At 49.0% G+C, this 71,520-nt stretch overlaps 2 protein-coding genes across 13 annotated transcripts; one reads left to right on the top strand and one right to left on the bottom strand.

Moving 5' to 3' along the window:
- Positions 1-12,103: 12,103 nt before the first annotated feature.
- On the top strand, positions 12,104-30,950 carry LOC122388280 (retinoblastoma-binding protein 5 homolog). 4 transcript variants are annotated; one of them, XR_006257766.1, is made up of 8 exons: positions 12,104-12,182; positions 12,868-13,347; positions 15,252-15,464; positions 25,448-25,639; positions 26,167-26,397; positions 28,503-28,751; positions 30,339-30,675; positions 30,775-30,950. XR_006257766.1 is itself a non-coding variant. In XM_043379214.1 (7 exons), exons 2-7 carry the CDS (start codon positions 13,012-13,014, stop codon positions 30,561-30,563), a joined length of 1,446 nt encoding a protein of 481 aa, XP_043235149.1. In that variant the 5' UTR covers positions 12,105-12,182; positions 12,868-13,011; the 3' UTR covers positions 30,564-30,950. The 4 variants fall into 4 exon arrangements, 2 of the variants coding, with proteins under 2 accessions (XP_043235149.1, XP_043235150.1); XR_006257767.1 differs by having other exon boundaries at positions 12,113-12,182; positions 30,808-30,950; XM_043379214.1 differs by having other exon boundaries at positions 12,105-12,182; positions 30,339-30,950.
- Positions 30,911-69,481, bottom strand: LOC122388281. Of its 9 annotated transcripts, none has more exons than XM_043379220.1 (3): positions 68,991-69,481; positions 32,201-32,766; positions 30,911-31,830 (listed from the first exon to the last, which is right to left on the bottom strand). In XM_043379220.1, exons 2-3 carry the CDS (start codon positions 32,344-32,346, stop codon positions 31,626-31,628), a joined length of 351 nt encoding a protein of 116 aa, XP_043235155.1. In that variant the 5' UTR covers positions 32,347-32,766; positions 68,991-69,481; the 3' UTR covers positions 30,911-31,625. The 9 variants fall into 9 exon arrangements, with proteins under 9 accessions (XP_043235155.1, XP_043235158.1, XP_043235161.1 ...); XM_043379223.1 differs by having other exon boundaries at positions 32,201-32,665; XM_043379226.1 differs by lacking the exon at positions 68,991-69,481 and adding an exon at positions 53,303-53,318 and having other exon boundaries at positions 32,201-32,665.
- Positions 69,482-71,520: the final 2,039 nt, after the last annotated feature.

Raw genomic sequence — 71,520 nt, 5'->3', positions numbered from 1 at the left:
GCTAGCTAGCTAAGTTCATTGGCCGTGTTTTCCCAAAAATTCGGTTTCGTGGAATAAGTATAAGGTTGAGAAAATCGAGTTTTAAAAAAGTGTTGATTTTTCTGGGGTAAGCCCGGCATAGGGGTAACGCCGGCCACCTCCCCAGCGCTTTACAACGAGTTGATGAAACCATTATGTGTTTTCCAAATATTAACGGAAAGTGAAATATTAAGGTACTGGTTAGCTCTGAACATCTTAGAGTTTATGTCACTACTGGTATTTTAGCTAGCGTCTACTACATATACAGTACAGGTCGATGAAAATCGTGATGCAAAATTGACAAAAAAATGTGCATTTCAAAATTCCTTAAAATTTATTTATCTCTTTACCTTAATGCATCATATTGCATATCATTCGACTCGGCTGATGAAGAAGAACACAACGACACCATTTTTGAAGCTCTAGCTTCATTGTCTGTCGCGTTATCTGCAAAAACGTAGTTTGACCCTAGTTGACCTTAAGTGACATGACTGGCTTTGTCTATGATAACATGTTTATTTTCGAAATTTATCTTTGATCTAGGTGTAAACCAAACCTGCTCAGTACCTATTATCTCATGGAAAACAGTGGTTTAGTGGCATCGCTCTCGGTTGGGGGTAAGCTTGGCCACTCGTCCGGGGTTACCCCAATGTGCTAATTTTTATTTTAGAACAGCGATATTCGAAAAAAATGTCATACTTAAGCCAGCCTGCCTTGTCACCCCTCACTACAAACACTTAAACGGTCCTTACATAACATTCGTATAAATATTAGTACTGTATGGTATAACATTTACAGTGCAACATATCTCACTTTTTAGCTAAAAACCCTTAAAATATCATTTTTGCGCTATAACTTTAACAATATGCAATTTTTGTCAGCCTTAACTTTTTTGCTGGCGTCAGCTTAGCTGCCACGCTGTAAGGACAAACAGTTGAGCATTTTATTGTGAATAATTTAGCCGGAAACGGGGTGGCCGGGCTTCCCCCGCGCCCGGGCTTCCCCCGGCTTCCCCTACGGGACCATTCGGCGGTGCGATTTTCTACTTAGTATTTTCAGGAACTTTATGTGAAATATTTTATGATAAATATAAACGAATGCAAACTAAATACATTTAAGCAAGTATAATATTTGCTCATTTAATGCGATTATGCTATATTTCTGTACAATAAAGTTTTGAATATCTATTAATGTGACATAATTTCTGGAGGAAGTTGCAAAAAAATAAAGCTAGTGATTAATGTAAACAACCGTGTTTGTCGACAAATGCAAGAAACCTAAAGACAATCGTGGAGAGGCACATAGCAACCTGCTATTAGAATAACCAATGAAGTGTATAAAACAATCTAATACTGGGGAAAGAAGTGCCGCTACGATACTTTATCAAGTAAGTCTATTTCTCGGCTGCTCCATCAATAGTTGGTGAGTTTCAAGTTCCACAATTTCGGATGTCCGCGGCGTCGCCGCGGAAAAAGCTGAACCGGTCCAGCTTTTTCCGCAACTCCGCGGCTGTCCGCGCGCATGCGCACTCTACCCGCGGACAGCTGGCTGGCAGCGGTCGGCTGGTAATTTTGTCGTTTCGGCAGCTGATTCGGCGTCCACGAAAGCGTAATGTCGCTACGGAATTGCGTTTTTGCGGAATGTCGCCCGCCGAATGGCCTAGTGTGCGGCCGCCTTAAGGGTTTTCAGGGGTCATGCGCCGTTTGCGGCAAATAGATTCTATTAAAAAAATCGGAGGGGGAATAACTTTTAAAAATGGTGCGGACTTTCCGCACTGTTCGCTTAAGCGGTTACGCCCCTGGGTACATCTGCCCGATCTCAGAAGCTAGATTTGGAGGTCATACTTGAAAACAGTCAGCAGGACGAGGCAAAAGTTGGAGGCCCCTGAAAATAGGAGGCCCCTTCAGGAAAAGGAGGCCCCTTGACAGGGTGGCCCACCCACTTTTCATGACGTTCCTACGCCCATGGTAAATTCAACGAAAACATTATCACGCAACGATATCTTCACGTCTTCTGATCTTTACTATACGAAAGAACATACATAGTGATAGCATTAACCGTGATAGCATTAAGTGAACAGACAGTGATAGCATTAACCGAGACCTGGCTTAACGACACGGTTGCATCTTCGGAGTTGGAGTCTGCCCTGCCCGGCCATGCGCTGTTCCGGAGGGACCGGGTCGGTCGAGTCGGAGGCGGCGTCGCCTGCTTCATCGACAGGGGCCTTCGGCCGGAGCGGCGTGAGGCGCTACAGTCGCGCGACGCTGAGGTGCTCGCTGTCGAGCTGCGGACGCTGCCGACATTACTATTAGCAGTATGCTATTGTCCGCCTGATGATGCAACATCGCTGTCCGCGGCAATGAGGACGATTGGCGACATCGCGACCGCTCACCCAGACAAAGCGCTGTTGGCAGCCGGAGACTTCAACGTACCCGAGCTCGGCTGGACGCGGACGGAGGCCGGCTGGGCGGCGCCCACCGTGCTGCGCCGCACCCGGCGCGCCGAGCAGCTGCTGGACGGCTGCCACCTGGCCGGCCTGAAGCAATACGTCGGACAGCCCACCCGTGGCGGCAATGTCCTTGACCTGGTCATGTCCAGTGGGCTGCCGATCGAAGCAGAGGTCCGGGACGGTGTATTTCCATCCGATCACCGTGAGGTTGCGTGCACCGTGCAGATAGCGCGGGCAGCCGTGCCACTCGTAACGAGGCAGACAGCGCTGAACTACCGGCGTGCTGACTGGGAAGGCCTCCGCACGTCTCTCAGCCGCACACCATGGATCCTACTAGACGGACTTCCAGTGGACGAGGCTGCCGACCGCTTCTACGACCTGCTGGACGCGGCCATCCGGGACCACATACCGGTGGTGACGCTCCGCCGACGTCAGCCGCCGTGGTTTGACGGCGAGCTGCGGGCCGCCCTCAGAGAGAAGGAGGGTGCCCACCGACGGCTCAAACGACACCGGACACCGGTCACCGAGGAGGCGTTCCGGCAGCAGCGAGGGAATTTCAAGAGTCTAGCAAGCCAGAAGTTCTACGAGTTTTTGGTCTTATTGGGGACTTAAAGTCAAACCCTAAGCGGTACTGGACTTTCCTAAAAACTATAAAAGGCAAATTCAGTGCGATTCCACATCTGATGGAAGGTGGTCGGAAAGTAACAAAGGACACTGACAAAGCCGAGCTACTTAATCGTGCGTTCAGTCATAAATTCTCCAAACACCGCGTGGAACAGCTACCTACACCACCTGATTACAATCTGGACGGGCTCAGCGAGTTTAGAATCTCAGAAGAGACTGTCCGCAGCATCATGCTCAGCATCAGTCCATACAAGGCATGCGGCCCTGACGGAATCAGTGCGAGGGTGATACGTGAGTGCTACGAAGAGCTCACTGTGCCAGTCACCATTATTTGCAGGCTGTCGTTGGAACAGGGATCTGTGCCCCGTTCCTGGAAGCGAGCGAATATTATCCCGATATTCAAAAAGGGTAATAAGTGTGATCCGGCAAACTATCGATCTGTATCGCTATTACCGATACTCAGCAAAGTTCTCGAGCGTGTTGTTTATGTTTCGTTGTTTAACCATGTTAATCCCGTGCTTCGCAGCGAGCAGCATGGCTTCATGCCGAGGCGCTCATGTATGACAAATTTAGCAACTATGCTCCACGAGGCTTGGGACAACATTTCTGACGGGATGCAAACTGACGTGATATATGTATACCGATTACAGCACCGCATTCCAAAGCGTGAACCACAGCTTACTGTTACACAAGCTGCGATGTTCTTTCAAAGTGACAGATCGGGCGTTTCTCTGGCTTAAGTCTTACTTTACCGATAGGGAGCAGAGAGTGGTTGTCAATGGGAAATGTTCAACGTGGATGTCGGTGCCGTCGGGAACCCCGGAAGGAAGCCTCCTTTCGCCGCTGTTATTTTCATGTTACATCAATGATTTGCCGAATTCTGTCAACACAAATTGCCTCATGTTCGCCGATGATGTAAAACTTTATCACAGGGTTACGTCTCATACCGACTGTGAATTCTTGCAGAGGCAGTTAGATGAGCTATGTTACTGGTCACGGAAGTGGGGCCTAACACTGAATCCTGCAAAATGTAAGATTTTGACTCTTTCTCTGCGACGTCACCCAGTAACATTTGCATATACCATAGGAGGCGCAGCACTTGAAAGAGTCAGTGAAATGCGCGATTTGGGTGTTATCTTGGATGAAAAACTGACGTTTAGCAGCGAGATCGATCGTGTTGTTCGCCAAGCTAATAGAGCATTAGGGCTCCTAATCAGGTCCTTCCAAACAGGAAAGCATGGCAGATCGCTGTATCGTTGTGATTACAGAGCTATCATCCGCACGTATTGTGCCAATGTAAGGCCTATCGGCAGCGTTATCTGGGGAGGAGCTGCGGCCACCCATCTAAATCGCCTCGAGCGTGTACAGACGAAATTTCTTATGTGGCTTTGTGGTCGATGTCGTATTGCCGATGCGCAACTTACCTAACTCTGCTAACCTTTCGAAGCATTTTCATCTGATGTCTCTGGCTGCACGGCGGCAGCAGCACGACCTGATGTTTATCCGGAATATTCACAGACAGGACATCGATTCGGCTTACCTGCTAAACAGCATGCCTCTATGTATACCACCTCGCTCATTGCGCCAGCGCAACCTGTTCCATGTACCGTACGCGCGGGTGACCACTGTTAAGCAGGGACTATTTTGTCGCATTCCGCGAACGTGCAACACATTTCTTAACGAGCAGCGTGAGGCAGACATTTGGCACCTGAGTGCCCTGCAGTGGAAGAAACTGGTCGTGGCATATTGTCGAATGCATTGCTGATCCATTTTAGTGTATGTATCTTATTATGTGTATTTTTAACTTATTTTAACTTGTTGTCTGAAATGTGTACTTCACTCGTCAATGGGACCACCATATCCCGTGAGTGTTTATGTAATAAACTAAACTAAACTAAACTACATTTTTTTAGTATGTATGGGGAATTTCTAGTTAATCCAATAATAAATATGGCAGTTTGAGTTAGAGGCCTGCTAAGAGTAACATGTCGCCGGCTGAGGCGGGCTCGGCCGATGCGGGAAACGCAGCAATCACAATTTTGTGTTTACACGTTCATATTTCAATTGTTTACCAACCGATTTTCAAAATTCTTTCAGCATAAGATTGCCTGTACATTTTTTAGTCTTCTCACAAAATTTGACGCGAATCGAACGTAATCAGCGGTAGGGAGCGCGATGTAAAGACGGAACCGTTCCGTTCCGTCCCGGCACAGTCTACAATTCAGGCGCCGCGTAGCGGTCGGCGCCGGCTGCCGAGTCACCGCGTCGCTGCGGCGACAGGATGTTCACTTTACACCGCTATTACCTACTAGAACAGTTGTGAACCGATTTTCTTATTGCTTGCACGATGAGATGTCCAATTCAATTCTTGACAGGTAGCCATAATTAATTTCGCATTAACCCGCGCCCTGATGGGGGGGGGGGGTGTTTGAACACCCCCCTTGTGGTTTTTCGCGAATATCTCAAAAACGGCGGCGCACCTTATCATGCATCAATTCTACACATGTTGTAAAAATTTCAGACCAAGGTCATTCAAGGTCAGGTCACCAGGTCACTTGAAGTGACCTCACCTCATAAAAAGTTTCAATGTCTGTCATAGCTACACCGAGTGACCGATCGCTTTGAAACGTTCAGCGATTGCTAAGAGCAATAGCATGTACAAAATGTTTATCTCAGAATTTTGATATCGATGACCTAAGGTCAGGTCAATTTTGCGACCTCCCCATTATAAGTCAATGGGAGAAAATTGAAATGCGTCTCTTTTGGACGAAAGACATTATAAACACTCCCAAACACTGAATTACAAGTGGTTTAGACACACTGAACATGAAAATGGTGTCCGTGACCCCTGTTTATGCCCTGAGGTCATCTTAGGTCATGAATGGTATCTAACAGTTTTTCGCAAATAACTTTTGATAGAGGCATGCTAGAGCGATGAAAACACCTTAGATGTGTTCAGCTCGACGATACGGATCGACTGATATGCAACATGACCCTTTCCGGTCAGGTCATGACCTTGACCTGAGGTCAAATTTTCAAGTTGACCTTTCAAGGTCAAGTTATAGTTCATTCGATGCGTCTTGACGAGAGGAACACGATGCCGGTAAAAGTAAGCTCGTACAAGGCTTGGGTCAAAAGTTATTGCAGAAAAACTGTTTCCGAAAAAATCGGCTATCTTTGCAGTTTTTGCCCCCTGCAGGCAAAACCGTTGATGTTAGGTCAAATCTGAGAGGATTATTCAGAAAGGGCGTTAATAGGGCTATCGAATGCGCTTTTCCGCGGCGCTGTAGCTCTATTGGTTCCCGAGTTATGCGTTGGCTTCTTGGAAATTTTCGACATTCGACCTGGAAATCGGCGAAATTTTGCCTTCAATGACCTCTGGTGACCTGACCTTTGACCTGACCAAAAAAATGACTGAAGTGAGTTCGTCATTATTTTTGACGCTCTTTTGAACGCCGCCTTCCGCGTATCGCTACGTGGCCCAGGAGCCGAGTTAGAAGGGGGGGGGTGTTCAAACACCACCCCCCCCAGCAGGGCGTGGAAATCCAGGACCCCCAGCCGGGCGCGGGTTAATCTTATGAGATATTGGCGAAAACAGGAGGGCATGGTGTGTCAAAAGTGGAAATAGCCGGTGCGCCGTCTGGCAACCCGGCAGCCCGCCGCCATAGGGAAATTCATGCTTTTTGTCGCTTTTTCGCTCCTTGTGAGTCACTTGATCTAATTAGAGCTTATTTAGGAACGAGGCGGGTCACTTGGACGTATTCGGGAGCCGAATACGGTGTTGTGGAGCCTATACCTGGGAAACCCTACCCGCCCAATGCGATTTTCTTTGAGTCTGCATGCCCAAATTAACGTTGAGCGCGGCCGTTTTCGGTCGGTTTTCCGCGACCTTGTGGCGAAATCGCCTTATTTATTCAACCAGGGTGGGCTAATTCGCTTAACTAGGAATGAGGCGTTGAAGAGAACTATTCAAGGAATAGAGCTGTGCAAAAATATTTTTTGCATTGTCAAAACTGTATCCGCCCTCCGGCCCCTCGAACGATAAATATTGTTGACCCATCAGAAACATATCCCCTGGAATGCGTTTGGACTTGGCTGAATCTAATATTAGCGAGTATCTGCTAATGCAGTTTCTTGGCTTACACAGTACGCACACAAGCATACATACTTCCTGCCCTTGGTTATTCCTCACTTGAATGAAAATTTTGCTATAATAACTATTCCAAGCAGTTAACAGGTTTTAGTGCAGTGCCAAGTCGGAACCGTTCAGCGCCGCCAGTCTCCCAGGCGGCGCGTAACGGGCGCCGCCGGCCGCCGCGCCGCCGCTCTGGCAGGGTGTTTGACTTCATATCTCTGTCGCTAGAAAAGTTGTGGACCGATTTACTTGATTCTTGCATGAAAAGATCCGCCATTAAATTCTTAGCAGATAACGAAAATTTGACGTCAATTGCACGATCCGCTGCCCATATTGTGGTACTGCCATCTATTGACAAGGCTGGCGAACTAAAGCCGGGCGGCTATTTCCACTTTTGACACACCATGGGTGGGCGAAATTCGCTCTTCCCCCTCCACTTCGCGTGCTAACATACGTTAAAGGGACACTCCCACCTTAACATTAGTTTTGAGTTGAGATAGCCAAATTGGTGGCCATGGCCTGCAAATACCGGTTTGGGCACTCACAACATCGAAAAATGCTTTAATTCGAAGATATGGAATTTCAAACTTGCAGTTTTCGGATTCTAAGGGGCTAATGCATTGGAATGCCCCCTTAGAATTTGTGACGTCAGCGGAGATCTATTGATTTTTAAATCTTAGACTAAAACCATCGTTAACACGTGGTGGTAGGTATACGCTGCTTTGCGCGCAACGTCTGCCGCACTTTAAGGCTGCCAAATTATTGCTTCCAAATAAAGTCGCTAGTAACACGGGAGATCCCAAAAAGTAAACAAAAGTAAAAGCCTAATATCTTGAAAACCAGTGAATATTTTTCGGTGAAATTTGGTAGATATTCGTTTTCGCTCTTTCTGAACCAAGGGACATCACTTTCATGCCAATTCATTAACTTTTTTGAAGGTGGGAGGGTCCCTTTAATTGCATATGTGCAATTTTCTTCAAAACTTATGAATGGCCCACTCTAATTTTTCACAGGTTGTTAAGAATATGGTAGGCAATAAAATATATGAAAATGAGCCAAATCGAAGGTGACGTGTTTTTTGCTATTTCAATATTTGTGCTTAAGAACAGAGTTAAGCAAATTTCAAGGTCATATATTTAAGTAGGTGCAATTCTAAACAAATGCTTAAGAAATTACCCAGTAAACATGCCGACGTCGGCCCGACGTCGGCCGACGTCGGGGTGACGTCGGCAACTCGGCATCGGCATGCCGACGTCGGCCCGACGTCGGTCCAACCTCGGCACGACGTCGGCTGGATGTCGGATATGCCCGCATGTTCCGACGTCCAGCCGAGGTCCAGCCGACGTCGGGCCGACGTCGGACCGAGATCAATTGCTGAGTTCCAGCCGACGTCGGGCCGACGTCGGGGCGACGTCGGACCGACATCGGCCGCTGTTTTGACCGTTAAAATAATATAAAATACATGTTTCATGTTTCATAAAGAGCTTCTGTATTCAAAATATCCTCAGGAAACTCAAATCTTCCTCCACGCCGCAACCCCCTGATCCGGACTGGACGGGAAACTTTATCCCATTCCCATGGCCATTTGGGATTGCCCGTAAGCCGAGCTCGCCCGTAGCCGGGTGCGGTGAGTGCTTGGGGGCTGCTCGGCCTATCATTTGGTCAGGCTCAGCCCCGGCAACTCACCAGGGCCGGGCCCAGTTCATATAGAAAGGCCAGTCGGCAAGTGTCACTTTGCCAAAGTGCCACTTATCAAAGGGACACTGTAAGCCGGAACTGTATTTCCACTGCCGCGGTCGGCACCTGCACACCGAACGACGCGCAAACCCGATCCTCCCCTCCGCCTGACCCCCACTGCCCGGCGGCCGCTGCAGATAGCCTTCGCCGCTGCCGGCCGCCGGCACATCCGAACTTTGACCCGCCTGCGCGCGCGCCAACATGAGCGAGCCGGCGAAACAGATCAGCGCTGCCAGTACACAGTACAACACAGTACAGACACTTTGGGAAACGTTGGTGCAGGTGTGTAAGAGTGGCTATATGAATCCATTGTGGGGTCGCCCTTTCCAATAAGTGTCACGTAACAGCAATGGGACCAGGGACTCTATATGAACTGGACGCAGGGTGCTCGCCAAGAAGACCAATGTATCCATCCTGTGATCCTTCCGGGTCTGAAATGGTCTTGTCAGACCGAAAGGGCATAACCCAACAAAACAAACCAGAGTAGCTAGCTGGCTGCGTGGTGTAGTGGTTAGTGCAATAATCTCGCGTTCGACTGACACGGGGTTCGAATCCCATCGCCGGCTGATGCTTTTGGCGTGTTGTCCCAGTAAACATGCCGACGTCGGCGACTGGGGGGCTCGAATCCCGCCGCCGGTTGATATTTTTGGCGCGTTGTCCCAATAAACATGCCGACGTCGGCCCCGTCGGTCCAACGACAAACGATCTCGTCAACCTCGGCAAACGATCTCGGCCCGACGTCGGCTCGACGTCGGCTGGAGTTCGGCTGGACGTCGGAACATGCGGGCATATCCGACGTCCAGCCGATGTCGGGCCGAAGTTGAACCGACGTTGGGCCGACGTCGGCATGTTTACTGGGTACCTAAACAGTAAGGTTTATTTCATTCAAATCAAACAAGTACAACCAAAGTTATGGTCGTTCAAAAATATAAAGATGCAACATTTTGTAAACAATTTGAATATTTAGAAGACCTGTGGTCAGAATGTGCAAAAAACATCAATGTAATGTCCGGGGCCACACAGGAACTCGCTCACAAATTTATAATGAAATCGCCAGTGGCGGCGGAAGCGGGGGGGCAGCGGGGGCACGGCGCCCCCCCATCTTCCAGGGTGGGGGTGCAAACATATCTTTTTGCCCCCCCAAATTGTTATCGACGAAGTACCACAATACTTCCATACTACGTCATGAACATATGCCAGTTTGGCTGAGTACCTTTTTAAGTTAATAGAGCGAGTAATTTGGAATGGATTGATATTGTTGTCAATGTCGTCGTACATATTTTGATCACATTGGCTAGCATTTTGCAGTGCGAGTGTTACCAACCAAAAAGGTTTGCAATAGCCAATAATTGGCTAACTTTAATGACGTCATTGGTTTAAAGGAAGCAAGTTGTTCAACGCGAACAACAGTCACGGTGACAGCCACAGCGTGCTACACGTATTTGAACTGGACTTGCCGCAGTGGCGCGGGAACCAGAGGGGCGGTTCCCGGGAACCGGCTGGAGGGGCTAGCGGGGGCTGAGCCCCTCCAACTTTTCGGCGGGGGAGGGCTCGTAATGTAGGTATTTGAGACCCTCCAACCGGAGGAATCGAAATCGGAAATCTACCAACATAATTTCATAGATTTATTACCTTTTCGAAATGTTAACCAGAAACAACCTTCATTATGGAGCGTTCTAACGCAGAAGACTGTGACAACATGTAAGCACATATTCATTCTCTAAATATCATACATTTCCACCAAGCGCCCTCCACACATAATGCTCAGAAATCAAGCAGCTATCTACGAGCTACCGGTAACCGGAAGAGTAGGACGGAACGCGAGTGGCCCGGCATGCGGACGTCACAGAAGCGCGTCTGAGCGTGCCACAGGCCTTTCCCCGCGACTCTGCCAGACGCCAGCCGGCATAGACTCGTGAGCCGGGGGGCAGCATGGGGGTAGCCTGCAGGCGCGGATACAAGGGGGGGCCATGGGGGCCATGGCCCCCCCCTTGGCCGATTTTTTTCAAAAATAAAATAAAAAGTTAAAAAGTTAAAAAGCTGAAAAGGGGGCCTCCTGAAAATAAAGTGGCCGAAATCCGATGAGTTTTTTTTAACCTACCCACTTAGTTATTTCTTAGAAGACTAGCTGAGAAGACTTCTTTGTTAGAAGATTGGTAAAGCTTTTCATAACTTGGAGGTCTCTTATACTCACAGAGATGACCACTTTTACAGGGCCTCCTAACCTGCACAGAGGGCCTCCAAGCCTGCACAGATGTTGAGATGTTGCCTGAACAGCTAGATAAGCTCAATAGACGCAGTTTTTTTTTGGGGGGGCCCAACAAGTGGGAAGATGGGGCCTCCAACAGGTGGGATTATGGGGGGGCCTCCTGGTTTCTAATGGCCCCTCCCTTGGAGATTTTCTGGATCCGCCCCTGGTAGCCTGTCCCCACAACTCTGGGGCCGTGGGGGGCGCAGGCGCTGCCCCCACAAAGTTTCATAGGGCCAGGAACCGTCGGGGCAGCTTGTCCTCCCTATATTAGCGGCCGTGGGCCTCAAAGAAAAGCTGAATGGAAGACAATACCTATTTAAGTAAAAAAATCCCCCTCTGTATACCTGATTTGACAGCTCATGTGTGAAAGCTTTAAACGTTTATTCCAAGTTACCAAAAAGGTAGTTCCTTGACTCAGATGAGACGGGATATCTCACTTTTTGCAAATGTTTTCGTTTCGATTTTTCGTTGTAAAGGCCAAGGGGTGAAAAATAAGTGGCCTAAAACCGGTGAGAAAACTAGATTTGGGGGTACCCTAGGTTCCGGGAAGGATCAGGTGTGCCCCCCCATCCCAAAATACCTTCCGCCGCCTCTGGAAATCGCTGATGGTAAGGTGCAAAACAGCCGATTTTTGTTCGATTTGACGTGGAATGCCCCAGCTATAGCGACACTTGCAGTGCAAATGGTAGCAGACAGCAGTAGTTTCCCCTACCAAAGTGGTGGTTTTCTACCACAGATGCTCGTCGATCTCGGAATTTCCAAATACGCCCGAAGGGCATATTAGTCACGTGACATTTGGAACTTCTCCCTCTCCATGGGCCTTCTACATGCTGAATGTCACGTGTGAATTTCACGAACCTTGATCAAATCGCCCCAGGCGCCCTGTTTCACCCAGTGTTTTTATATACCTTGGTTTCACCGTGTCGTCCGTCGTTTTTGCATCGATTGGATTTTTCTAGTGTTTCAAGGTAAGATTTTGCAGGAAACTTGGTGTAAATGTGAAGAGTAAGTGTTCTGTAAGATGGCATGACACTAATCAGATTGAATTAACTACAATGAAAACGCTTGGTTATGATGGCCTCTCCGACCCCAGTCCCCAGGCTGGATATGAGAGATTGGCAATACCAGAGTGCTGTTCACGGACACCTGCGGTAACTGCGGTAGCTGCGGTAGATCGCAGGCTGTAAGTCCCGCCCACTTGTGCGTACGTCATCATGCGTTTGTCTGAGGCGGCTGCGTCAATTTTCCGCCCAAGTTACACAAATGCGCAACTGCCGCGCCATTTTACATGACAAATGGTTCCTGCGGCCGCTGTGGTCGGATCGTTTCGACCGTAGGAGACGCAGAGAACCGCAACCGGCCGCAGCCGTTTGACGTCACACCACCCGCCCCATCCCCACTTTCTGTGACGTCATTACCCGGCTGACCGCCGAGCCGCAGCTACCGCAGGTGCCCGTGAACAGCACTCAGACTTCTGAGGTCAGACTCATGTTCTGCATGTCAGACTTGGTCTGTGTAGGGATTTTGGACGAAATCGACAGAACGCATTATTTTTGCAGCACAGGAAATGCAAAGCAGAAAACTTTATTAGCTAATGGTGTCATTGTGATTCTAAAGGCAATCAAGTTCGACCAAAGGCTTTGTTTTCCACAGGTTTCAGAGCCTGCGGAGCTGTTGTGACCTGAGTGGCGGTCATCCTCGATGACTGCAGGGGTGGCTGACAGGCCGTGCTGGGCTCTGCCGATCAGGGATTCAGGAGTGACACGACGTACTGGGGACTGACCCGCCAACGCCACAATGAACCTCGAACTGCTCGAGTCGTTTGGCCAAAACTACCCGGAAGAGTTTGACGGCACGCTCGACTGCATCTCGCGCGCTGTGACATGCACGTTCAACCGCAAGGGTACGCTGCTGGCCGTCGGCTGCAACGATGGCCGCGTGGTCATCTGGGACTTTCTGACGCGCGGCATCGCCAAGATAATCTCGGCGCACGTGCACCCGGTGTGCTCTGTGAGCTGGTCGCGCGACGGCCGGCGGCTGGTGAGCGCCTGCACCGACAACACGGTAACAGTGTGGCACGTGCTCTCGGGCGAGTGTCAGCACCGATACCGCTTCCCGTCGCCCATACTGAAGGTAAGAGTCGTGCCGCTGCTGGGACGGGCAGCAGACAGCCGCCGCTGGGGGACGGGCAGGGGACAGCCGCCGCTGCTGGGGACGGGCAGGGGACAGCCGCCGCTGGGGGACGGGCAGGGGACAGCCGCCGCTGGGGGACGGGCAGGGGACAGCCGCCGCTGGGGGACGGGCAGGGGACAGCTGCTGCGCTCTCGGTGCCTCTGTCTGTATGGGACGCTCCTAGCTGTGTACCCAGTCCTGGCTGTGTAGTGTGTACCCAGTCCTGGCTGTGTACAGCCCTCTGCAGACTGCGTGGTAGGTATTCTTTTTTCGACAAAACCGATAATAACTCAAAGGCTATGTTATCAGTCGGTCGGAACTCACTGCAAATAGATGCACCATGCTCCACTCCTTCGATTAGGTCTATCAATAAACAAAGTATACGCCTTGTGTGGCAACAAAATGCAAAAGTTTGTTTTGGGGGCAAATATAAACTTTTGGGTTTAGTTGCCGAACTAGATGAAAAATGAATACGGTGATGATGCCAATCTAAGAGGCGGGGTCTAGCGCGTCTTGCTGTTACGATTTCCGAATGACCGATAGCATAGTATTCGCGTTATTCTAATTTTTGTCGAAAAAAGAATACCTACCACGCAGTTTGCAGAGGGCTGTACTGTAGGTACCCAGTCCTTGCTGTGTATCCAGTCCTGGCTGTGTACCCAGTTCTGGCTGTGTAGTGTGTACCCAGTCTTGGCTGTGTACCCAGTCCTCGCTGTGTATCCAGTCCTGGCTGTGTACCCAGTCCTGGCTGTGTAGTGTGTGCCCAGTCCTGGCTGTGTACCCAGTCCTGGCTGTGTACCCAGTCCTGGCTGTGTAGTGTGTACCCAGTCCTGGCTGTGTATCCAGTCCTGGCTGTGAACCCAGTCCCAGTCTTGGCTGTGTGTGTAGTATATATCCAGTCCTTGTTTTGTACCCAGTCCTGGCTGTGTAGTGTGTACCCAGTCCTGGCTGTGTATCCAGTCCTGGCTGTGTACCCAGTCCTGGCTGTGTACCCAGTTCTGGCTGTGTAGTGTGTACCCAGTCTTCGCTGTGTACCCAGTCCTGGCTGTGTACCCAGTCCTTGCTGTGTACCCAGTCCTCGCTGTGTAGTGTGTACCCAGTCCTGGCTGTGTATCCAGTCCTGGCTGTGAACCCAGTCCTGGCTGTGTACCCAGTCCTGGCTGTGTAGTGTGTACCCAGTCCTGGCTGTGTATCCAGTCCTGGCTGTGAACCCAGTCCTGGCTGTGTAGTGTGTACCCAGTCCTGGCTGTGTAGTGTGCACCCAGTCTTGGCTGTGTACCCAGTCCTGGCTGTGTACCCAGTCCTGGCTGTGTATCCAGTCCTGGCTGTGTATCCAGTCCTGGCTGTGTAGTGTGTGCCCAGTCCTGGCTGTGTACCCAGTCCTGGCTGTGTACCCAGTTCTGGCTGTGTAGTGTGTACCCAGTCTTGGCTGTGTACCCAGTCCTGGCTGTGTACCCAGTCCTTGCTGTGTACCCAGTCCTCGCTGTGTAGTGTGTACCCAGTCCTCGCTGTGTATCCAGTCCTGGCTGTGTACCCAGTTCTGGCTGTGTAGTGTGTACCCAGTCTTGACTGTGTACCCAGTCCTGGCTGTGTACCCAGTCCTTGCTGTGTACCCAGTCCTCGCTGTGTAGTGTGTACCCAGTCCTGGCTGTGTACCCAGTCCTTGCTGTGTACCCAGTCCTGGCTGTGTACCCAGTCCTCGCTGTGTAGTGTGTACCCAGTCTTGGCTGTGTACCCAGTCTTGGCTGTGTACCCAGTCCTCGCTGTGTAGTGTGTACCCAGTCTTGGCTGTGTACCCAGTCCTGGCTGTGTAGTGTGTAGTGTGTACCCAGCGGCGCCCCGGTGCCTGTGTCTGCGCGGCGCAGGTGCAGTTTTGTCCGCGCGGCCGGGGCTCGATCCTGGTGTGCCCGCTGAAGCACGCGCCGGTGGTGGTGACGCTGGACGAGGGACACCGGGTGCTGCCCGTCGACGACGACGGAGACCTCAACATCATCGCCACGTTCGACCGGCGCGGCCGCTACATCTACACTGGCAACGCCCGGGGACGCGTGCTCGTCCTGCAGGCCTCCGACTTTAAGGTCAGGCCGCCATGCTAACCAAAGGTGGATGAACCATTTGAGGCACTGATTGCCGCGTGTTTACCAGTTCTTAACCGGGCGGGGGGGGGGGGGGGCATATAGGGGAGACCCGGGAGATATGGGTCGGTTTTGTGAAAAGGCAATTTTCTTCCAGTGGGCAGTGGCTAGACCCGGTTTTTCACTCTGTGCACGTGAAATTGCCTTTCGCCTGCAAAGTGTGCCTGATATTAGGCATCTGGGATCAACCATTTTGTCTCGAGATAACTTTCAATAAATAATGTGCTTTTTCGATCCATCAAAATACACCGGGACCGGGAGGTATGGGCCATGGCCCGGGAGGTATGGGCCGGTGCCATGTTTCATATTCTTTTCTCGACAATCATGAGAACAATACTCGTAGCTGGTATCCACGTTGATCTCTCCTAGAGCCCAGGAACCGCATAAGCGGCAACAGCTTAACTACTTCATGGAGGTGACTTGGGCACATATGTATTTTGGTAAACTCAATCATGCACCATGAAATATAATAAATCATATTTTTCTGTTCGAATGAAATTTCAAGTTAGATTTTCAACCTTGCACGACAAAAATAAAACTTATTGAAGATGACACGCAATGAAAGCATCTTTTTATTGATTTAGGATCAACGGGGGTGGGTGGCCCGAACCTTCCGGTTAGGACGCCAGAATTTGCATAGCATCTCAGCTCATAATCTTGCAAGAAAGCTTCAAATTGTTTATCCAGTCTTAACCCTCGCATGTGTGCGGCGTTTTCCAGCTTCTAATGTGTAGGGGGGGGGGTCGGTTGGACCCCCCCCCCTTGCCGTTTGGCCCCTGATCGAGCTAGAGCTTCGCGGAAAAAACGAGCGTGTTGCCCGTGACGAGAGGAAGCCGATGATACCCAATTTTAAGGTCCTAGGTCATTGGTTGACCTTCCAGGTCAGGTCAATGACCCAAAGTCGGGAAAATCGGGACCTGTTAGAAAGTCGTAAAGTGTGGCTGCTAAGGGGTTTTTCGGGGTGCTGATCACGAATATCGTGTAAGTTTTGATCACAGATGATGTCTTGAAGCATTTAGACCAGGTCGGGTCAGGTTCACAGATGATGTCTTGAAGCATTTAGACCAGGTCGGGTCAGGTCAGGTCAGGTCAACCAGTAGGCGTCGTGACGGGTATTCGTAGTACGTGTCAACCGCCTCTGACAGCTTCGTAACATGTTACGAAGTCACCAAAACTACTTCGTAAATGTTCAAATGGTTGCTAAATTCGAATTCAGCTCCAAAAACTAGCCTGGAAACATGTAAAACTCGAAAAAGTGACCCGAGGTCACCCGAGGTCACCAAAGGTCAATGACCTGACCTGACCTTCAGGTGACCTTGACACACACGGGAGTAACATCAAATCACATGTTTGAACGTTTTAAACCACGAAAAGCTTGCAAACACGCGGCTAGTGCGAGCCGACATACGCGAAATCGCGATTACGGCCAAACATGGTCTCGGAAAAGAGGTCACAGGTCAAAGGTCATTTGGGTCAGGGTCATGAAATTTTCAGGGTAGGTGTAAAATTGATCAATGCGAGGGTACTGAAAGTTTCGTCGCGATCGGCCGCTTTTTACGCGAGTTATTCGCGAAAAACCATGGGGGGGGGTCCATCCGACCCCCCCCCCTACACATGCGAGGGTTAATTTGCATGCTTTACACTTTATGTTAGCATTGGTCTGACATCATAAAAGGAACCTGGTTCAAATTTATCACGAATTTTCTGTATGTACAGTATTTTACTCGAAGAGGGCAAAAACGCTTTATCACCGCTCATTGCCAAAGAAGACTGAGGAATATTTTGAATATCACGTGGGCTGTATAACGGAATGGCTGCTGCCAGTTTACGCGGTCAAATGTGTAAAAATACGCAACACTTCTTCAAAACTGCGATAGCCCATACCTCCAGGGGGCCCATACCTCCCGGGTCTCCCCTACATCCCTCCACGAGGACTTCGGCAGATAACCGTTTTGGGGACGCCTTTTGATTGATAATCGCTGCACATATTGTTAATTCTCAGAATCGGATCGCTCAAGGCCAGTTCACCAGACCTGTTACCTTTTTGGTCCGTGAAGTCTAAAATCTCGCGTTGGGTTTTTCGAATAAATAAAAGAAGTTCCTTTTGGCTCTTTATTAAGCTTTAGCCAAATTTAGTGAGGTTAGTCAGAAACCAGCGGGGCCGTCTGCGACAAGGCCCGGGTCTCGTTGGACTGCTCTGTGGAGACTCTGTCTAGGTTCTCCCGGCTGCGGCCGCTCTCCGGCTCGGCCGGCACACAGTCGTACAGTTCTCGCGAGATTAAGCGGTAGGTTTTGCACTTTTACATTTCCGGTTATATCTCAGAAACTAATCGATCTACGATGAAGCCATTTTACACGATCATGGCCGGCTTGTTACCCAACAAGTCGATCGCATCTTCAACACTTAAAAGCTTAAGACGACGAAGATATAGCCTGAAGTACACTAAATTTTCTAGGTGCAAAACCTACCGCTAAAACCCGCGAGACCTGTACGTCACACGTGTACATACGTCATATCATAGTGGCCAATGAGGAAAGGATTACCGTATTAGGAATTGACCCGCGACCTGGTTGGGGGGGGGGGGGGCTATTTTTTGCTCCCCCTCAAGACTTTTCGATATATCTCCAGAACCGCTGCGCCGATCGTCACCAAACTTTCAGTATCCTCCCGGACATCAATTTTACACATTGTGACCAAAAATTTTTCCAAAGGCTATGATAGGTTGGCCGGAAATGACGTCAGAGTGACGTCATGTTCTGCCGTTTTCGACCCAAAAAAGGGTTTCGCGGGAAGAGCTGTCAGGCCTATAGCTTTGCAAATACAGAAAAATGATAAAGACATAAAAGCTGTAGATTGGACAGGGCTACAAAACTGCTATCTCGGATTTTTGAAATTTTTGGATTTTGACCCCCAAAAATAAAAAAATAGATTTTTTGATATAATAATCGAAAAATCCAAAAAGTTTTTTGAATTTCGCAAAAACCGGAATATGTGTGATAGTCCTTACCGCCTTCCATCCACATACCAAATTTGAGATTAATACCTCTTTTTTTGGCGAAGTTATAGCGAAAAAACTGTTCAAAATTGATGACGTCAAATTTTCAAACTCAATTTTTAGCAATTCTAGACCCCGTTGCGCAAAACAAAGACCGCCATTAGACTCCTCGTGACGAGCTGCATCGAATAAATACCCATTTTATGCAAAACTATCAACTTTAACCCTATTCCTGGCGGGGGGGGGGGCCTCAGGAGCCCCCCCTGAGGTTTTTTGGTTATTTCTCCCAAACGCGTTGAGCTAGGAAGCTCAAATTTTCTGACTTTTCCTAAAAGGCTTCTACGCAACATGTCTGAAAATTTTGAGTTGATCTGACCTCAGGTCAGGTCACCAGAGGCGGTTTGGTGACCCTACCTCAGAAAAGTTTGCAATCACGCCAGAGCTAGAGTTTTTGACCGATCAATTTTTTCTCTTCAGGCTTTAGTTAGGGTACCAGTATGTGCAATTTGTATATCTCGGAATTTTGATATCGGTGACCTAAGGTCAGGTCAGTTTCGCGACCTCCCCATTATAAGTCAATGGGGGAAAAATCAACTCCCTGTTTTTACCACTAAAACGGGTCGGAATGGCCCCATATACCATACATGACTTCATATACGATCAACCTTCACTACCTTGAGGTCTGTTTTGCTGTTGGGCAGCTGTGAGGTCATGTGACGTCATCAAAGGTCACCAAAGGTTTTTGGCCAATAACTCCGTACAGGAACAAGATACAGACGCGTGGATGGTCTCATTGTGTTCAGCTCGTCAAGACGCATCGAATGATATACATGATGACCTCGAGGTCACGTGACCTGAGGTCAACCTTTGACCTTGACCTTTTGAGGTCAACATATATATCATTCGATGCGGATTGACGAGAGGATCACGATGATGCCCTTAGTTTGTTCCTATCTTGACTAATTCGAAAAATATTCGAGAAAAACTCTCCATATCTAGCGCCGCCATTTTGACTTTTTCGACCCCTGTGACGTCATCTTTGACCTGACCTGAAAATGGCCTTAGTAAAAATTGTAGATCTTGACCGTGCGTATCCGATGCCGTTTACCGTTTGTCGCTGCGATGTGTAGTTTTTGAGATCTGAAGGGGGGCCGAATCGGCCCCCCCCCCGCCAGTTTCTTGTCCCGGCGGAGCCCGCCAGGAATAGGGTAAAAATTTGACCTTTTTTGGCCTGACCTTGACCTGACCTTGACCTGAACTTCACCAGAAAGTGACCTAAGCCGTACCTGATAGTCTTATAACCAACACCATTGAGTTGGAAATGAAAAATTGGCCATAAAACATGTATCACACAACCTAAGTAAAGTGTGGGTCATGTGACCTGACCTGTGACCCTTGGTGACCTGACCTGTGACCTGACCTGGTATTGCCAGTGACCTCTAATAGCAACATATCTACTAGGCAACTGACGCCCTACCGCTGATTCTCGACAAAATGCGTTTTCCTCAGTGTTATAGCGCATTCCCTAGAAGACCCGTGAACGGTGAAACATTTCATCTTTGACCTGACCTGTGACGTCATCGGTGACCCCGAGGTCAATGAAATTTGGTTTCCTTCGACAAATTTGACAGGCCTTTCGAACGCCGTTTGAATTTTGCGGATCCGTCCAGTGGTTTCGGAGATACGAGGGGGGGGGGGGCAAAAAATAGCCCCCCCCCACCAGGTCGCGTTATAAACAGACCCCACCAGGGCGCGGGTTAACTTAAAGCTGGGTGGTCGGGCAAGGAGGCTTATTGATAGGACAGGGAAGTTACTTCGTTACACCAGGTCATACATATGTATATTAACCCGCGCCCTGGTGGTGGTGGTTGGGGGGCTATTTTTTGCCCCCCCCCCCCCTCCAGACCTTTTTATTTATCTCCAGAAACGCTGCGCCGATCCTCACCAAACTTTCAGTTACCCGTGAACGGCAAAACATTTTATCTTTGACCTGACATGTGATGTCATCAGTGACCCCGAGATCAATGAAATTGGATTACTCTCGACAAATTTGACAGGGCTTTTGAACGCCATTTGAATTTTGCGGATCCGTCCAGTAGTTTCGGAGATTCGAGGGGGGGGGAGCAAAAATATTCCCCAGGGCGCGGGCTAAATACTGTAAACTTTCGCCCCCCTCCCCCCAAAAAAACACGAAACATACAGGGTGTAACGAAATCATCCGGACATCTATTTTTTTTCGCCATATTTGCTCGCACAGTTTCTTTTTTAATGTTAGAATCTGGAAAATTGGGTGAATGCATACCTCTGGAATCTGCTCTCAACTCAGCAGTGATCTGACCTTGCGAAATGACTCTTGTTCTGAGTAAGAATCGAGTCGCCGACGGGCTCATTTGACAGTTTTCGTTCAAGGCAGTGGAGAGAAGGGAGTGCAGTCTCTCGTTTCATAGTAAGGCTAAGTGTTGGTGGCATGGTGGCATGAGCCAGAAGCTGGTCTATCAGCAGCTGGACATCAGCAGCAGCCAGTAGCACATCTGCCTGAGGCGTAATAAGCTTGGACTTGGTGGCAGACTCAGACCGGCCTCGATCGCAAAGGGCGCCCTTATCCTGGGGTGAGGAAAGTTGTCAAGATAGCGACAAGGAAACGGCACCAATTAATCCGCAAACCGACTCGAATTCTTACCAAGGTAAATAATAAGAGGTCCGACATCATGATTCACCGTTACCCGCCCTTTAGCTTGGTTTTACTGCCCTTCAAACTGAAAAAGACAATGAAATTGACGGGGAAACAACCAGTCCACCACCTTTGGCATCAGGCCAGGGCGTGTCCACTGGTCGAAGGAAGACATGATTGAGGTGACCTGGTCGGATGGGAAGCTGTTCGAGCTGCGATGCCCGTTGAACCATCAAATCGGCCATGTGTGGGCTGCCAGCAGCTCGAACATGCCGGACGTCGCCGGCGTCAAACATCCGGTCAAAATCCAGACCTGGAGCATGTTCAGCTGCTCTGCAATATCCAAGCTGTTTATGACGCCACAGAAAACCACATCAGTGACGAGTATTACCGGCGCAACATCCTGGCTAGCGATTGGCTGGAGCCACTCAACCAGACGGCACAGGAGGGCTCGGTTGCTGAACGCGTACTGATGACTGATTCAAGCCGCGCAGTCTTCATGCGGGGCGGTGCACCACCTTCAAGTCCCTAGCAGAATGAGAAGTGATGCCGAGAGGACCTATTGTGCTTCTGGGCTAACGGGCTATGGCTTGGAGATGCTTGGAGATAGTTCCCATCCCAATTCCATCGATATCTTATGGACTATTGTCCAGCAGGAGATGAATAAGGGGACACCCGCCACCAGCGCCGTCCAACTGTGGGCACAGGTTAGTAAGGCGCTGCTCTACATGAAACCCACTGTGCTGGAAAACCCAGTGGCTGGAATGCTCCAGAAATTTGTACTTGCGCTCTTATGAAAGGTGGCTATATAATAATTCAAAAGAGAGAATATCAGATTGTCTTGCTTCTTAATTACAGCGCGAAGAAAGATGTCCGGATAATTTCGTTACACCCTGTACAACAGGCGCTTAACCCGCGCCTTGGTGGGATCTGTTTATAACGCGACCTGGTGGGGGGGGGGCTATTTTTTGCCCCCCCCCCTCGTATCTCCGAAACTACTGGACGGATCCGCAAAATTCAAACGGCGTTCGAAAGGCCTGTCAAATTTGTTGAAGGAAACCAAATTTCATTGACCTCGGGGTCACCGATGACGTCACAGGTCAGGTCAAAGATGAAATGTTTCACCGTTCACGGGTCTTCTAGGGAATGCGCTATAACACCGAGGAAAACGCATTTTGTCGAGAATCAGCGATAGGGCGTCAGTTGCCTAGTAGATATGTTGCTATTAGAGGTCACTGACAATACCAGGTCAGGTCACAGGTCAGGTCACCAAGGGTCACAGGTCAGGTCACATGAGCCCAACTTTACTAAGGTTGTGTGATGCATGTTTTATGGCCAATTTTTCATTTCCAACTCAATGGTGCTGGTTATAAGACTATCAGGTACGGCTTAGGTCACTTTCTGGTGAAGTGCAGGTCAAGGTCAGGTCAAGGTCAGGCCAAAAAAGGTCAAATTTTAAAGTTGATAGTTTTGCATAAAATGGGTATTGATTCGATGCAGCTGTTGTTGTTGTTGGTGGTGTTCCCCTCAGGGCCGGCTGGGGCCGGCCTGTAACCCCGTGAGGGGCTCCTTGTGGCGGAGGTAGCCGGCGGCCAAGGCCGCCACCAGCTCGCCGTCCTTCAGCTGCTCTGGTCGGATGTGGATGTTGCCCGTCAGTCGCAGGCGGGCGCCGGCCAGGCACGGGCACCTGAGCAACACATGCTCCGGAGTGTCGGCGCCCTCTCTGCACACGATGCAGCGGGCTGCGGGGCACGCCTTGAGGTTGCACTGCTGGCAGGTCGGGATGGGGCGCCGCCCGATACGGTGCAGATACTGCTCCGAGCGACCCCAGTGCCCGGCCCGCAGCTGGTGGACGTTGACGGCGGCATCCCGGTCGAGGTTGATGAGCGGAGCCGGCATACGGTCCCGCATGATGTCCTTGAAGAAGCTGGACGGCCATTCCTGCCGCCAGCGGTGGGAGGCGCAGCGTGCGACGGCCTTCGTTAGCGTCCTCACGTCTATTGCTGCTGCCTCCTGGGGTAGGCCGGAGGCCTCCTTGGCCAGCTCATCGGCCCTCTCATTTTCCCGCAGGCCGCAGTGCGCCGGGACCCACTGGAGGCGGATCGGTGACCCTCGGCTGGAGAGAGCGAGTAGGTCCTCCCAGATGGAGATCCCTAGGTGAGTCGTCTGGGAGGAGGCGCCGCTCTCCAGCATCCTCAGGGCGGCCTGGGAGTCGGTGCAGATGACTATTGGGTCGTCTGCGATGTCGGCGTCGGCGTCTCGGATGGCGTTCAGGGCCGCCTTCAGGGCACACAGCTCTGCCCGCGTACTGGAGCAGAGCTGGCCCGCTGGGACTCGGACCTCCCGAGTCTCTCCCGACGGGAAGGTGATGGTGGCACCGCCCCCGCCTTGGGAGACGCCTCCCTCCGCCGAGCCGTCCGACCATATCCAGGTGGCGCGGGGCGGCAGATGTTCCAATGTGGCCTCTGCCGCTCCCCTCCGTATGTGCGCAGGGGCCGCTCTCTGGCCGCCGGGGCCGACGTCCAGGCAGAACGTCACGGCTTCTCCATGGTGGTCCCACGGTGGGATAGTCTTTGTAGGGCGTCCTTCCACTTTGACGTCGGCCGCGCCTGTCCAAGCCAGGGCGCGGTGGCCGACGTCACGCCATCCGGCGGTCGTCCTCAGGCGGGGCGCGACGTGCATCTCCCCGACGGCGTGGAGCGGGTCGTCGCCGGGCAGCGAGGCGGCCAGGCCCACCATGCGGGCGGCCAGCGCCGGGCAGCGAGTTACCTAAGTGTGGAACTACCCAGCGCCGAGCCGGCCGGATGACGTCACACCACGGCCAGTGCCGGCGCGGCGGCAGACTGGCCGAGATTGGCATGGTCTTAACTTGGCGAAGAGGCATCGGACGCCAAACTTCTGCTGCAGCTATTAATCACATTTCATGCGTTTCTTCCATGTGTATGAGCTATCAAGTCCTTCGAATACCTAATGTGTAGGTGAGCGTACCTGCATTTAGCAGTATGTGCTATGCTATGTGGATGGGCACATCCGACAGTCGACACACTGCGCAATGGATTCCGATATTGCTTGGCTGATTCTGGCTTTGTGTCTTCGAACGAACCATTGAAAGGGAAGACGTCATTTTTAAAGGTTGTAAGGTGCACTCAAACGTTTTAAGATAAGCAACTGCTGATTGAATTTCTGGCGAGGGTTGGTGGAACGCTCTGTTTACAAATGAGTTTTTTCGCTATAACTTCGCCAAAAAAGAGGTATCAATCTCAAATTTGGTATGTGGATGGAAGGCGGTAAGGACTATCACATATATTCCGGTTTTTACGAAATTCAAAAATCTTTTTGGATTTTTCGATTATTATATCCAAAACAAAATACTTTTTGATTTTTGGGGGTCAAAATCCAAAAATTTCAAAAATCCGAGATAGCAGTTTTGTAGCTCTGTTCATTCTACAGCTTTTATGTCTTTGTCATTTTTCTGTATTTGCAAAGCTATAGGCCTGACAGCTCTTCCCGCGAAACCCTTTTTTGGGTCGAAAACGGCAGAACATGACGTCACTCTGACGTCATTTCCGGCCAACCTATCATAGCCTTTGGAAAAATTTTTGGTCACAATGTGTAAAATTGATGTCCGGGAGGGTACTGAAAGTTTGGTGACGATCGGCGCAGCGGTTCTGGAGATATATCGGAAAGTCTGGGAGGGGGGGGGGCAAAAAATAGCCCCCCCCCCACCAGGTCCCGGGTTAACACGTCCTTCGATTATAGTCAAATCGCCCACTTTTACGAGGTGCAATTTCTTAGGGCGGGAAATGCACCTTGATGTGAAATACTACCAGGTTTTATAAAATCATCCGCTCGCAGCTCGGACTGACCCCCGCGCCGCAGGTGGGACTGACCCCCGCCCGGCCCCACGCCGCAGGTGGGACTGACCCCCGCCCGGCCCCACGCCGCCGGTGGGACTGACCGCCACCCGGCCCCACGCCGCAGGTGGGACTGACCCCCGCCCGGCCCCACGCCGCAGGCGGGACTGGCCCCCGCCCGGCCCCACGCCGCAGGTGGGACTGACCCCCGCCCGGCCCCACGCCGCAGGTGGGACTGACCCTCGCCCGGCCCCACGCCGCAGGCGGGACTGACCCCCGCCCGGCCCCACGCCGCAGGTGGGACTGACCGCCGCCCGGCCCCACGCCGCAGGCGGGACTGACCGCCGCCCGGCCCCACGCCGCAGGTGGGACTGACCCCCGCCCGGCCCGTCTGCCGCGCCGCAGGTGGTGGCTTCGTTCCGCGTCACCTCCGGCGCGTCCAACAGCACGGCGCTCAAGACGATCGAGTTCGCGCGGCGCGGCGAGTGCTTCCTGGTCAACTCTGTGGACCGCGTGATCCGCGTCTACGACGCCCAGAAGGTGCTGGCCGCCGGCCTGGACGGCGAGCCGGAGCCCGTGCAGAAACTGCAGGACCAGGTACCGGGCGGGCGGGCGGGCACACCGACGGCACGGGGCTGTGCGGACACTGGCTGGGCTGTGCGGACACTGGTGGGGCTGTGCGGACACTGTCTGGGCTGTGCGGACACTGGCAGGGCTGTGCGGACACTGGCTGGGCTGTGCGGACACTGGCTGGGCTGTCTGGACACTGGCAGGGCTGTGCAGACACTGTCTGGGCTGTGCGGACACTGGCAGGGCTGTGCGGACACTGGCTGGGCTGTGCGGACACTGGCTGGGCTGTCTGGACACTGGCAGGGCTGTGCAGACACTGTCTGGGATGTGCGGACACTGGCTGGGGTGTGCGGACACTGGCAGGGCTGTCTGGACACTGGCACGGCTGTGCAGACACTGGCAGAGCAGTTCCGTCGGCTGCACGGTGACGCTCGGCGCGGCCGGCTGCTGTCGGTGACGCCGGCCGCTGTCCGGTGGCCGCTGTCTGGTGACCGCTGCTGTCAGTGACCGCTGCTGTCTGGTGACCGCCGGGCGCTGCCGGCCGCTGTCGGCAGGTCAATAAGACGATGTGGAAGAAGTGCTGTTTCTCCGGTGACGGGGAGTACGTGTGCGCTGGCTCGGCGCGCCAGCACGACCTCTACATCTGGGAGCGGTCGGTGGGCACGCTGGTGAAGATCCTGCAGGGCACCAAGGGTGAGCTGCTGCTGGACGTGGTGTGGCACCCGGTGCGGCCCATCGTCACCTCCATTTCGGCCGGCGTCGTCTCCGTCTGGGCCCAGAACCAGGTGAGACGGCCCGGGAGGCGGCCCAGAACCAGGTGAGACGGCCCGGAGGCGGCCCAGAACCAGGTGAGACGAGCCGGGAGGCGGGGAGACGGGCCGGGAGGCGGGGAGACGAGCCGGGAGGCGGGGAGACGGCCCGGGAGGCGGGGAGACGGCCCGGGAGGCGGCACAGAACCAGGTGAGACGGGCCGAGAGGCGGGGATACGGGCCGGGAGGCGGGGAGACGGACCGGGAGGCGGGCCGAGAGGCGGGGAGACGGGCCGGGAGGCGGGGATACGGGCCGGGAGGCGGGGAGACTGGCCGGGAGGCGGGGAGACGGCCCGGGAGACTGGGAGGCGGGTGGGGAGACTGGGAGGCCCTCTGGCACTGTTTCAAAGCCCCGTCTCATTTGCTGGCTGCCGTTTGCAAGCCGCTGTCCGTGCTGTTCAGGGAAGGAATTTGGCCGCTACAGTCTGACCGCACCGGTGCCTGTGCCTTTTTGAAGCTGTACCTATCCGACCTGCTACTTTCCCAGGGTGTACTCGATCCGCTGCCTTTCATGGCTTTACTGTAACCACCCTGCTACCTTTCCGAGGCTGTACACGATTCGTTACCCTCAAAGGCTGTTCTCTGCCTTCCCAATCCTGTTCAGCCGGGTCATGCTGTCAAGTCAGCCAGGAGGGAGCCCCCGCTCTGACCCTGCCTACCCCTCCCCCCAATCTCCCCCCGCTCTGACCCTGCCTACCCCTCCCCCGCTCTGACCCTGCCTACCCCTCCCCCAATCTCCCTCCCGCTCTGACCCTGCCTACCCCTCCCCCAATCTCCCCCCGCTCCGACCCTGCCTACCCCTCCCCCCAATCTCCCCCCGCTACGACCCTGCCTACCCCTCCCCCAATCTCCCTCCACCGCTCTGACCCTGCCTACCCCTCCCACCAATCTCCCCCCCCCCCCTCTGACCCTGCCTACCCCTCCCCCGCTCTGACCCTGCCTACCCCTCCCCCGAATCTCCCGCTCTGACCCTGCCTACCCCTCCCCCAATCTCCCCCTCTGACCCTGCCTACCCCTCCCCCAATCTCCCCCTCTGACCCTGCCTACCCCTCCCCCAATCTCCCCCCGCTCTGACCCTGCCTACCCCTCTCCCCAATCTCCCCCTCTGACCCTGCCTACCCCTCCCCCAATCTCTCCCCCGCTCTGACCCTGCTTACCCCTCCCCCCGCTGTGACCCTGCCTACCCCCCGCTCTGACCCTGCCTACCCCTCCCCCAATCTCCCCCTCTGAACCGGCCTACCCCTCCCCCAATCTCCCCCTCTGACCCGGCCTACCCCTCCCCCAATCTCCGATTCTCCCCCCCCGCTCTGACCCTGCCTACCCCTCCCCCGAATCTCCCGCTCTGACCCTGCCTACCCCTCCCCCAATCTCCCCCTCTGACCCTGCCTACCCCTCCCCCAATCTCCCCCTCTGACCCTGCCTACCCCTCCCCCAATCTCCCCCCGCTCTGACCCTTCCTACCCCTCCCCAATCTCCCCCCGCTCTGACCCTGCCTAGTGCCTACCCCTCCCCCAATCTCCCCCTCCCCCGCTCTGACCCTGCCTACCCCAATCTCCCCCGCTCTGACCCTGCCTACCCCTCCCCAATTTCCCCCTCTGACCCTGCCTACCCTCCCCCAATCTCCCCCCGCTCTGACCCTGCCTACCCCTCCCCCCAATCTCCCCCTCTGACCCTGCCTACCCCTCCCCCAATCGCCCCCTCTGACCCTGCCTACTCCTCCCCCAATCTCCCCCTATGACCCTGCCTACCCCTCCCCCAATCTCCCTCCCCCCGCTCTGACCCTGCCTACCCCTCCCCCCAATCTCCCCCCGCTCTGATCCTGCCTGCCCCTCGCCAATCTCCCCCCGCTCTGACCCTGCCTACCCCTCCCCAATCTCCCCCCGCTCTGACCCTGCCTACCCCTCCCCCAATCTCCCCCTCTGACCCTGCCTACCCCTCCCCCAATCTCCCCCCCCCCGCTCTGACCCTGCCTACCCCTCCCCAAATCTCCCCCCCCCCGCTCTGACCCTGCCTACCCCTCCCTCCAATCTCCCCCCGCTCTGACCCTGCCTACCCCCAGTCTGACTCCGTCCTCTGTCCAGGTGGAGAACTGGTCGGCGTTCGCGCCCGACTTCAAAGAGCTGGACGAAAATGTGGAATACGAGGAGCGCGAGTCGGAGTTTGACCTGAGCGACGAGGACCGGACGGTGGCGCAGGCGCCGGGCGCCGCGCGCCACGACGAGGCCCTGGAGGTGGACGTGACCGGCGTGGAGCCGATCCCGGCGCTGCGCAGCAGTGACGAGGAGGGCGACGGCGTCGGCGACCTCGACTACCTGCCCATCGCGCCCGAGGTCAGTCAGCGCCGCCCGGCACCCGCAGCCCGCACCGCGCGCTGGCAGGCCGCCGCCGCAGTTTGTGACAAAGATCCATGCTTCCCTAGGAATGTGTTACGTTCGAGTTTGTCCTAGGTCTCCTTCACTGGGTGCGATTTCACGGTCGTGTCAAATGCTGACCCCGCTGGTCAGCTGAGTATGGGAGGTGGCTATACTGTGGCCTGTGGGCCGGGACACCTGCACTGGAAACGGTCGCTAATTTTGGGTCAGTCCAGATTAGATCACTGTGTGACTTATGTTAACTGCTTAACTTATCCAGCTCCCTTTTTCACATGTTTGTACATGTGGACACCCCCCCCCCAGTGGGTCGCGAGCTAATGCGTGGGACGCTGACTGTCCGCTGACCGGTGACACTGATGGCTGACATTGAGCGCTGACTGCTGACTGCTGACTGTCCGCTGACTGCGACAGTGACCGCTGGCCGCTGACTGTCCGCTGACTGCTGACTGTCCGCTGACTGCTGACTGTCCTCTGACCGCTGACTGCTGACTGTCCGCTGACTGCTGACTGTCCACTGACTGCTGACTGTCCGCTGACTGCTGACTGTCCAGTGACTGCTGACTGTCCGCTGACTGCTGACTGTCCGCTGACTGCTGACACTGACCGCTGGCCGCTGACTTTCCGCTGACTGCTGACTGTCCGCTGGCCGCTGTCCGCTGACTGCTGACTGTCCCCTGACCGGTGACACTGACGGCTGACATTGAGCGCTGACTGCTGACTGCTGACTGTCCGCTGACCGCTGACTGTCCGCTGACCGCTGACTGTCCGCTGACTGTCCACTGACTGCTGACTGTCCGCTGACTGCTGACTGTCCACTGACCGCTGACTGTCCACTGACCGCTGACTGCTGACTGTCCGCTGACCGGTGACACTGACAACTGACATTGAGCGCTGACTGCTGACTGCTGACTGTCCACTGACCGGTGACACTGACCGCTGTCCGCTGACTGTCCACTGAACGCTGACTGCTGACTGTCCGCTGACCGGTGACACTGACGACTGACATTGAGCGCTGACTGCTGACTGCTGACTGTCCACTGACCGGTGACACTGACCGCTGACTGCTGACTGTCCGCTGACTGCTCACTGTCCGCTGACTGCTGACTGTCCGCTGACTGCTGACTATCCGCTGACTGCTGACACTGACCGCTGGCCGCTGACCATTTATTTATTTATTTCACGTCAAAGGCCCTATCCACACAGGTGTGGCTATTCCAGGACCAGATTCACATTAAACAGAGTATCGGGTGATCACTTACGTAAAAGCAAACGCACAAGCACACACTCGATCACACGCTCCCAGACATGGGGTCGTCACGAGCCGACGTCACTGGCAGGCAGCTGCCGCTGTAGCATATAACTCCGCAGCTCTCTTTTGAATAGCCGCGTGCTCTTGTCACGAATGGTTTGTGGCAGATTATTAAAAGCTGTCACAGCGGAATATAAAAAGCGCCTCCTGCCTGATTCCGTTCACTGACCGCTGACACTGACTGCTGACCGCTGACCGGTGACCAGTGACACTGACTGCTGACGGTCCGCCGTCAGGTCGAGGAGCCCGAGGAGGGCTGGCCCCACGACGGCGGCCCCGAGCAGCAGCAGAGCCGGCGGGACAGCCGCGACAGTCCCAAGAAGAAGCGCGCCAAAATGGTGGACATCGCGCTGGCGGGCGCGCCGTCCGACGAGCCGCACCCGCTGCTCAGCAGCCGGCCCGCCAAGGACAAGCCGGCCAAAAAGACCGCCAGACACAAGGCAGACGCCAAGAGGAAATAGGCGCGGCGCCGGGGGTCAGCGAGAGGGGAGGGGTTCGTCGCCAGTGGGGCCGGCCGCCGGCCCGGTCCGACAGGCGACCAGCACGTGTCCGCCGCGCCGCCGCCACCGCTAGGTACTGTCGGGTACGCGCCGCCGCCACCGCTAGGTACTGTCGGGTACGCGCCGCCGCCACCGCTAGGTACTGTCGGGTACGCGCCGCCGCCACCGCTAGGTACTGTCGGGTACGCGCCGCCGCCACCGCTAGGTACTGTCGGGTACGCGCCGCCGGCCGCCGGGCGGTGCGAGGCGTCCACATTCATCAATTCATGTCGTCGTTTAGTTCCCGGTCGTGAATTTAGAATACGCCATTGTGAGATGAAAATGTATTCGGAAAGTCTGCGAAATTCATGACTCTGGGCTCTGGCGAACTCAACAGAATGAACAGACGCCCTGAAACAGCGCAGGGGACAGCACAGCACAGAGCGGGTCAGTCGGCCCGGCTGACCGATCTTCACGTGACAGGTTCGTCGGACGCGGCGAGTAGGTAGGACGGCGACTATTGCGTCCATGAGACTGATTAACAAAGCGAATAGTTGATGCGCAATAGTATGATAGCTCCGTGGAGCGTGGGAGGGGTTGTTGGGGAGGGGCCGCTCAAAGACAGTGACGGCGCGGGTGGCGCCACCCAGTGCCGTCACGGTGACGCTGTCAGGCCGTCACTGGACGACCGGCAGCGGCGGCCGTCACTGTCCCGTCACCCGAGTAGCGTCCCTCCAAACACCCGGACGCACCCTCCAAACACCCGGACACACCCTCCAGACACCCGGACACACCCGCCACAGCTGGTCACCGCCAGCGAGTGCAGCTGCTCATCGGCCGGCAGCTTTCACACGTGTAAAAAGGTCACACCTTTATTTGCACAGGGCATCACGTTTGTGTTCCAAAGGATCTCGTAATCTTGCATCACGAGCATCACATCACCTTTTATCCGTGGTCAATCGCCTTTTTCCGGATCACTGCCGGTGTCGCTAGTGTTGGCGGCGGTGCGGCCGGGCCGTACGGATGCCGGGCGGCAGTGTGCCCCTAGCGGCCGTCGGCGGCCTCCGGGACGGGCTCGTCGCCGTCGGACGCCGAGTCGAGCGGCCACATGTCCTCCGAGTCGTCCGAGTCGGTCAGCTCGTCTAGCAGCGAGTCCTCCTCCTCGTCCTCCTGCTCGGCGTCGCCCAGCTCCTCCGCCAGAGGAGGCTCGTCTATCTCCTCCACGTCCATGTTGATCTCAATGCGCATCCTGGGCAACAGGGAGGGTCGGTCAGCGCCCAACTGTGGGGGGGGGGGGCACCCGACGGTTGTGGGACTACGAGCACCAGACAGGGGGGGGGGGTATTACTCTTGTCATGAACAGCAGCGACCTATGAACGTATGACAGCCCTTTGAAGGGTCATTTTCCGGTTTGCCGACTCGGTCGTAGGTAATGTGACCTCAGTACCATGCGAGGTCGGCTTTCATAGCTGATATTGCGCGCAACGACGTCGCAGCTATTGCAATGGAGTAATTCTAAAAATGACTCAATTTGCAAAGCGGAGTTCCCATTAGGGTTTGCTGATGCCCCGCGGATGACCATCAGTGCCGCCGCCGACGGAGGCGGGCCGGGGTCTCACCTGGCGTCCATGACCAGCAGCGTCACGGTGAGCAGCACGGGCAGCCGCACGCGGCACCGCCACGCCAGGTGCCACAGGAAGAGCAGCGTCGACTTGACGCCCGGCTGGAGCGCCGTGGCCGCGCCCAGCGCGCCGAACAGCGGCATCGCCGCCGGCGGGCGGCCGGCCCCGCCCTGTGTGAGCGAGTGCAGGCGTCCGCCCCGGCGGCCGGCTATCGGACCGAGGTCAACAAAGGCAGCCGACTGAGAACGACCGTGGCTCAATCGTCTCGGTAGCGTTAGCGTCTTCCTTTCTTGTGTGCTCTGGTTATTTTGTTTCCTCTAATTTTTCTGTCTAAGACGTTTCCTTGAACGTTTCCTTCTTCATTCCAGGCCTACTTTTAGCTCCACTATATACACAATCCACATTTAAAAAGGAATAAGTTTATATTCTGAGAGTCTCCCTGTAGCGTCTGGTGCCAGCCTGCTGATGGCGAGGGACGAGACAACATCTGGTGACACCACAGCCACACCAGCTGAACTTCAGCAACAGCACACAGCACAGCTACTGCTCACTCCGCCAGCCTGCTGATGGCGAGGGACGAGACAACATCTGGTGACACCACAGCCACACCAGCTGAACTTCAGCAACAGCACACAGCACACTGCACAGCTACTGCTCACTCTGCTGGTAGAGCCGAGGTGCCCTATGTCCTAACCCCAATCGAAAACCTATGATGGGGAATCATGGAGGGGGAGCTCATCAAGACTGAACCAGCTCCCACAGAAAACGGACTTAAAGGGACCCTCCGGCTCCCACCTTCAAAAAAGTTAATGAATTGGCATGAAAGTGATGTCGCTCGGTTCAGAAAGAGCGAAAAGGAATATCTACCAAATTTCATCGAAAAATATTCACCGGTTTTCAAGATATTACTTTTACTTCTTTTTGGGATCTCCGCTGTTCCTAGCGACTTTATTTGAAAGTGCGGCATTTGTTGCGCGCAAAGCAGCATATACCACCGCGTGCTACCAAACGTTTTAGTAAAAGATTTAAAAATCGTTAGATCTCCGTTGACGTCACAAATTCTAAGGGGGCATTCCAATGCATTAGCCCCTTAGAATCCGAAAACTGCAAGTTTGAAATTCCATATCTCCGAATTAAAGCATTTTTCGATGTTGCGAGTGCCCAAACCGGTATTTTCAGGCCATGGCCACCAATTTGGCTATCTCAACTCAAAACTAATGTTAAGGTGGGATGGTCACTTTAAGAGAAACCTGTGAAAGGTGTGGCTGAACATCAGCGCGGATACTCTGGACATCTTGATCTATGGAATGTCAAAGGGGATGAGGCAATGGGTGGGACAGGGCAGGGGATAAATTGGTAAATAAACCATGACCCGGGGACTCTTTCTTTATTAACCCGCGCGGGGCTGGGGTCTCCAGCCGAACGCGCGGGGATGGGGGGGGGGTAAATTGTACCCCCCCTGTTATCTCCCGAGCTTATGGTCCGATTTGGAAAATTCAAACGCCAATCGAAAGATCTCATCACGAACAACTAAAAACATGTACTTAATTTAAAGTTTGAGGTCAAGGTCAAGGTCAAACCGAGGTCAGCTGTCAAAAGCGTGGTTTTTGAGGTTGCAATGCTACGGAGATCAGGCAATGGAAGCTATGAGCTTAATAATTCATGGAGAGCCTTCACTTTAATGCAGCAAGGTGCTTTGAGACCGTTAGGCTGGTGGCATGACCGGGTCAGTTCATGATGAGGTCACTAAAGGTCACCATAGTACAAAAATCGCCTATAGTGACGTAACATTTTTGCTTATTTCTCGAAAAGTTTTCAACCGATTTTATTTTTATTTGGCAGAAAGGTGTAAAATTGATATAAGAAAAAGTACTGAAAGTTTGGCGGCGCTGCGCGCCGCCGTTTTTGGGATATTGCAAAAATTCGCGAGGGGGGTTAAAATTTCACCCCCCCCCCAGCCCCGCACGGGTTAATTATTGCGGCGAGCTGATGGAGGGGCAACTAATTTCCGGACACCCTGTATGTTGGAAGGAATTTTACAGGGATGATAAATAAAAAGAGACTGCATGTCTTACATTAGGCATTAGTCTGATCCCGTCAGCCAGGTGTGGAGTCGATGGATTTTCAAGTGACTTCGACTCCGACTCCGGCTATAAAAAATCGAATCCTACTCCGACTCAGACTCCGGACGTTTCTCTTCACCCGCGCCCCGCTGGGGGGGGGGGCAGAATCTGCCCCCTCCCGTTTTTCGCCAAAAACTTCTAAACGCGTTACGCCAGCGACGTCAAACCTGCAGCACCTTATCATACATCAATTTAACACGTTTCCTGAAAATTTGAGCGAAATCCGTCGGATTTTTTGTTTAAGAAAGTGACGTTTAAGTGACGTCATGTCAGACATTTTCGCCTCAAAAACGCCAAATTTCAAACGCCGCTAACATCTTCAATCTTCATTTTTAAAGGAATCAAGACGTAACAAAATAGGTGATTCTACTTTGTCTATCAAATGGCTATCTCGGTTTTTTGAAAATTTTGGATTTTCGCCCAAATTTGTAAAAAAAAACTGACTTTTGGGAAAATAATTATAAATCCAAAATTTTGAGCGTATCGAAAAAAAAACGGAATATGTGTCAGAGAAGTGGTCTATGTGCACCTACATACCAATTTTTAGAAAAATCGGTTCAAAAATGTCGGAGTTATTCAAAATTTTATGACGTCACGACACACAAAATTTTTGAAAAATGAATTTTTTGGAAGTTTTAGACCGCGTACGGAAACAAAAATAGCACGATTCGATTCGCTGTGAAAAACTGCATCAGATACACTGTAGGTACACACCTTTTTAGGTCTGAACAACCAACTTCAAAATTTGACCTCATTTGACCTGACCTCGACCTGAAATTCATCCAGATGTGGTCCATATCACTTATTGAGTGTGCCTATTGAACTCTATGAATAAATAAACCCATAAAACATGTGTCGCACATGCCCTTTTCTATATTTTGTTTTTGGTGACTTGACCTGACCTGACCTTGACCTTGACCTTTGCACGATATTGTATGGAACGAATATTGTCACGTTTTGTTTGTAAGAACACGTTTTGGGCAATCAGTCTCAGTCCATTCTTCGGCAACTACGGTGCAAGGCCGATACTGTAGAAACTTGTATTTTGTACCCTTGACCCGACTTACTTAAGCAAAAAAGTTGAGCAACTTGTTGAGAGCTTTCGATTGACCATCGGTTCGGAAGCTAGACAGGGGGCAGAACCTGCCCTCCCCTCCCCCCCCCAGCAGGGCGCGTATGACTGAATAGCCCAGCGAGGCGCGGATTAAAATCCATGTCATGATAATTAAGTTCACAATGGAGATGTTTTTATTTTGTCTTAAACGATCATTAGTGCGTTCCAAGGCCTCACATTGCAAATATGCTTGACAGCGTGCAAAATTAAAAGCAGTTCTGGCAACTCCGCCGTCTTCTGCTTCTTTTGCTGAAAACGCTCGTCAAAAGCAGGATTACTTTTTTCGACAAAACCTTATTTCGAAAGGTCAACGAGCGTAGTATCGTCAAGCAAACAGGTGCAGGGCAAGCGATAACTCCGACTCCGGAGTCAGAGTCGGTGACTCGGTAAGATTCAGGGGCGGTCGCAGACTTGGCGTTTGGGGGGGGGGGGCAACTTGGCAAAGGGGCCCTTGCGCAGTGTTGGAAATAAGGCCGTTTGCTGGTCCCAGTCGGGTCCAAACGATTTTGTTCTCCTTTACAAATTTATACTTCGGCACCTGAAATCTCTGAAATTTCATGCCTTTGTGAAGAAAAACTGCTATTATTACGTCTATAACATGGAGTTATAGCATTAAGAGAACACATTTTATCAACCGTCACATTTAGTAGGCCAAACATACATGATTTTCCTGGTGAGTGTCCTAAAAGCTGGCCGGTTCTCCGGACAAATTTTATTCTCTGGAACCAGGACCAAAATTCACAACTCCAGCAATGCCCCTGCGCTGACCCGGGGGCCCAGTACTAGCTTAACCCTCGCCGGCCGAGGGGGGGGGCGGGTGCCGCCCCCCCCCCATAGGTTTTTTTTCGCGATAGCTCCGAACACGCTGGCGATAGAGAGCTGAAACTTGGCATACCTGACCTTTGATCCAAGCCGCATCTTTTGACACCAACCGCATTTTTGGGTCAGGTCAGGTCACTGACCTATGACGTCATAAGTGAACCTCTGCACGGTCTTCAGATGTCGCAACTTCGCAACGCCCTCACTGCCAGAGGAGATGTCACAGGGAAATGAAACTTGCAGGATCTAGTATCCATTATTAGTCTCACAACTTGTATATCTCGGATTTTTCCTAAAGGTCATATGAGGTCAGGTCATTTTCGTGACCTCACCATTATAAGTCAATGGGGAAAACTGCTATTCTGGCGCCGGGAACGATCTCCAACTATCTCAAGCACACAGAATCGTGATTTTATGCACTCCTTGCAAGGTAAGATGCGTCACTTTTGCAATGTTGACCTTGCGTGACGTCACTTATGACGTCATCAAGGTCATATTAGTTTTTCGTCAATAACTCTTCATCAAATTGAGCTAGCGAGTCGAGAAAGCCACCAATGGACTCAGGAAGACCTGCCGAATCGAATGATATGCGATATGACCTCTTTCGACCAACTTCGTGACCTGGGGGTGCTGACCTGACCTTGACCTGAGGTCAACACCCAAAGTTGACCTGACCCGGACAAAAAGTATATCATTCGACGCGCCTGAGCGAGGCGAACACGATGCTGCCAAAATCGCGGCTCTGCGGCCGTTTTTTGCGAAGTTATTCACCAAAAACTGAACCGTACCCTGGGGCACTTGACCTGACCTCAGAGGTCACCGGTTGACCTAGGACCTTAAAATCGGGTACCAATCTCTGCGTCTCGTAACGGCGCACACGCTCGTTTTTTCCGCGACGCGCTAGCTCCACCAGGGGCGAAACGGCGAGGGGGGGTCGTACCCGCCCCCCCCCCCCTCGGCCGGCGCGTATGTAGAAAACCAATAGGTCCGGCGAGGGTTAAAGGGACTATCCCACCTTTAACATGGGGTTTGAGTTGAGATAGCCAAGTTTGCGGCGAGGTTCAGAAACCATTATCTATCTAGGTTGCAACCCCCGCGGCCTCTTGGTGTTGAAGAAATTCGTTCCCTTCATTTGAAAATGGGCCTTGTACAAGGCCCTATCTTCAACATGGAGCGACCGTTAGTGTGACGTCACCTCCATGGGCGTCGCCACCACTACGGACACTACGGACAGTGTCCGTACAAGTTTTGGAAGGCCCGGAAACTTGTACGGAATGTCCGTACAAGTTTCGTCGACCGCAAATGCAGTCTTCGCAGCACATGTTTGAAGCAGGTTAAAGTTTATCAGGCCCCTATTTGTGGTTAACCCGCGACCGCCTGGGGGGGGGGGGTCGGATCCGACCCCCCCCCCTCCGTTTTTCTTGAATAACTCATGAACCGCTTGCGTTATCAACTTGAAACTTGGCATACCTTCTCCCCCATGAATTTGACGTCTCCTGTGCAATTTTTAAGAAAAAAATTTCAAACATTTTTGAGATATATCGATTTTAGTGATGTAACTACATGGCGTTTTCGGTCAAAAAGTGGTAAATGTTTACAAAATCGCCAAAAATCGAGGTTTTAAGCAAATTGCAAATTAAGGACATGAAAAGACGCAGCTCAACGAGTTCTTTAAAATAGCTATCTCAGATTTCCCATAAAATGCGTTTTTCACCCCTAAAAATTCAAAAAACTATATTTTTTGGAAAACAGCTAATAAAATCCAAAATTTTGAGAATTTCCAAAAAAACCGGAATATATGTTATAGAGCTGTATTTGAACATTAGATGTCCCAAATTTCAACTTTCTATCTCGATTTTTGACCCCCAAATTGTAAAAAATAGCTTCAACATGCATAGGGCATGGTGACGTCATAAGCATTTTCGCGAATTAGAGGCACTTCTGAACATCGCATGTGAAAACAAATGGCACCACTAGATTCCTGGGACAAAGCTCGTCTAGAAAAGTGCATTTTTATGTCAAAAATAAAAAGTTGAAAAATTGACTTTTTTTCTTAGCCCTCGTTTAGTTATGTATGGTATAAACGATTTTTTATGCTTTCAATGCACACTTATCACCAGCACAGTGACTTGGGGTCATATATAACCATTACCATCGGATTTGGCGTGAAAAATAAGCCATAAAACATGTGTCGCACGCCCATGTAGCAGAAAGTGAAAACCGTGACCTTTCGTGACCTGACCTGACCTTGACCCGTACTTAGTATGACCCCTATACGCACATGGTACCTTCACTAGGTCTTTGAGGTCATTTGTGGTGAGTTTCGAGCAGCAGCTCTCGATTCCGCTGTCCGTAAGCCTAATCATGCAAAACCCCAGAATTTGACCTTTGACCTGACCTTGACCCGAAAGTTGACCTCAATCTTAAAATCTTTAGAGTGCTTTGGGAAGGTCTCGCAGAGACCTTTCGAACGCCGCCTCGCGGGGCTCGATACGACCATTGGTTCTCGAGATAACAGGGGGGGGGGTCGGATCCGACCCCCCCCCCAGGCTGTCGTGGGTACGGAAATAGCCCAGGCGGTGCCGGGTTAAAGTTACGATCCAAGGCCGCCCCAAAGTCAATGTCACGCAAGAGTAGGTATATAGGGTGTAACGAAGTTATTCGGACATCTATTTCTTATTTATTAGAACTCAGCCCGGCCGCGACCGCTAAAGCCGCGCTTTGCCAAGTGCTTAGGAGAGTTGTCAAGATAACGACAAGCATACGACAACAATCAATCTGCAGATTGACTTGTATTCTTGGCAAGGCAGAAAATAAGAACTAGAAGGCCCACATCATTCATGACCCACCAGCCCAACACTATCCACCCATTAACTTGGTTCTTCTGCCTATCAAACTGAAAAAGACAACGCAATGGACGGGAAAATAGCTAGTGCACCACCTTTGGCCTCACGCCAAGACACATCCACTGCACTGGTCGAGGGAAGACATGAGCGTTTGGTGGAGTGGGCAGCTATTCGCGCTGTATTGTCCTTTGAACCGTCAAAGCGGCTTGTGTTGGCTGCCAGTAACTCATTACTCAAACGTGCCGGCCGTCACCGGCGTCAAACATCCGGCCAAGATCCAGATCTGGGACATGTTCAGCTTATGTGCGATGTTCCAGCTGTGCATTGTGTCACAGAAGACCACCTTCAGTGACGAGTATTACCGAAGCAGCATCCTGGCAAACAAATAATTGGAGCCGCTCAACCGGACGGCACGGGAGGGCTCGATTTCTAAAAACGCATTGATTTTGATCAAGCCACGCTGCCTTCGTGCAGGCTGGAGCGCTACATTTAAGTCCGTAGGAGAATCAGAAGTGACATCAGGAGAAGCTCCTATCCTTCTGGACTAACGGGCACCGACTTGGAAATAGTTGTCATCCTGATTTCATAGAGATCTTAAGGATTTTTGTCCAGCGGGAAGTGAATAAGGGGACACCCGGCACCAGGACCGCCCAACTGTATGTGAGCACATACATGCTAATACGGCGTCTGTCCACATCAAACCCACTTCTTGAAAACCCAGTAGCTGGAATGTTACAGGCATTTCTAAATCTTATGAAAGCTGGCGATATCTTCATCAAAAGGAAAACCTCAGCCTGTCTTGTTTCTTAATCACAGCGGGAAGAAAGGTGACCGGATAATTTCGTTACACCCCGTATCCTTCTTTAGGCTATTTTACTGATACGTCAGTCATATTACCCTAATTATGTCACTTTTGTCATCCTGAGGCTCTAAATGAATGCTTAGATCAAAAGGAATGACAAAATCGTAGCCAGTGACTTCAAATACAGCAAATGAGACTGATCATGTGTAAACGTCAACCAAAGTCCATTTGAGGTCACATGAGGTCAACATAAAACTTGACCTTTTCAAACAACCTATATGTCATTCGACGTGTCTTGACATGACCAATGCGTTGGTACCACTGCTTTAGGTCTAGGACCTTTTTTGGTGAAATCTGCAAAAAAGCCGCAGCTCGGGGTCGCTAACCTAACCTTTGACCTAATGTCGCTAACCCTTTGACCTAATGTAAGTTGGTATCAATTCTTTTTTTTGTCCCATACCTATTGAATTGTCCACCATGTGAAACATAGTGAAACAGGTATGCAGGAGTGCCCTTCCATGCCCATGTGACCTGGCTACGTTAAATACCATAGAACTTCATTCAACGAGGGGAATTCAAGCACATTAGGTCACATCACTCCCCGCTCTTTTTTTAGCTATGGACAGCCCGCCACCACAGGTATTAGTAAAAAGGTTACCCCTGGGGACCCAGCAGACGGATAGCATGGCTAGTGACGTCCGCTGAGTACCCAGGGCTGACAATGGTTAGGTAGGATAAGGACAAAAAGAGACGAAATATGAAAAAGCAAACAATGCATGTAAAATGTGTTTCTATTTTTTCCCCAAAACCACTAGGCATTCGGGGGCTATCGCAACTATTCGTCCGAGGTGTGTATGTGAGGGGGGGAGGACGAAAAACACCCTCCCTGGGTCCGCGTGGGTTAACGCATCTGACGAGTAAAGGCTGACAGAATATGTCCGTACAAGTTGGGGACCCGTGGCGACGCCCCTGGTCACCTCGTTTAGTCATTCTGATTTAAATGGGTTTGTTCGTTGAAAAATCGCTTAAAACTTGGTCTGAACTTTGTTGTGGTGCCTACAGAGTAAAAAGAATCAGCTTTATGACAGTAATGAGGCCTGGGGAAGTAGGTAATTTTGGGCTGTGACGTCACATATTTGAAAGTTTGTGTTTGTAATATGGGAAGCCTAAGATGTTTAATGAAAAATAAATGCCAGAACCGTGTTCCTGGTCATCCAATCTATAAAGTCGGGCACAATTTAACTGGTTTTAACAACATTTTAGAAGGTGGGATAGTCCCTTTAAAGGGGCCCACGGGCATAGTGCATGGGTGCAGAAATCCAGCAATAGCCGGTGAAGCGGACCTGTGAGGGTGTACATACCATGACGAACAGGTAGGTACAGATAAGTTCATTTCGAAGCATTGGTTATGTCAATAATTCACGCAACTGTGAATTGACTGCCGCGAAAAGTAAAAGCGGCTAACTTTGCACTTTTCGAAGGTATCGTGCTAAAACTTTTGACAGTGGGTCATCGGTAGGTATGTGTTCAATCACATGTGTTCCGTTTCTTCTTCTTTTTTTAGGTACTTGAGCACAAATGTAAGTTTTGAAGACCATCACAGTAGCAAATGCTTCGAAAGATGGATAGTAGTGGCCAAAATATCCTGAATTTGTCGTGCTACATGGAAATTAGTGTTGACGAGAAAAAGGATTTTTTTCCAGATTATTGTGGATGCAGAATACATTGTCTGCACCCACTGCAGAATTATTATTGATGCAACTGCATCCACTGCACCCATGGTTCCTACACATATGGGCCCATGGATAACGCTTCGGCGATAACTATCGCATAGAAACTGCAATGGGGCCCTTAGAGTGCAGTGTCAGACCCAGAGGCCGGCGTTGTACCCAAGGGTCAGCGAAGGGCCTAAAATGCCCCAGATGGGACTCCAGAGGCTGATGTGGGCCCTCAGAGGCAAGTGCGTGACGCCCAAAGGTAAGTCTTGCCCCCCCCCCTATAGAACATAATAGGGCCATCAGTGGCCGGTGTAGAGACCTCATAGGTCAGTTGGGGGCCTATAGAGGCCAGTTTGGGGCCCTCCAGAGGCTAGTGTGGGGCCTCGGATGTCGGTGTGAGGCCCTTAAAGACCGGCATGGGTCCTCAGATGCCGGCATCGATCCTTCAGAAGTCAGTACGGGGCCCTCACGAGGCACATAAGGGTCAGTTTGGATCCCAGAGACAGAAATGGGATCATCAGAGACTGGTGAGGAACCTTTAGAGGCCAGATTAGGGCCCTCGGAGACAAGTACAAGGCCTACAAAGGGCAATTTAAGACCATCAGAGACCGACTTGGGCACTCAGTGACTAATGTGGGTTCTTACAGGCCAGCATGAGACCCTAAGAAGTTTGCGTGGGATCTTAAAAGACCGGCATGGGCCGGCGTTGGACCCCAGAGGCCAGCAGAGGGCCCTCAAAGGCCAAGATGGGCCCTCAAAGGTGATGCGGGCCCTAAGACGCTGGCATCGGGTCTTCAAAATCCAGTGCGGGGCCCTCATAGGCTAATGTGGGTCTTTACAGGCCAGCATGGGCCCTTAGAGGTCAGAATGGGGCCCTAAAAGACTGGTATGGGCCGGCGTTGGACCCCAGAGGCCAGCAGAGGGCCCTCAAAGGCCAAGATGGGCCCTCCGAGGCCGATACGAGCCCTTAGAGGCTGGCATTGGGTCTTCAGAATCCAGTGCGGGGGGCCCTCAGAGGCTAATGTGGGCCCTTACAGGCCAGCATGGGACCTTAGAGGCCAGTGTGGGGCCTAAAAGACCGGCATGGGCCGACGTTGGACCCCAGAGACAAGCGGAGGGCCCTCAAAGGCCAAGATGGGCCCTCAGAGGCCGATCCGGTCTCTTGTGAGTTGTAGACCGACATCGGGTCTTCAGAATCCAGTGCGGGGCCCCCACAGGCACTTAATTTAAGGCTAGTCTTGAGGCCACCAGAGGCTGGTGTGAGGCCCTCAGCCGCTGGTTGGGCCCCTGAGGCCGGTTTAAGGGCCCTCAAAGGCCAGTGGAGGGCCCTCAGAGGTCAATGTGGATCCTCAGCGGTCAATGTGGGCGCTTGACAGCCACTGAAGGGCCCTCAAAGGTCAGTGTAGGACCCTCAAAGACCGGTATGCCGTATGGGAGCTGTTAATGGGTTTCTCGAGCTTCGCCCAATCGAATACGGGCCAGGGCCCCATACACCCATGGGGGCCTATCGGTTGTTTGGGGGGATAATGATATGATGGCCCCCTGATTTGCCTTTGGGGAGGGGGGGGGGGGGGCATGGCATGGCCCTGATGCCCCCCCCCTGCGACCGCCACGGGTAAATTTTGGCGAATCTGACTCCTGGCAGAATTGTTGACTCCGAGCGAATCCGACTCCGACTCTGCAGTCCTGCCATCAGCTTCTGCATTCTGGTCTGCACATACAGGAGATAGGTAGAACTTGTGTAGAACCTGCCACCTTACTGCACATATAGGAGATAGGTCTGCACATACAGGAGATGGGTAGAACTTGTGTAGAACCTGCCTCCTTACTGCACATATAGGAGATAGGTCTGCACATACAGGAGATGGGTAGAACTTGTGTAGAACCTGCCACCTTACTGTGTCATTGTAATTTTTCCTTGTCATTTTTCACTGATCTGGTTGAACACATGGTGCAGATTCGCCATGCAGCACTTTGTAAGTAAAAAATAATCAAGCCTGCCTAACCTAGCCTAGCCTGACCAAATCCAACCTCAAACCTACTTAACATCTAATAAGCACCTACCTAATAACTAATAAGTAATACCTACACCTGCTTAACCACCTCAAGCCTCACACCCAATGAGCTCCCTTACTAGAATCATGGATGAAGTATTCCTCATCCATGCTAGAATATTACCCTCTCGACATTGTTGAGGTGCCTCTCAGTTCTCACTTATCAAGTGAGGAGCCTCATCAGCTGCACACTGCTTTCCATGTGTGCTGGTGTGCTGTTTAAATTAGTTTACTGGCACTTAAGTACGTGTCATCTGCAAAAGTCATTTACCGTTCAAGCCTCAGAGGTGGGTCAAATCCCTCTTTTGCACCCTAGGCTCAAAATTGAATAAAAACCACACCATGTTGTCACAAACCATGCATCAACAGTCCTAGACAACTGTTCATACAATCATTGAATGCTAAAAAAAAATCAGGTACAATACAAGCAGAAATAACGAAACCTAATCTAACCTGAACCTGACCTAAGCTTACCTACTAACCTACAACCTACCAACCTTCCAAAATCCAACCTGCAACCTACCATTTCAACCTTAACCCGCGCCCCACTGGGGTCTGCGTATAACACGCCCTACTGGGGGGGCTCTTCATAGCCCCCCCCCCCTAACTCCGAAACTACTGGGCCGATCGTCAAAATTCAAACGGCGTCTGATAGCCCCGGAAAAACTGTCGAACGAAACCTAATTTCATTGACCTCGAGGTCACCGATGACGTCACAGGTCACGTCAAAGTAAAAATTATTAGCATTTTGGCTTGTACACGTTTTGGGCTCTGGCCGCCGTCTTACAAGTCAGATCAGGCTCATTTTTGGTTTACACACTCGTGAACAGATGCTCTAGATACCCTGAGGGTACCAAACTTGTACTTTGATTTTCAGGTCAAGGTCAGCCGTCAGGTCATCACATGTCACGAAAATATTATATCATGCGTCGGTCACGTGACACATGTTTTATGGTCCATTTAGGCCAATTATTTCGAATTTGATGTCGTCTGTGTCATTCGAGGTCATTTTGAGTCGAATGTAGCTTAGGTCAGGTCACTTTCAGGTCAAAAAAGGTCAAATTTTGAAGTTAAAATTTTTCAACAAAAAAGGTCTATGCAGTTTGCAGTTTTCAGGATGCAGTTTGAGCTCAGGAACACGATGGTGCTATTTATATTGGCGTACGATGTCAAATACGTGCTGAATAATTGATTTGAAAGATTAATAATTGTGATTTTTTTGCAATAATGCGTAGGTATAACTTAACCATTTTTGAAGATATTTAGCTAAAACTTGCTAGAGTTGGTCAAAATAATGCGTTCTATCACATATATTCCGTTTTTTCAAAGTCAAAAACTTTTGGAAAAAAATGTAAAAATATAAATTTTGGATTTTATTATATTAAATTTTCGAAATATTCAGAATTTCGAAAATCAGAGATAGCAGTTTGATAGCGCAGTCTATTCTGAGTTCTCTCATGCAAAGAAATTGGATCTAGCTTAAAAACTGAGCTCTTGGGAGCGATTGCCGTGGTTCAACGTCGAAATCGGCCGAACATGACGTCACTCTGACGTCATTTCCGGCCGACCTATGGTAGCTACAAAGTTCATATTTTGACACAAGGTGTCAAATTGATGCAGCCGAAGGTACTGAAAGTTTGGCGTCGATACGTCAAGCGGTTTGGAAGTTATTGCAGAAAAACGGGAGGGGGGCTATGAAATATGAATAGCCCCCTCCCCAGTGGGGCGCGGGTTAACCCGCGCCCGGCTGGGGGTCCTGGATTTCCACGCCCTGCTGGGGGGGGGGGGGTGTTTGAACACCCCCCCTTCTAACTCGGCTCCTAGGCCACGTAGCGATACGCGAATGGCGGCGTTCGAAAGAGCGTCAAAAATAATGAGGAAATCACTTCGGTCAATTTTTTGCTCAGGTCAAAGGTCAGGTCACCAGAGGTCATTGAAGGCAAAATTTCGCTGATTTCCAGGTCGAATGTCGACAATTTCCCAGAAGCCATAGCATAACTCGGGAACCAATAGAGCTACAGCGCCGCGGAAAAGCGCATTCGATAGCCCTATTAACGCCCTTTCTGAGTAATTTTCTCAGATTTGACCTAACGTCAACGGTTTTGCCTGCAGGGGGCAAAAACTGCAAAAATAGCCGATTTTTTCGGAAACAGTTTTTCTGCAATAACTCTTGACCCAAGCCTTGTACGAGCTTACTTTTACCGGCATCGTGTTCCTCTCGTCAAGACGCATCGAATGAACTATAACTTGACCTTGAAAGGTCAACTTGAAAATTTGACCTCAGGTCAAGGTCATGACCTGACCGGAAAAGGTCATATTGCATATCAGTCGATCCGTATCGTTGAGCTGAACACATCTAAGGCGTTTTCATCGCTCTAGCATGCCTCTATCAAAAGTTATTTGCGAAAAACTGTTAGATACCATTCGTGACCTAAGATGACCTCAGGGCATAAAAAGGGGTCACGGACACCATTTTCATGTTCAGTGTGTCTAAACCACTTGTAATTCAGTGTTTGGGAGTGTTTATAATGTCTTTCGTCCAAAAGAGGCGCATTTCAATTTTCCCCCATTGACTTATAATGGGAGGTCACAAAATTGACCTGACCTTAGGTCATCGATATCAAAATTCTGAGATATACATTTTGTACATGCTGTTGCTCTTAGCAATCGCTGAAAGTTTCAAAGCGATCGGTCACTCGGTGTAGCTATGACAGACATTGAAACTTTTTATGAGGTGAGGTCACTTTAAGTGACCTGGTGACCTGACCTTGAATGACCTTGGTCTGAAATTTTCACAACATGTGTAGAATTGATGTATGATAAGGTGTACAAAAAACGGCGGCGCTCCGCGCCGCCGTTTTTGAGATATTCGCGAAAAACCACAAGGGGGGTGTTCAAACACCCCCCCCCCCCCCAGCAGGGCGCGGGTTAATCTACTCATATACCACACCACTAAAACGCCTTTTGGGCGAAGAATGAGCGAGCGAGATAGTGAACCCTGCACGTGTGGAAGGGCGAGAGGATACTTCCAACAGGCTTGTGCAAAGCACCCTTCTAACCGTCCACTAGTGGTGTGCCAAATTTGAACGCAATTGGCCCAGCCATTTCTGAGATCTGGAAGCGGCATTTTGCACGTGCGCACATGCAAAGAGGGTCCAAACTGACTTTTGCACTGCACCCTACTTACCAGGGTATTCTCTTAGCAGACGTCACCCGAGCTGCCATATCCGGTAGGGTACCTAGCTTGGCAGGTTGTAGGTTGTAGGTTGGTAGCTTAGGTTGTAGGTTGTAGGTAAGGTTAGGTTAGGTTAGATTATGTTTTGTTATATATTCAACCGTGAAAAGGCAATTGTTGCGCACGTGAGACATAGATATGGCAGCTCGGGTGACGTCTGCTAAGAGAGTACCCTAACCAGTCTCCAACCGTGTACCAAATTTGAGCGCAATCGGCCCATCCATTCTCGAGATCTGGAAGCGCCCCCTGCACGTGCGCACGTGCAGTAGCACCCTAACTGTATGTAACACATGGGAATGCATTGCCTGGTGGGTGCCTAACTGTATGCCAAGTCAAAGGTTTCAGCGAAATCACCCCAGTAATTACAGTTATTAAAATGGGAACAAATTTGGCACTTCTTTTTGCATTTTGCATGTGTAGTGGCCAGTGGGGGTCACTCACATAAATCAAGAGTATCTGACCTTTGGTAGAAGGGATGCAGCTACCCTACAAAAATTACCGCAAGACAATCGCCCAAGCGGCTGCTAAGATCAAGATAAACCCTTGGATAAACCGGTAAAAGTATACATTAAGTCCGAGTGACTGTTTAAGGATAAAGTTTTCATATTCTTACATTATTTGACATCCTGAATCCAAAAATGATACTTATATGTCCTGGAAATAAAAGGAAAACATAATCAAACCTGACCTAACCTTACCTATTTACCTACAAACCTACAACCTAAAACCTACCAACCTAACCTAACCTAAAACGCCTAAAACCTACAAACCTACAACCTAACCTAACCTAAAACCTAAATTTTTTGCTGTTACATATTTGTATCAACAGCGTCACAATTGTCCACTCGGACCTAATATATCGGTACTAATACCGATAAACCTACAAACCTGCAACCTACAACAGTATCTGGCATCTACAACCTACAAAACGTTGGTTTGTTTTTATGGTCAGGATCAGATGGGGAAACGGTTTATCTTGGGGGAAACTGAGGAGCCAAACAAAAATTGGATCAACCAATCAACATATTGCAACGGCTGGAGTGGGCGGGGCGATAACCATATATGGTCATCAAATCAGACAACTTCATCTTTTCCATGCATCCTAGCATTCAAATACAAAAATAAGGCATAAGAATGTTCATAACACAAGGCCTACACCCACTCCAAGGCCCTATATCATATACCTCTCACTCTTGCTCTGTGCACAATGCACTGGCGGGTCCTAAAGGGACCCTCCTCCCACCTTCCAAAAAAGTCAATGAATTGGCATGAAAATTGAAAGTGATGTCGCTCGATTAAAGTGATGTCGCTCGTGTTGGCTGATGAGAAATGTCAGCACTGGCTGACTGTTTACAAATATGGCGTTGTAAACAAATATTTCGTCTCATCTTCATGTTCTTTATTAATACAATACTTAAGCAGTTAGATATATTATCAACATATTTACTGACAATGTGCGAAAGTAATAAGTATTTTTCTTGTATCGACAATTAATTATGAAACCAAATATATGTGAATAGCGCCAACATGGTGTCCAAATTTCATTTATCTGCAGTGCTCAATAAAAATCTGGCACGTGATTTGCTTTCAGGCGCGTAACCACCACTGGGGATACTGGGGAGACCGGTCCCCAGTAGCTTTTGGGTTACTGGGGACCGTCCCCAGTAAAACCGACGACTTCCTCAATTTACTTAAATAGCAAAATGTTGTCTCTAAATCGACGTGAAGAGTATTATGTAGTCAACTCAACGACTCAACGAAAGACAAAACTATCGATGTTTTGTTTAGCCAGCGCCCGGGTGGGCCTCTCAGCCAACTTCGCCATGGTAGGGGGGACTTTTTGTCACACCATATTAGCCGTTTTCACGACAGCCATCTGGTACACATTTGGTGCGCATCTGGTGCAGATCAGGTGCAGATTTGGTCAAATCAGGTTCAGTGTGTCTCTTAGAAGCTATCAGTCGTGACAAGTCGTGGCAAAAAAACTGTTGGAGATGTTTCATGACCTGAGATGAGCTCAGGGGCATAGAACGGGTCACAGGTGCAATTTCCCGGTTCAGTGTGTCATATTTACCTGTGTCAAGGTGTTTGAATGTGTTTTCGGCCAAAAGAAGAGCATTTCAATTTTCTCCCAATGACTTATAATGGAGAGGTTGTAAAATTGACCTGACATTAGCTCACCGATGTGAAAACTTTAAGATAGGTATACGAATTGTTCATACTGATTTCTCATGCAAAAGCTCGAGTTTCAATTTTCAAATTTCTGGGATTTAAACTGTAGGAATGACAGAGTCACAAAGTTTTTTAGAGGCCTGGTGACCTGACCTTAGGTGACTTGGCGTCAAACTTTTCAGACACGATGCGAAATTGAGGTATCATAAGCCATACCAAGTTTCGCAGCGGTGTGCGCCGCGGTTTTCCTTATCACGCGCAACAACTAACTGGCAGGTGTGGCCAAAAAACGCCTCCCCCTCTCCCCCCCCCCCCACTCGGGCAAAGGCTGATCCAGAAAAAAATATTCGTGGCCCTCCATGGGCCTGTTCCAGCGCCTCCAGAAACCTCCAGAAAGCTCCAGAAAGCTCTAGAATCCTCCAGAGAGCGTTCCAGCGCCTCCAGAAAGCTCCAGAAAGCTCTCGCCAAAGCTCCAGAAACCTCCAGTAGCCTCCAGAGAGTTGAGAGGTCCAAATTTCTCTGGAGGCTCTGGTCTACAATTATGGCGCACATGTGACAATCACGAATGTAAACAAAGGACATTTGACTGATTATTTTACAACTTGAATGTAAAGAAAATTACATTGCTATAATTTTATTTATCTTTTTAACTAAAATTGAGAACAAATTTTGCGTTTCAAGAGAGAACGATCGTCATTCTTTTGGTATCTATGACGCCAATCTCCAGAAATCTCCAGATTGCGTTCCAGCGCCTCCAGTAAAACCTCTGGTAGAGCCTCCAGTCAAGAATTTCTTCTGGAGGCGCTGGAACAGGCCTCATGTCAGCCCCCGTTCACGAGCTTCAGAATTCCTTTACCGTGACGTCATCACGGCGCATGAATTTTCCTTCACCCATAGAAATGCATGCAAAGCATGGTGTGTTTCAGGCGGGCTAAGGAGAAATCTAAGGCCTACATGTGTTCAAAAGACGTACCACTAAGCCAATGGATTCGTCTCATTACGATAAATGGGGTTGAAATAGAAAAAATCGGCCTATATTTGACTAAAATGGGCCTATCAAATGGTCCTTGCAACTCATAATGAAGGATTTCCTCTGCGTTAAAAAATTGTTTCTTGTGATTTTTATCAGCAACAGGGGAAATCCTTCATAATTGCTACCAGATTACTACCATATTCCCTCGCATTTCTGTTGCGCATTGCCTCACAAATCAGAGTTTTGTGAAGTTTATATTAATTTAATTGTCATATTTCGACTGATTTAGGCGATTTTCAATTATTTCAACGCAGCATGGATCAGATAGCTCTCATAGTTAGCTGAAGAATGTGGCTTTTGCTTGGTTATTTTCAAGTTATCTGTGATTTGGTGCGCCGTGATCGTAGCATTATACAAATTACCTATATCAACTTTAAAAATTGAATCAACTTTTGAAGTGAAGTTCACATGAAAAATCAAAAGTTCAAGCATAATAATTGTTTAAACATAATGATGCAACATGTGTCTCCCAGATGGAACTTATATTTCAATTAAAAACTGAAAATGGAAAACAGAAGATGGATCTGCGGAGTTACTGAGATCACAAGGTGCTCGATTGTTGGTAATTGAAGATGTTGAGAGAACTTGTGAATCTGCATACCAGTCCTGACTTGCTTGATTGTTTAAAACTATTTTAATTCTCATAATTGTGTAATGTGTAGTGACTGTGCACACTGCGCAGCACATGTGCGCAGAAATGTGCAGGTGGCTGGTAGGTGGGTTAAACTTCGGAGATGCGAATTTGGATGTCAGTTATAAAATTAATGATTATGCCTTGTAGAGTAAGCTCTGCTGTTTTTTTGTAATTGTCTTTTTTATAATTGTAACCTACAATGCTGTTAGTTTCATTTTTATTTAAATGCTCGACCAGAATTTGCACTTGTTCATGCATGAATGGCTAAGTTTGGGGTGTTTATTCAACCCTGACTGCTCAAGTTTTTCAAAGGCACATGACACAGCACGGCTAGATCAGCTGGTACCTACCTGTTGACTATTTTTGTCTTTGGTGGTGATGTGTTTGCTGTTTGTCTTTTGCAAGGTGGTCAATGAAATAAAATAATGCATTATTTTGGAATGTTTCCTTGACAGAAGCCAGGAGCCAGATTGATGTGTGCTGGTGAATGAGATGGTTCAAAAGCATTATCTGATGTTTTTCAATGTGCATAAGCCATAACATCCCTTTCATACGCTGAAGTTTTAATAGCTTCTCAGTTGCTGTCATTTTCCTGAAATATTGGTGTACAGTAGATACCAAGAGATATCAGTACCTTCTCAGAGGTACCTGCCTTCTGCTGGATGAATATTTAATTGGTTGGACGAAATGGACAGGTAGCCTTATGATAATGTAATGTGAAATCTTATTTCTATAAAACTTTGAAAATGAAGTTCTAATTATTCATATGTGCATACATTTTTGATGACTAAGAAAGTTTTCCACAAGAGTAGAAAATGTGGGAAAGTCTATCAAATAACACATTCTGAAGGCTCAATGCTGACAGAGTGCTGCCTCAAAGAATAACTGACTTGCTGGGTTACGAATATCTCTTTATTTTAATTTTCAAATGTAATGTACAATACATTGCAGTGAAATAACAAAATAGTGCAGTAAAATAGTATTGGCGACGATCAAACAACACGTGCGCCATTGATGTCTGCAAAAATTGCTACCAGATTGCTACCAAATCCGTGACGTCACCACGGCGCCTTTATTTCCCTAGTGAACCAACCTGAGTAGTAAAGTAATCTTGCTCCATGTGGTCCCCAGTAACTTCAGACTCGTGGTTACGCGCCTGTTTGCTTTCATGCGCCGCGTATTTACAAATTGCAACCGAGCTCCGCCGTGGGGTAAGGCGGGCAGGGGTTTTCACACTACGGCTGCGGTTGAACGGGTTGAACTACCGTCTGTGGTAGAAACTCAGGATGATGGCGCGTTTCATACGAAATCTGGCGCAATGTTTGTTTGCTTCTGAACCGTGTCCGGACAAAATTTCGTCTGACATTTTTTCGTCGGACAGTTTTTCGTCCGCAGATTTTCGTCCGACTTTTTTTCGTCTCGCATTTTTTTCGTCTGTACATTTTTTCGTCTGTGCATTTTTTCGTCTGTACATTTTTTCGTCTGTACATTTTTTCGTCCGGACATTTTTTCGTTCGTATATTTTTTCGTCTGTACATATTTTCGTCCGGACATTTTTTCGTTCAATAAATTTTACGTCTGTGCACCCAAGGTTGAGTGAAAACATACTACAATGCTATTCAACTGTTAGGCAAATGACGTCATAATAATACTCGGGGCGAAGCAGTGCAGTGCCGAAGGCAATGCCTTAGGAGAGATTACAGGCAATGGTAAGTCAAATATTTTTAGGTTAAGTGGTTGTGTATCTGGCTTCAGGCCGAAGGCCTGAAGCCTGATGCATAACCACTTAACCTAAAAATATTTGACTTACCATTGCTTGCAATCTATTCATGCAAGTAACTTTTTCCTTATCCCCCGGTAGGCAAACATCAGTAGGTAAGGTTAGGTTAGGTTAGGTTAGGTTAGGTTAGGTTAGGTTAGGTTAGGTTAGATTACGTTACGTTACGTTAGGTACGTTAAAGGGATTATCAGGGTTTAAAAATTGAAAGGAATCGGCATAAATTTCCAATCAATGAACTCCCCAGACTCTGCCGATTCTAAATATATGCATAAAATGTAAATCGGTACCAAAATTTGCGAGATATAGCCGTTTCAAAATTGACAAAATTGTACTTACTCACGCAAAACAAGTACTTGGGCGGCCAAGTTGGCCCATCACTAAAATGTAAACAAAGAGCAGCCTTGGAAAATTTCGCCAAGGCCGCCGCACCGCACCGTCGATTTCCACAAGACGGGCCTTGTCTGTTTTGTTTTTGTCTGTTGTTTTTAGGGCCTTGCAACAAGATTTCAGTGCTTGGCATTGAATTTGGATATGAACAAATTGAAGATTTGCTTTTCAATAAGACAGCAAGAGTTATCAACATTGCCAAAGTTATTATTTTGATTTGGGTGTGATTTGAATAGCTTGAGCTTGTTTGCTGATCATCAAATCTTGATTAAAGGGACCCTCCCACCTTAAAAAAAGTTAATGAATTGGCATGAAAGTGATGTCGCTCGGTTCAGAAAGAGCAAAAATGAATATCTACCAAATTTCATCGAAAAATATTCACCGGTTTTCAAGATATTAGACTTTTACTTTTGTTTACTTTTTGGGATCTCCGCTGTTCCTAGCGACTTTATTTGAAAGTGCGGCATTTGTTGCGCGCAAAGCAGCATATACCACCGCGTGCTGCCAAACGTTTTAGTAAAAGATTTAAAAATCGTTAGATCTCCGCTGACGTCACAAATTCTAAGGGGGCATACCAATGCATTAGCCCCTTAGAATCCGAAAACTGCAAGTTTGAAATTCCATATCTCCGAATTAAAGCATTTTGCGATGTTGTGAATGCCCAAACCGGTATTTTCAGGCCATGGCCACCAATTTGGCTATCTCAACTCAAAACTAATGTTAAGGTGGGAGGGTCCCTTTAATATCATTTAAATGTCAACAATTTTCTAGGGTAAATTTGAGTGTTTTATTTCAATAAATTGAAATGTAAGTGCATCAGGCACAAGAGCTAAGTTTCAATCTGATTATTTTGTCAAGAGTGGTCAATCTAATGTAACGTCTTGCGAGAAAGCTTACCTAAGTGACTGAAGAAAGCGCTACCTACAGTTTTTCAAGATCTATGTTGATCTGTTTTTTCGAACAACAGGTTGTACAACATGATGTTGTGACATGACCTCTGTGTCCTGTACGTCTCCCCTGCTGCTGCAGCAGAGCCCCGGCTTCAACTATAGTTTGTTATGGGTGGGCTCTCCGTGAACGTCTTGGTGCGTTTCTACATATTGCTGCTGTGAAAGGACGGTACATGAAAAAATATGTAACTTGTATGTTTTTTATTGCCCTGGTACCTACTTAATGTATATTTTTGTTGTTTATGAGTGATAAATGAATATATTTTGAGGAAAATTGAGGCATTTCAGTTTTAGTTTGTGGAACAGAACAGAAGAAGCTGCTGAGTGTGGATCATGCTTCAATTGAGAGAATCATCCTCAGTTATCTACATATAGGCATGCTTTGTAAGCTCCTTGCATTTTGCCAGCTTCTACTTGCTAGTCAAAGTTGTAAGAAGGGTTAGGGAGAACAATTGGTACACATGCCACCATGTGCAATCACCAAACGAATGAACGTGAGGGCCAAGTCCTTCACACAGCATGGATGCTTATAGGTACTGCACTAATGTATAATGTTCATTATGTTCATATTAGCAACTCACCCAGGCAGCATGCCTTGTGGTATTTCTGAGTTTAAGATTTTGTAAGACTCACACTAATCATAAGGTAAATTATATTGATATGTATGGATGAACAATGTGCAAAGGGGTCGCACGTGCCTGCTCAGTGCTCAGCCATGGATGCACGTGCCTTCTCAACAATGGGCGTGCTTGCAGACATCTCCATGGACGAACAATGTGCAAAGGGGGGGGGGGGGGAGGGGCGTGCCTCCGCGGCCGCCTGTTGGCTCAGCCGCTGCTGCTGCTTGGCGCCGCTGCTGAGCGCTGCCGGAGACGCCGCTCGCTGCCGGAGCTGCCGGAACAGTCACCGGAGCTGCCGCCCGCTGCCGGAGCTGCGGGAGCCGGGCCCGCCGCTCATCTGTCAGGACCGCCGACGGCAGCACGCCCGTCTGTCAGGGTCTGTCAGTGCCGGCAGTGGACGCGCGCGGGTGCGGGCCGGGTACGGACGCGCGCGGGTGCGCGCCAGGTACGGGTGCGCGCCGGCTATGGACGCGCGCGCGCTTGCGTGCCGACGATGGGCGCGCGCGCGTGTATGCCGACCATGGCTGCCGCCCGCTGCCGGAGCTGCGGGAGCCGGGCCCTCCGCTCATCTGTCAGGACCGCCGACGGCAGCACGCCCGTCTGTCAGGGTCTGTCAGTGCCGGCAGTGGACGCGCGCGGGTGCGGGCCGGGTACGGACGCGCGCGGGTGCGCGCCAGGTACGGGTGCGCGCCGGCTATGGACGCGCGCGCGCTTGCGTGCCGACGATGGGCGCGCGCGCGTGTATGCCGACCATGGCTGCCGCCCGCTGCCGGAGCTGCGGGAGCCGGGCCCGCCGCTCATCTGTCAGGACCGCCGACGGCAGCACGCCCGTCTGTCAGGGTCTGTCAGTGCCGGCAGTGGACGCGCGCGGGTGCGGGCCGGGTACGGACGCGCGCGGGTGCGGGCCGGGTACGGACGCGCGCGGGTGCGCGCCGGTACGTGCCGGGTACGAACTCGCTTGGGTGCGCCCCGGCTGTGGACGCGCGCGGGTGCGCGCCGGGTACGGACGCGGCGTGCTCGCCGGGTAAGGACGCGGCGCGCGCTTGCGTGCCGACGATGGGCGCGCGCGCGTGCATGCCGGCCATGGCCGCGCGCGTGCGCCCCAGCCATGGACGCGCGCTAATGCGCGCCGGCGATGGGCACGCACGTGCCTGCTCGGCAATGGATGAGCGACGAGCGTGCCTTCTCGGAAATGAGTATACATGCAGACATTTCATGGATGAACGCTTTCAATATGTTCAATGTGTTGAGACGGATCTGAGTAAACTGGAGAGAAACTAGGATAGTTTTAGTCCTGCTCAACTAGTTCTGCCAATAAGTACAAACACCACCTTGCTGCCAACTGCTTACCAAATACCGCATCTGTTGTACCCTTGCATGATGCATATGTACATACAGAAAAAATACAGTCTGTTGAAATCTGAAAACATACACTGCTGAGCACTGTGGATGAATCTGTATGAACCCTGTGGCTCAGCGAAACCTTCTGGCCCAGGTTATAATTGACAGTGAATTAGGAATCAATCCTTGCGAAGAGAAAATAGATCATTGTGCTTTAGATGAGCATAATGAAGAAGCGTTCCTGAAGTTGAGTTAGTGACTTTCCATCATCCATGCCAGATGGCCAAAACACACCATTTCAATACTGTCCCAAAAATATATTTCAAAACACTTATTGCATGGCTATACACACCAGCTTTGAGCTTACTCAGTCACCACACTCAAACCAAGGCCATATAAGGGTAGTAGTATAGCAGGCGTCACACTTGTTTTTTTGCAACCATGAACGAACGAAGAGAGGCGCTGTAGGTTAGGTTTGGTTTGGTAAGGTTTGGTGAGAAAGCATCTCTGGGTATAGCGCATCTCCTTGGTTGCAAAAAGAAGTGTGACGCCTGCTTTATGACTACTCATATAAGTAGACTCAAACACAGTCTACTGATACAAACGTCACTAGTCTCAAGTCTGCGCTCAACGCACCAGATGTACACTACTCACAATACGTCAGGACTCAACGTCAGCCACCAATTTTCTACATCAAAATTCACATCAGGTTTTCAAAGTAACAATGTATGTGCCACTTCTGTATTTTGTGCTACAAACACAGAATAAATGATATCAGTCAGCAATGCATTGCTCATTGTCAGCCAAAGTCTGCAAAGTCAGTCCGCAGGCTTTGCAAGTAAGTGCAAAGTCTGCGGAGATCAGTTGCTTTACACACCACCAATATCATGCTGCAATGTGCTCAAAACATGCCTATACACCAATAACAAAGCACAACCATGAAGCACCACTGATAACACTTAACCTCAAAGCACACAACATGATAATTTATTTATTTTGAGTACCTACAGAAACAGAATGTCTCAAGGCCACTCGTGCTCACTCCGAAATCTGCCAGTCGCTCAGCCTTGAACATTGACATTATTTCATCTGAAATCTATTTCCTTCACTTGATCAAAGTTGATCTGCGTCATACATCTTACAACGGATGTCTCGAATTATTGGTAACGTTCAGCACTTAGCATTAAAAATGATAGGTAACTTTGATTCAACACTAGTTCCATCCAAGCTTCTTCATTGCTTGAGCTATATCACTTTCAAGTTTAATTACTTGAACTAAGACATTCTTGAATTACACTCGGGATGAGCTTAGTTTGAACGCACACAACACAATTTTTTAATTTGAACTATTTTGATAACCCACAGCACCCACAGGATATCTAGAATGAGAAGCTGAGAAGAATGAGAGAAGGTTGTGTTCGTTGTGTTACGGACCTATGCTATCTAACTTACTATTCGAACAGAATCCGTCTGTCTGTGTGTCCGCACTTGGTCTCCCCAATATATTGCAGTTCGCAGTTTTGGTGAAATTTTCGGTGACATGGGGTCAGTTATCGGCGCGTGGAGGTCAAACGGTTGCGAGGAGGTGGCTGAAACTTGCGCACCGCGTAGACGACGCTTCGGGCGTGTGCCTTTGCTGGGTCTGCAGTCGGTGGGGTGCACGGTTTGCGCGTGGCGCGCGCTGGAAAAACGTCAAAGTCTCCATTGGTTTAACATGGGAGCGCTTCGGTGCAGTGGTAGATCTTCATTGAGAGCCGGGGTCGAAGAACTTTGTGGACTAAATGCATGCCGATCGGCGACGGGTGCCTCGCATTGGCGGATGGGCAGGTTTTAATTTGAATGAAAAGTGGCGAAAAAATGTGTTGATTGTCGCTAAATGGGTACAGTTTGTGATAGGAATTTACAAATGCACCGCGTTTGCCGCAAGGCATCACATTGGTCACAGGGCGTCATTTTTGCCGCAAATCGCACAGTTTTGTCAAATATGGTCTGTTAAAGTTGCAATTTGGTGCAAAGATGCATGCTCAATCACCGGGTGAAAATGCGCCACGTTTGCCACAATGCGCCACCTATGCCACAAAGCGTCATTTCCGACAAATACGATTAAGCGTAATAGAATGGCACGAATAGGGGCAGGGCTGGGAACACTTTAAGTCTGATATTTTAGTACTGATTGGATCCAATTATTCTGTGACCTGACATGACCCAGCGGTGTTGGTAGGGTAAGGGGTAGGGGTAGGGTAGTGGTAGGGGTAGGGGTAGGGGTAGTGGTAGGAGTAGTAGTAGTAGGGGTAGGGGTAGTAGTAGGGGTAGTAGTAGGGGTAGTGGTAGGGTAGGGGTAGGAGTATGGGTAGGGGTAGTGGTAGGGGTAGGGGTAGTGGTAGGGGTAGTGGTAGGGGTAGGGGTAGTGGTAGGGGTAGGAGTATGGGTAGTAGTAGTGGTAGGAGTAGGGGTAGATGTAGTGGTAGGGGTAGGGGTAGGAGCAGTGGTAGTGGTAGGGGTAGTGGTAGGGGTAGTGGTGGAGGCAAAAGTATGTAGAACAGTGGCCCGGGCTGATCCCAGCGGACGAGAGGTGACCTATGTGACCTGGCCTGACCCAAAGCGACCGGGGCTGACCACTTTGACCCGTCTCGACCCCGTATCACCCAAAGTTCAACCAACAACGCCCTCAGAACAGTTCTTTTTTAATTCTCTTCACATTTCCGTCCATATCTATGCTTCTAGACGACACATCGACATGAATGAAACACCATTCGAAAGCAAATTGGCTGGTGCCGCAATTTTTTCCTACCACGCAGCAAAGCAAGTGGCGCAGCCGCTTGTCTATATTACTATTTGAGGAGGGTGCGTCTGTCCGTTACCGAGGTCCCGACTTGGTGCTGCTTTGCGTGGACTACAGGCCAGACCGTTGCACCTAGCCCGGTGAAATTTGCACAACTTATAGATCAAGGATGCGCGACGTGCCTTTGGGGGGTCTCAGCTCGATCGGATTGATAGGGAGCGCGTGGCGCGTGCTCAAAAAGTGCAAATTCGCGTCATAGACTTTACATGTATAAATCGGCGTGCGAAATCGGGCGAAAACGGCTAATTTTGGCCGACACGGGTCCAGTTCCCGTGCAATATCTTGGTGACCAGGGGTCCGACCGGCACGGGGAAAACAGCATCGTGTACAGAATTGAACGGGCTATTGAATGGTGTGCAATGCAGAGGATAGCACGCGCCACGTGCACCGGAGAGGGCACTTTTATTTGAAAAATTGCGGTTTTTCGGGGATTTTGGAATTGATTTTATTTTTAGGTGACCGTTAAACAGAGCGAGTTGAATCAACGCCTATTTGCAAGAGAAAGGTACCGCCTCTCACATAAAAATTGTGAAAAGCTGATTGATCCAAATCAAGGTGGTGCAAATCACAGGAGAAAATGGTGTTTGTCAATTTTGTGCCACTTTATTAATCACACGGGGTTTGCTCCATAACCTGATACCTTTGGCAATTGAATATGGTACCATTGGATAGAGCATTCAATTCTGTCCAATATTCACTCTTCATTTTTGCATGATTAGCAACAGTATCCTTAAAAATGTAAATGTTCCAAACCATTACATTGTCATTTTTTAGCGAAATTCATCGATGGCCCTCAAAAGACTTCACGCCAGTTTTCGAATCATTCTAAAGTAGAACGCATGATAATACGACACGGGCACCTCGATGCGATGTATCTTTTTGTTTTCTTACAAAATGCTTGGCCGCCAAAAAGCAATCGAACGAAATGGATATCTACCAACCAAATCGACACAGACCAACCCAATACCCACGGGTCAAAAAATCCCCCCTTCGCGTTGCGGAGCACGCGGGTAACCCTAGTATTTCCCTATTTTAGATTTCCCTATAGATTTCCCTATAGATGCTAGAAAACCGGCTCCCACACCCCTGCGCAAACAAGCATTCTATACCCTGGCTTAGTGCTTAGTATCCCACGCTCCCTCTCGTCTGCATATGCTCGAGTCATTGAAGACCCAAGATGAAGACTTGATACAAGACAATGAAATGGACGCAAGAATAGACCTAGTCTAATGACAGTCCATTAATCTAAACTAAACTTAAACTATTTTGTCTTGGGAAAATATAATGGAGCATGTAATCCATTATATTTTCCCTAGATCCATTATATTTTCCCTAGATCCATTATATTTTCCCTAGAAATATTTAGAAAAGTCTCCGCTAGTGTAAACCCTATGGACGTTTAGAGATGGACCACCAAGTACTCGCAAGTTTACGCGGCTGGCAGCCGCGAAAACTTTGGAGGCCCACCATTGGAAAATTAGGCAATTTTGAGACGAATGACTTTGGATTGGGGCTTCAGTCACCTTCTTCTACACTTCACTGAGTAAGTCCGAAATTTTGGAAAAAACCCTGATAATACCTTTAAAATTGTAGACGAAAAAATGTCCGGACGAAAAAACGCACAGACGAAAAAATATACGAACGAAAAAATGTCCGGACGAAAAAATGTACAGACGAAAAAATGAACAGACGAAAAAATGCACAGACGAAAAAATGTACAGACGAAAAAATGCGAGACGAAAAAAAGTCGGACGAAAATCTGCGGACGAAAAATTGTCCGACGAAAATCTGCTGGACGAAAAACCGTCATGGAATCTTCTGAACTTTTACTGTTATTGCTGTGAATTCTTGAAGTGGGAGTGTTTCAATAACAATTTGTGGATTATTTGAGTTTCTTTATATAAACATAGAATAGTATTATGAAACATTGTGTGGAAACTGCAAATACTGATATGATCAATTACTTAGTTTGCGAATTGATACACATTTTATAGAGATTTGTCTGGCAAATGGTGTAACAAACCTCAAGCCTATCATGATCTGAAGCTGTTGTAACAAATCAAAATTGCTTTGATGTTACATAGTACCTTGTTGGAAAGACTGGAGCATGGTTCAAGATGATGTGTAAAAATTCAAGATTTGTGGGAAAGCTTGTGACTGAAGAACGAAAACAGTTCTATATGATGGCTCAATCAAACATGGAAATGGACAACAAAAGTAGAGTTTCAACATTCCAGCATGTGAGAATAACTTCAGAAATTCATAATTCTTGTAGTATTGCATTCTTCTTATGTAGGCAGTTATAGGTTTTGTTAGGGTATTTGAAATTCATTGTGTCAGTTGAGATATAGATGGATTGCAGACAAATTTTAGAATCATTGTATGGTAGCTAGGTATAAGGTACTTGTTCGGTAAAAAGGTATGTGATGAATGCCATGAGAAGGTTTTTTTATGATTTAATATATGGTCGTTGTTGTACCTACAAAAATGCAAGCTTACTAGCAACTAGTTTCTGAATCAAATCGAAAGTGTTTGCCATGAATGTAAATATGTACCTGCAAAGTATGTCAATAAATTTGTGTGATGTTGACCAGAGAGCTTTATCATCTGGGCATTTATGTCGCTTCTTACATTAGGTGTTAAGCATAGTAATTACGGATGAACTTTGTGCCAATATCTTCAATGCACAATGTATGTAGCATGTCTACAACCCTCACTGATCCTGCTATAGCTATAGGCATTTGGCACCAGCAAGACCAAGGGCATGAACTTCACAGTTGCTCAACCTTTTGTCATGTACCACCAGTCACTTTTTTATAGTGCACATAGCAGTGCACACAACAATGTGCAGAGGGCCTACACAAAAACAACATGATTAGTGTGCACTATGCACAGGATTGTACCCTGATTATTTGAATATTTTGATCACTCAACAGTCAACAGTCAGGAGATAATTATTAAATATCACATTTATTATACATCACCTGTCAAACAAGAGCATGATAATTGATGACACACATTTTGACCAGCAATCATGGTGGTAGTATTCCAATAAGTTGGACAGCCATCTCCCTGGGCGTCATTTTTCCAGGAAGGAACCTCTGCAGGTGTTGTGGTAGGCTTAGGTTGAATTGGGTCAAGTTAGGCGAAGTAAGGTGGTTATGACCCGGTCAGACCGTAAGGCCTGGTCAGGTTGATTTTAATCTTTCATTCTAATTTGACATAGATACCTTTTACCTATGTTTTTGCTCCAGCCTGAATTTCATTAGGTAATGAGTTAATATTGCACGGCCTTGAATTTTGCTTTGTTCTTATCTGTCTTGTTTTGTGTTTTTGTCCCTTATATTTTGCCCCATAGGCAAGGGTGGAGCTTTTCCAGGGAAGGTGGTGGAGCATGATTGGAGGCGCTCCACCAGACAGCATGGGAGGGCACGGTTTCTGAACGCGCACTGATGCCTGATTCAAGCCACGCTGTCTTCATGCGTGGCGGCGCGCTACTTAAAAATCCCTAAAAGAACGGGAAGTGATGCCGATAGAACCTTCAATCATTGTGGGCTAACGCTTATTTCTTGGAAAAAGTCGCGATCCCATTTCAATCGAAAACCTGTGGGCTCTTGTTTAGCAGGAGGTATATGAAGAGCCACCCGCCATAAGCACTGCTCAACCGCAGGCACAGGTTTAGACGGCGTTGGTCCGCATCAAAGCCAGTGTGCTGGAGAATCCATTGGCTGAAATGCTCCAGAACATTCGCCACTGTGTGGGTTCCTCACTTCCTCTCTGACTGTCCTTTGAAACCACTCCAAAGATATGCAGAAACCAACGAGGTGAGTAAACTGTGTTTTTTTATGAAAGGTGGCTACTAGCTCAGTTAAAAGAAAAAGTGCCAGATTGTTTTGCTTTTACAGCGGGAAGAAAGGTGTCCGGATAATTTCGTTACACCCCCTGTGATGTTCAAATTGCTGCTAAATTCGAAATCAGCTCCAAAAACTAGCCTAGAAACATGTAAAACTCGAAAAAGTGAACCGAGGTCATCAAAGTTCATTGAGCTGACCTGACCTTCAGGTGACCTTGACACCCACCCTAATGCATGGGACCAGCATCATATCACATGTTTCAAGGCTTGAAACCACGTGAAGACTGCAACCGCGCGGCTAATGCGAGCCGACATACGCCGAATCGCGATTCGGGTCAAACATGGTCTCGAGAAATAGGTCACAGGTCAAAGGTCATTTGGGTCAGGGTCATGAAATTTTCAGGGTAGGTGTAAAATTGATAAAATCGGCGGTATTGAAAGTTTCGTCGCGATCGGACGGTTTTTACGCGAGTTACTCACGAAAAACCGATAAAGCGCACCCAAATAGGCAGAAATATGCACATGCGATATCCTATACTGCGAAAAAAGGTGCATCATTTTTGAACGTCGCGGACAAATTGTAATTACCCTAAGCTCAGGCAGATGTATGGTAGAAAATCCCCCCAAGTGAAATGCACTACGGCGGAAAAAATACCCTACGGCGGAGCTCGGTTGCAATTTGTAAATACGCTCATGCGCCACTACCAGTGTCTAAATGCGTCATTTATGGCTTTTGCTGACGGCTCGGCATCTCTGCACTTGCTTTCTCGTAGCAGCACAGCCCGTCAGCCCATGCTGCCGGCAGCAGAGAGGTGACGTCATGTTGCATGTGCAACATAACGTCATCAATTTTTCAGCCAATAGTGTGAGTGATTCTCGGCTGACAACAGCACAGCAGCTGAATGTGTACAGGCCTAAAGAGAAAAATCAAATATCTACCAAATTTCAGGGCCCTGTTTCCGGTGATAGCAGCACGCTGCTTTTACACGTGTCAAATTGGGTTTCCATGGAAACATCAACAGGCCCATTGCTCCAACACTACCACAAGTGTGACGTCAGCTCGCGCAATTTGATAGCAGCGTGGTAGCAGCGTCCCGTGAAACACCGCCCAGGACGGGGGGCTATTAAAGCATCCAAGAGCGCAGCATCCAAAATACGCAACAACCAAAACCGCAGCATCCAGCGATCAAAACCTCCAAATAACATCCAAAATCGGCCCTTTTGGGAGCATTCAGAGCATCCAAGAGCGAAACATCCAAGGATGCAGAATCCAAAACCGTATCATCCAAAATGGCAGCACGAGAATATCTGAGAATCGTATCATCCAAGGACGGTTCATCCAAGAGCGAAACATCCAAGCATGCAACATCCAGAATCGTATCATCCAAAACAATACAGAAAAGATGGAGCCACTCAAGAGACTCAGTAGGGCCACCTGGCATATGTGTTATAAACTATTAGTTTTAGGCTTGCTTGACAGGTGGCGAATGCGTCGTGTTTAGCGGCACATCTTCACGATGTGACGTCACTAGGTAATATGACGCCACTAGGTATTCTACAGTGGATCCCCATTATATTTATTAACAACCAGAGCCGACTGCCGGTGGCTGCTCTGTACTCCCGCCGCCGCCGCCGCCGCCGCCACTCTGTCTCCCGCCAAATAGCAGGAAAGCGCGGGAACCAAAAGCGCGCCAAATCGGCGCGCCGCGTGCTAGCTCTTCGCTCGCTAGGTGCAGCTGCACTTGGCGCCGGCTGCGCGCCGCGTAGCAACTCGTTGCTCGGCCGGTACAGATGCACTTAACAAAGCAATGAATTGAGGACAGAGCTGTTAGCTGTTGGAGCCTGGTGGCAATGGCATTACCGAAAGGTTAGGAGGTCGATGGCATTTGATTGATAACTTTACTAGAAGTTATTCGTTGAGGCTGCAGGCAGGGGCGTCGCCACGGATTTTTGACTGGGGGGGGGGGGGACGATCGACAGAGGTGAAATCTAAAAAACATAAACACTGCTCTCCGCTTTCTTTTCAAAATCGCTGCATCATATGTTAAACCCGCTCCTGACTTTTCATAACGTGACTGCCTGAGGGGACAGGGGGGGGGGGGTACATTGGGCTAGGAGAATAGGTACATAGGCAGACTTGTGATCAGCTCAGTTGAGCCGGCTCAAAAATCAGCTCAGCTCATGAGCCGGCTCAACATTTTGCCAAATTGTTGAGCTGTGAGCTGAGCCGGCTCAGTAATGCATTGAGCTGAGCTGCTGTCTGAGCTGAGCTGAATGAGCTTGAGCTGAGCTGAGCTGAATGAGCTTGAGCTGAGCTGAGCTGAGCTGAGCTGAGCTGAGCGAGCTGAGCTGAGCTGATTGAGCTGAGCGAGCTGAGCTGAGCTGAGCTGAGCTGAGCTGATTGAGCTGAGCTGAGCTGAGCGAGCTGAGCTGAGCTGAGCTGATTGAGCTGAGCTGATTTAGCTGAGCTGAGCTGATCCAGTTCTAATTCTTTTCAGTTCATGCTTGGAAATTAACTCAGGATTTGATGCTTCAGTTATGAGCTAGCTATGGAGTGAGCAATTACACTGCCTTCGTGATCGCACTTAAAAATATCAAAACTCTAAAGAAATCAATATTAATCACTAATCAAGCTTAATTTATTTCATCCATATTGCATGGAAATTGGAAGACCAGGGTCTTGGCCAATTTACAGGCTAATACAGCCAGTCTCAAGTTTCAAGTCTGACTGCAAGATGAACACCTACTGTCAGGCTTTGATGCTTCGCCTTGACACTGCTCCGCAATGTACAATTCAGCATTCTTCACTTTGTTATTTAAGCAGTTATTTAAATTAATTTTATCAATAAGGGTTCTTACCTCTGCATAAAATATTTACAATTAGGAATTAGCAAATAATGTTCCTCTTCGTTGGTTGAATCAGTCGGGCGCACTATGGTATCGGCAGTCCATTTATGGATACGTATCTATTAAAGGAAACGTTTCCAAATTTGGAAGGCACTTTGTTCCATTTATGGAAACGCCAGTTCCAAAATTAGAAACGCCAATTTTTAAGCAGGCATATTTCTGTATTTCTTAAGTTAATAGTAATCTTTTCAGCTGGCGTGTCTTTTCGTCGATATGTTTTCTCCCAAAACAGTAAAATCCAACAATATTTTTGTACGCAAATGGCGAATCTGATGCCCTGACGCAAACCCTTGTCAACGTTCCATTTTTGGAAACGGAAGGTTCCAAAAATGGAAACTATGAGCCAACACAGGAAAAGGCATAAGCACCATATTATTGATATGTGGGCCTGTCTACCTCACGCCCTCTAAGTAATTGCCGAGCTATTGATGCCGGTACATGTTCCGATATGGGTGATTCCCTTTGCATCTAAATTTCGTATGAATGGTCCTCCAATTGCTTGGGCATAGTGCCCGAAAGCCGATGTTGGTACAATAATGCTTACAAAAATGTGTCTTCTGGGGAAAGTCCCCAATTTCTAGGCACCTACATAAACCCCAGAACTGTCCAACCGTCTTGCCTACTAAGCTGCTACTGCTTACGAAACCCACATTATAACATATTTTAACTGTTGCAAGCAGACATGTGCTTGGATCCGGAAAAATGGATCTGAGATCCGATCCCATGGATCCCGATCCAAGATCCATTCAGATCATAGATCCAACCCCTCAATTTTGTCGAGAGATCTACTGGGATCATAGATCTGACCCTTCAATTTTGTCGCTAGATCCACTCGGATCATAGATCTGGCTTCCCAATTTTGTCGTGAGATCCATTGGGATCATAGCTCATAGGTGCTCAAAATGCTAACAACTTTCTTTCATAAGAAGTTATGATTACCAAAGTATGGTTAGAAACAAACAATCTTATACAAAGGCCATATTAGTAAAGGCATCCAGTTACATTATACAGAATACAAAATAAAGGAGGCTCATGACGGTCACAACTTGAGAGAATTGAGTGACATGAAGATTGTTCACAGTTCACATACCAACAGAAAAGTTTGCATTACCAATTAACATAGAGGTAAGTCAAAGTAATGACTAATGAACAATGCATAACTAGGTACCTACCACATCACAATTCATGTTAGAATCTACATAATGATATTGATAAGACAATCTTGCATTAGACAACCATGAGGCTTTCCAGTTTCCAGCTACCATAATTGATTGATAAACAATAAAAGATGATACTGACACATGTGGCTTGGTTAGGTAAGGGTATTTCAATCTATTGAAAGAAATATTTGATAAAATAAACTGATATAAACAAAAGTATAAAAATATTCAACAGCCTGCGGAAGCGATGGGAAGCGAAATATCAATTGTAATGGCCTTGGATATTTACCGTAAAATGATTATTCAGTATCTAAATCGAACTCGTGACGTCATTTCAAATAACAAATGAGCTAGGCGTTCTACAGAGTATTTATAATGAAAATAAATAAAAAATCAAACTGGAAATTCAAAATTCTGGAGTTTTGTTTTAAAACAATGTTCATTTTTTCTGCCTCACATAATTTTACGATACGAAACGATTGTTTGTGAATATCATCTTTGTAGCGTTGAATTTAATGACGTAAACGTAAGCTGAAACGGTATTATATGGCCTTGAGCGGTGTGCGCCTTGCATCTTTATTTTATTCACTTTTCAAAAGAATAACAATATCTTACGTCATTAGTTTAAAGGGCCTATTACGGGGAATCTTTTGGAATCATTACGGTTTTGGTCAAATTAAGATTTTTCATTGGTCAAACGATAATGACGTAGTAAAACCATATTACCAAAACGTGAGCTGTGAATTTCGTTTGTCTTTTTTTGGGAGGCTCTCTCATAACAAAAGCACAGCATGGCACCACACGTGTGGCACGATTTGGGCACGATGCCAAAAGTAGGTAATCTGAAGAAGTTGATGCCATTTTTGAACTTGTAATTTTATTAGGAAAGTATTAGAGGTTAATTGCTATTCTTACTAAATCGAAATTGTGTTGCACATACTAATAGCTCATACGAACATTCTGGATTCGGATTTCATACTTGGCAGAAGTGGATTGCTGGATTATTTTTAACAAAACTGACCTATTGGCTTCCAGGTTTGATTTCCTAACATCTGTCCATAGGCGGCAGAACAGGGGGGGGTGGCACCAGGGTACAGTGCCCCCCTTAGATTTTGGCATTTTAACATTAGCCCTACTGGCGTTGCATGGAAAGAATGGGACCAAAATGAAAATCTGCAGTGCCCTGCTGCCACTGCATCTGTCTGTACTGTTTGTTCATTGAATTAAAGTGGCTGTAGCTTGTTGATAAGATTGTCATCAGTGCTGTCATGAAAAAGTTACAATTGGTCACAAAAAGTAGCAATATGCATGTTCTTGGTTTATTTTAAATGTAGTACAAATGTTGTTTATTTAAATTCAAAATTAATGATGATACCTAATGATTACAAGTGGTCTTAACTAATAACCATGTCCACAAGTGATAATTCTCAATTGTATTGCACTGTAAGGTGTACAATTATGTAGGATAAGGGTTTCATTGGCTACATGTTGTCGTGAGATCCATACAGATCATAGGTCCTTCACAAATTTTTGCCCGCTGGATCCTCAGAGATCATAGATCCGACCCCTAAATTTTGTCGAGAGATCCATTCAGATCATAGATCCAACCCCTGAATTTTGTCGAGAGATCCACTTGGATCATAGATCCAACCCCTCTATTTTGTCGAGAGATCCACTGAGATCATAGATCCAGCTCTCGGATCCAAGCACATGTCTGGTTGCAAGCATGCATGCGTGACTGCAGTAAGCGTCGCGATGTGCCCTGAATTGTGGTTAACAGACTCTGGCTTCCCAAGAAAAGCAAGGCTTTATAAGTAAGGTTGGAGTTAAACTTTGGCCTAATCAGGCCGGTTCAGAAGCTCCGGTTCGCATTTCATGCTGTCGGAGCGTGCACCTTTTCCAACCTTCTCGTGGATTATTAGAAATGAGAAAGGCAGAAAGTGCTTCTAAAAACATTAAATGCAAATAAGAGTTGAAATACATATAACCTACTGCATCTGTGAGCTGTATGTACAACTTTAGTTAAAATTCGTCATTTGTTCCAAAAATGGAAACTGTGCTTCATAAAGCATAATTCAATGGGCCTTACACAGGCACTAACTGAAGGCCTACTGAACTAATACGGTGCAAAGTGGGCAATTAGTACAGTTTGAGCATTTCCCTATTCATAGAAATTGTTTATAACACCTTGTCATCGCTTTTTCATATAATTGAATCGTTTTAAACTGGACGACAGCTTGGATCAGGATCGCTTCCGACAAGCAGTAACATATCAGACCTTTAATGCAATTATTTACATACATTCTACCAACTTTCACACATTCGTAAGTTAAATGGGTGCTAAGAAGTTCAGTTTGCCCACTTAGAAGCATCTGTACGAAATATTTTCCAACTTACCGCCTTCCAAAGCCGGAGAGACGATCTCCGCACGTGGTCACCAACACGCCATTCAGGGCTTGCTTTACAGCAATGTAGGATATTAGTGAATATTAGACAGCAAGTCTGTCAATTAAAAAATTGCCATTCTTGTGAAAATCAAATTTTTCCACAAAAAAATGAGGTATATTTCATTAATGACACATAAAAGTTCACCTATCATGAAAAAATATATTGTTTACAAAAGGAAGTGGACCGTGCAAGCCTGTTCAACAGCCGATTTTTCTGTTCAACGTTGGAATTATGAAGCGAAATGCGGTCTTTTGATTGGTGGCCTTTGTTTGATGCGGAAATCTATGGTTTGTTGCGGAAACTACCGAACAGGTTTATGTGCTCCTTGCGTTTCCGAAAATAGAAACGGAGCGTTTCCATTATTGGAACAGTTGGTTTTTAGCGTTTCCATTTTTGGAACTTTCTTCCAAAAATAGAAACGTTTCTATAAATGGACTGCCGATACCATAGTGCGCCCGACTGGAATGTGGGCTAAGCAACCATATCCTATTGAAAGTGGGGTGGGGCAGAGGCGATAACTGGAACTCTCACCTTCTGATGTCCATAATATGGGAAAAGCTCCCTTATTCACACGCCGACTATGAATTCTAATTGTGTTGACATTGCCTTGGTTGAGATCAGGGTGGTGTTGGTTTCACTGATAACAGCACGCTGCTATCACACGTGTCAAATGGGGTTTCCATGGAGATATAAACAAACTCTTATCTCCAAGTTCCAACACTACCCCAAAATGTAACGTCAGCTCCTGGCAGGGTGCCAAGAGCGGATGGCGGCGTGGGCGTGCTGCTCTCGGCCGTGAAACACCGCCTAGTTGAGATGATTCCATGGCGTTTTTTTTTCGTCTAGCAGATTTTCGTCCGCAGATTTTCGTCCGACTTTTCTTCGTCTGGCATTTTTTCGTCTGTACATTTTTTCGTCTGTAAACTTTTTCGTCCAGACTTTTTTCGTTCGTATATTTTGAACTTATATGTTATGTTAACATCGCGGGTGCACACTCTGATAACATGTGATAACACTGCCAAGAACAGTCCATTTCATGTAACTATAGTCTGAGTCCAAGTAGACGCACGACTCGCAAAGTCTCAAGGTCTTAATGAGCTTATCTCTTTTGCCCATTGTGTAAGTTGCCTCGCTCCTTGTTAGAGGAGACTTACTTATGTGCCAAGAGTCGGTCTGTTTTTTAACCCTCGCCCGTATTGGTGTTTTTCCAGCCACGAACGTATAAGGGGGGGGGGATTCCGTTGGACCCCCTCCCCTTGCCGTTTCGCCCCTGATCGAGCTAGAGCTTCGCGGAAAAAACGAGCGTGCTGCCCGCGACGAGAGGAAGCCGATGATACCCAATTTTAAGGTCCTAGGTTATCGGTTGACCTTCCAGGTCAGGTCAATGACCCAAAAGTCGGGAAAATCGGGACCTGTTAGAACGTCGTAAAACGTGGCTGCTATGGGGTTTTTCGGGGTGCTGATCACGAATATCATGTTAGTTATGATCACTGATGATGTCTTTATGCATTGAGGCCAGGTCGGGTCAGGTCCGGTCAACCAGTAAGGATTTTGCCGGGTATTCGTAGTAGCCTCTGACAGCTTCGTAACATGTTACGAAGGCACCAAAACTGCTTCGTAAATGTTCAAATGGTTGCTAAATTCGAATTCAGCTTCAAAAACTAGCCTAGAAACATGTAAAACTCGAAAAAGTGAACCGAGGTCATCAAAGGTCAATGACCTGACCTGACCTTCCGGTGACCTTGACACCCACCCTAATGCATGGGAGCAACATCATATCCCATGTTTGAACGCTTGAAACCACAAAAAGACTGCTAACGCGCGGCTAATGCGAGCCGACATACGCCGAATCGCGATTCCGGCCAAACATGGTCTCAAAAAGTAGGTCACAGGTCAAAGGTCATTAGGGTCAGGGTCATGAAATTTTCAGGATAGGTGTAAAATTGATTATCGCGAGGGTACTGAAAGTTTCGTCGCGATCGGCCGCTTTTTACGCGAGTTATTCGCGAAAAACAGAGGGGGGTCCGTTCGACCCCCCCCCCTATACGGGCGAGGGTTAAGCATGTCCGATTTAAAAAGAACGACTGAACGATCTAAGCGTGAATTTAACTGAGCGGAAACTGAGCTGAGCTGAATTGAGCGGAAACTGAGCTGAGCTGAACGGGAACTGAGTTGAGCTGAGCTGAGCTGAGCTGAGCGGAAACTGAGCTGAGCTGAGCTGAGCGGAAACTGAGCTGAGCTGAGCGGAAACTGAGCTGAGCTGAGCGGAAACTGAGTTGAGCTGAGCTGAGCGGAAACTGAGCTGAGCTGAGCTGAGCGGAAACTGAGCTGAGCTGAGCTGAGCGGAAACTGAGCTGAGCTGAGCTGAGCGTGAGCGGAGCACAGCCGGTTTGAGCGGAGCGTGAGCTGAGCTGAGCCGTGTTAAACTGAGCGGGAGCTGAGCGGGAGCGGATAAAACGGAGTTGAGCTGAGCGAGCTC

Source organism: Amphibalanus amphitrite, unplaced genomic scaffold, assembly GCF_019059575.1.
Source record: "Amphibalanus amphitrite isolate SeventyFive unplaced genomic scaffold, NRLGWU_Aamphi_draft 000316F_arrow, whole genome shotgun sequence".
Lineage (NCBI taxonomy): Eukaryota > Metazoa > Arthropoda > Thecostraca > Balanomorpha > Balanidae > Amphibalanus > Amphibalanus amphitrite.
Note: the sequence above shows the minus strand (reverse complement) of the source record. Positions and strands in the feature narration are given on the sequence as shown.

Excerpts from the sequence above, each read along its gene's own strand:
- LOC122388280 (XM_043379214.1), top strand. The coding sequence starts at position 13,012 with ATGAACCTCGAACTGCTCGAGTCGTTTGGCCAAAACTACCCGGAAGAG. Across the intron at positions 13,348-15,251 it reads TCCCGTCGCCCATACTGAAG|GTGCAGTTTTGTCCGCGCGG; the intron begins GTAAGAGTCGTG and ends TGCGCGGCGCAG. Across the intron at positions 15,465-25,447 it reads TGCAGGCCTCCGACTTTAAG|GTGGTGGCTTCGTTCCGCGT; the intron begins GTCAGGCCGCCA and ends GCCGCGCCGCAG.
- LOC122388281 (XM_043379220.1), bottom strand. The coding sequence starts at position 32,346 with ATGCCGCTGTTCGGCGCGCTGGGCGCGGCCACGGCGCTCCAGCCGGGC. Across the intron at positions 31,831-32,200 it reads CTGCTGGTCATGGACGCCAG|GATGCGCATTGAGATCAACA; the intron begins GTGAGACCCCGG and ends CCTGTTGCCCAG.